The sequence below is a fragment of the Oncorhynchus nerka genome, linkage group LG10 (genome assembly GCF_034236695.1).
Source record: "Oncorhynchus nerka isolate Pitt River linkage group LG10, Oner_Uvic_2.0, whole genome shotgun sequence".
Taxonomy (NCBI): Eukaryota; Metazoa; Chordata; class Actinopteri; order Salmoniformes; family Salmonidae; genus Oncorhynchus; species Oncorhynchus nerka.
The window spans coordinates 52705968-52776310 of NC_088405.1; the positions used below are offsets into that span (position 1 = coordinate 52705968).

Genomic DNA, 70343 nt, shown 5'->3' on the forward strand with positions numbered 1-70343 from the left:
TCCCGTTCTGACCTTTATTTCCTTTGTTTTGCCGTTATTTAGTATGGTCAGGGCGTGAGTTGGGGTGGGCAGTCTATGTTTGTTTTTCTATGATTTGGGGATTTCTATGTTTCGGCCTAGTATGGTTCTCAATCAGAGGCAGGTGTCATTAGTTGTCTCTGATTGAGAATCATACTTAGGTAGCCTGGGTTTCACTGTTTGTTTGGGGGTGTTTGTTTCCGTGTCTGTGTTTTTCACCACATGCTACTGTTTTGGGTTTCGTTCGTTCCACATTTATTGTTTTTGTATTTCAGTCCTGTTTTTAAAAAAAAAATGTATAAAACATTTCCACCTTTATTTAACCAGGTAGGCTAGTTGAGAACAAGTTCTCATTTGCAACTGTGACCTGGCCAAGATAAAGCATAGCAGTGTGAACAGACAACACACAGAGTTACACATGGAGTGAACAATTAACAAGTCAATAACACAGTAGAAAAAAATAAAAGTCTATATACATTGTGTGCAAAAGGCATGAGCAGGTAGGCGAATAATTACAATTTAGCAGATTAACACTGGAGTGATAAATGATCAGATGGTCATGTACAGGTAGAGATATTGGAGTGCAAAAGAGCAGAAAAGTAAATACATAAAAATAGTATGGGGATGAGGTAGGTAAAATTGGGTGGGCTATTTACCGATAGACTATGTACAGCTGCAGCGATTGGTTAGCTGCTCAGATAGCAGATGTTTGAAGTTGGTGAGGGAGATAAAAGTCTCCAACTTCAGCGATTTTTGCAATTCGTTCCAGTCACAGGCAGCAGAGAACTGGAACGAAAGGTGGCCAAATGAGGTGTTGGCTTTAGGGATGATCAGTGAGATACACCTGCTGGAGCGCGTGCTACGGGTGGGTGTTGCCATTGTGACCAGTGAACTGAGATAAGGCGGAGCTTTACCTAGCATGGACTTGTAGATGACCTGGAGCCAGTGGGTCTGGCGACGAATATGTAGCAAGGGCCAGCCAACTAGAGCATACAGGTCGCAGTGGTGGGTGGTATAAGGTGCTTAAGTAACAAAACGGATGGCACTGTGATAAACTGCATCCAGTTTGCTGAGTAGAGTGTTGGAAGCTATTTTGTAGATGACATCGCCGAAGTCGAGGATCGGTAGGATAGTCAGTTTTACTAGGGTAAGTTTGGCGGCGTGAGTGAAGGAGGCTTTGTTGCGGAATAGAAAGCCGACTCTAGATTTGATTTTCGATTGGAGATGTTTGATATGAGTCTGGAAGGAGAGTTTACAGTCTAGCCAGACACCTAGGTACTTATAGATGTCCACATATTCTAGGTCGGAACCATCCAGGGTGGTGATGCTAGTCGGGCGTGCGGGTGCAGGCAGCGAACGGTTGAAAAGCATGCATTTGGTTTTACCAGCGTTTAAGACAGTTGGAGGCCACGGAAGGAGTGTTGTATGGCATTGAAGCTCGTTTGGAGGTTAGATAGCACAGTGTCTAAGGACGGGCCAGAAGTATACAGAATGGTGTCGTCTGCGTAGAGGTGGATCAGGGAATCGCCCGCAGCAAGAGCAACATCCTTGATATATACAGAGAAAAGAGTTGGCCCGAGAATTGAACCCTGTGGCACCCCCATAGAGACTGCCAGAGGACTGGACAGCATGCCCTCCGAATTGACACACTGAACTCTGTCTGCAAAGTAGTTGGTGAACCAGGCAAGGCAGTCATCAGTTCATGTGTAGTATTTCTTATTAAAAGAACCATGGACACTTACCACGCCGCATATTGGTCCTCCGATCCTTCTCGCCTCTCCTCTTCGGAAGAAGAGGAGGAAATCCCTTACACCCAGATGTACTATCCAATCTTCAGGGAGGCAGACACTAACTCCACTTAAACAGGGATGATCCATGAACCTGTGACCCCACGAACTGCCACTGAACTCTCTTCCTGTTTGGTTTCTCTTTCGGTTAGTGCTAGTGCTATAATGAAACATCAACAGAATACATGTGACCATGCAGACTTACATGTTTCGTAAATGGGAAGGTTGTATTGTGTGTGCCAAGATGCACTGTAGTTACATTTACATGGAAAATATGCACAAATTATTTAAAGTGTGCATGTTGTGAAGGGTCATGGCACCCCCAAAGAACTCCAAATATTTTCAATTACCCTAGGACCTAGGCCACGCCCCTTTCCTCCACACCTGTTCCCACTCCCTTAATCACCTCTCTGCTGACTTTCTCCCACCTGTTTCCCCATGTAAGCTGCATGCTCCTTCCTACCTACGAGTTCAATTCACGCTTGGTGATTCCACACTACCACTGTGGGTGTGTTATGAAATAAGTACAAACAGTTATTTTGCTGTATAGAGAATGTTCTAAATATTATATCCTTGTTGCCCTACATTATATCACTTTGTATATCCATGACCTCAGTTTGCTAATGATAATGCCAAATGCTATGGCTCCTTGCTCTAGTTATGTGTTGGCAGTCTCCTCAATTTAGTGTTAAACCCATATTCCCTACAGAGCTTTCAGAAAGTATACATACCCTTGACTCATTCCACATATTGTTGTTACAGCCTGAATTAAAAATGGATAAGTTTAAAAAAATTATCACCTATCTAGAAAGAAATTCCCCATCATGACAAAGTGAAAACATTTTAGCAAATGTATTGAAAATTAAATAAAGAAATATATAATTTATTCTGAACAAAAACAAACGCAACATGCAACAATTTCAAAGATACAGTGAGGGAAAAAAGTATTTGATCCCCTGCTGATTTTGTACGTTTGCCTACTGACAAAGAAATGATCCGTCTATAATTTTAATGGTAGGTTTATTTGAACAGTGAGAGACAGAATAACACAAAAATCCAGAAAAACGCATGTCAAAAATGTTATAAATTGATTTGCATTTTAATGAGGGAAATAAGTATTTGACCCCCTCTCAATCAGAAAGATTTCTGGCTCCCAGGTGTCTTTTATACAGGTAATGAGCTGAGATTAGGAGCACACTCTTAAAGGAAGTGCTCCTAATCTCAGTTTGTTACCTGTATAAAAGACACCTGTCCACACAAGCAATCAATCAATCAGATTCCAAACTCTCCACCATGGACTGCCAAATTATCTAAAATGACGGAGGCGGCTTTTGATAGAGAAATTAAGATTAAATTCTCTAGCAACAGCTCTGGTGGACATTCCTGCAGTCAGCATGCCAATTGCACGCTCCCTCAATACTTGAGACATCTGTGGCATTGTGTTGTGTGACAAAACTGCACATTTTAGTGGCCTTTTATTGTCCCCAGCACAAAGTGCACCTGTGTAATGATCATGCTGTTTAATCAGTTTCTTGATATTCCACACTTGTCAGGTGGATGGATTATATTGACAAAGGATAAAATGCTCACTAACAGGGATGTAAACACATTTGTGCACAAATGCATTTGAGAGAAATATTTTATTTAAACTCATGAAATATGGGACTAGCACTTTACATGTTGCGTTGATATTTTTGTTCAGTGTACATAAGTATTCACACCCGAGTCAGTAGTTTGTTGAAGCACCTTTGGCAGCGACTACAGTCTTTCTGGGTAAGTCTCTAAGAGCTTTCCACACCTGGATTGTGCAACATTTTCCCATTATTCTTTTAAAAAATGCTTCAAGCTCTGTCAAATTGGTTGTTGATCATTGCTAGAATCATTTTCAGATCTTGCCATAGATTTTCAAGTAGATTTAAGTCAAAACTGTAATTTGGCCATTCAGTCTTCTTGGTAAGCAACTTCAGTGTAGAGTTGGCCTTGTGTTTTAGGTTATTGTCCTGTTGAAAGGTGAATTCATCCCCCAGTGTCTGGTGGAAAGCAGACTGAACCAGGTTTTCCTATAGGATTTTGACTGTGCTCCATTCATTTCTTTTGTTTATCCTGAAAACTCCCCAGTTCTTAACAATTACAAGCATACCCATAACATAATACAGACACCAATATGCTTGACAATATGGAGTGGTACTCAGCAATGTGTTGTATTGGATTTGCCTTAAACATAACACTTTGCATTCAGGACTAAAAGTGAATAGCTTTGCCACATTTTTGCAGTATTACCTTGTTGCAAACAGCATGCTTGTTTTGGAATATTTTGTGTTCTGTACAGGCTTCCTTCTTTCCACTCTATCAATTCGGTTGTTATTGTAACTCCAATGTTTTTGATCTAGCCTCAGTTTTCTATCACAGCCATTCAACTCTGTAACAGTTTTAAAGTCACCATTGGCCTCATGGTGAATACCTGAGTGGTGTTCTTCCTCTCCAGCAACAGAGTTAGGAAGGACGCCTGTATCTTTGTAGTGACTGGGTGGATTGATACACCATCCAAAGTGTAATTAATAACTTCACCATGCTCAAAGGGATATTCAATGTCTGCTTTTATTGTTCCCCATCTTCCAATAGGTGCCCTTGTTGAGGCATTGGAAAACCTCCCTGGTCTTTGTGGTTGAATCTGTGTTTGAAATTCACTGCTCGACCTTACAGATAATTGTATGTGTGGGGTACAGGGATGAGGTAGTCATTAAGTCATGTTAAACACTTATTACACACGTAAGTGTATGCAATTTATGGGACTTGTTAGGCAAATTTACAAAAACATTCCACTTCGACGTTATGGGGTATTGTGTGTAGGCAAGTGACAAAAACAAAATCTCAATTGAATTTATTTTAAATTTGGGCTATAACAACTATGTGGAAAAGATCAAGGGGTGTGAACACTTTCTGTAGGCACTGTACTTTGTCATGCCTGCACCTTTTATGTTATGTGTTCCTAATGTTTCCCCTGTGTGCGTAAACTCTCAAGCAACAAGTTTATAGACTTCTCTGTTCTGGTGTGTCAGAATGTCAGACATTTCTAAGAGACATTATACGGTTGTCGTAGTTCCTGTCCTGTTTCTCATCTCAAAAGGTCACTAGTTTACTCAGATCGCTAGATGAGATTGAATTAGATTTGCCAAATATGGCTAAACATTGCTAAAAACAAAACAGACACAAGATTATCAAAACTGTTTTTATTCTGAGCTTAAACCAAAGTGTTTATTAGAGGGGAGGGTCAGTTCAGCTTGTCAAAGTACTTGAGTTTGCCCGCTGGGTCTGGGATTATCTGTGAAGAGTAATACATTGAATTAGTGCACAAGCAATTGTCTAAGAAAATCCTATCAAATCAAATATATTTTTAAAGCCCTTTTACGTCAGCAGATGTCATAAAGTGTTTATACAAAAACCCGGCCTAAAACCCCAAACAGCAAGCAATGCAGAAGCACGGTGGCTAGGAAAAACTCCTTCGAAAGGCAGGAACCTAGGACGAAACCTAAGAGAGGAACCAGGCTCTGAGGGGTGGCCAGTCCTCTTCTGGCTGTGCTGGGTGGAGATTATAAATATAATCTCATGCATGCACTCACTTAAAGCGGCAGTCAGCAGTTGAAACAATAATAAAGCGTATTCCCTGACCCTGTTTCGGTAAAAAGATGGAGGGACGCGGCTGGAGAAATGTAACTACTCAAACTCATCGACAGAGCTATGGGGATGCAAGGATTGACCATCCATGGTTATAGTTTTAACCATGTTGAGGCTATATAGTGTTAGTTTACAAACATTGGAATAAAACAAGCTCCTATTTTCAGGTTCTGATAGGGTATGACAGTTGAACTAAGCTCATGAGGCATTTAGAAGTTATTCTTCAAGAATCAAATGGGTACAAATTGATGTAGCAACTGCTGATTGTCCCTTTAACCACACACAGTATGAAACTTACTGTGTCACTGCCTGGCTTCCATCCTGCTGGGCACACTGCAAAAAAATGTATTTTTTCATTCACACAAACTTTACATTTTTTTTTTTTTAAATGTAAAAAGACCATCCATAGCAACCACAGATAATTACGTGTTTAGCTGTATTATCTGAGAATGTTATGTGGTGAGACTGAATTTGGAGGCTGAGGTGTGAACCGTACCTTCGCCGTGTTTGTCAGTATACTGGAAGGCTTGGACAAGCCGCAGGGTCTCGTCTACAGAGCGCCCCACAGGGAGGTCATTCATGGTGATCTGCCTCAGGACGCCCTTGTCGTCGATGATGAACAGGCCCCTGAGGGAGACAATTAAAACAATGAGAAGTTCGGTTCAGTTTCAAACCGCATTACTTTAAACCTCATGAATTTATAAGAGTTAACAAAACACCTGTTGTACCATTTAAAAAAAAAATGGTAGTAGTAGTAGTAATCTTCTTTTGAAGTGGCTTCTACCCCCGTGAGCAAGTGTATACTGTACCTGAGTGTGTGTCCTGCGTCCTCCAGGAAGACTCCATAGTCTTTGGAAATCTGGTGTGTGAGGTCAGACAGCAGAGGGATTTTCATTGTTCCGAGTCCCCCCTGCTTCCTGGGTGTGTTGATCCTGTTAACAACAAAGCCGGAGGGAGAAAAAAACTACTCTGAAATTAAAGTCCAAGCACCTCTGAAGAGGGGTGTGATGCTTGTAATCTTACCATGCCAGATGTGTGAATTGTGAGTCGACAGAGCAGGCAACAACCTCAGCATTGATGGCACGGAACTCGTGCACACGATCACTGAACGCAATAATCTCAGTCGGGCAGACAAACGTGCTGCAGGTACACAGAGTTAGTGTCATCAGAATAACACATAGCCAACAACATTATTACTTTACCAAAGCATACTGGATTTTCACAAGTCACTGGTTCTAAAATACAGCAAAAATCTGTATAACAGTTACTACAGTTTAGATTTTACAATACACTACTAATAATTTCTCTCTTTCCCTGAATCTCCCAATTAAAATCAGATGATTTGGATTGCTATTTTATATTTATTCATCCTGGTACATTACTAAAATCACTTTAACACCCAGACAAAATCCTGCAATCTTTATACTGCCTTTTCTTTATATCTGAAAGGGGAAACCAATAACAAACCCAGTTTGCCAACAGCTCTGAAAACCCAACAGTAAAATTTTTCTAGGCATTGGGACAATGCTTTAATTGCATGTGTTCTTTCCATTTAAATGCATGTAGTTCGGTCCTTAAGCTGTTCTTGTACATTAATGTTCAGTCTGTCATGTGTGTGGACCCAAGGAAGAGTAGCTGCTGTGTGAGCAACAGCTAATGGGGATTCTAATAAATCATTTACATTTCTGATTAATTTCAGCAGTTATTTCTCCTTGCATGTTTAGCTCCAATTATTTAGATAATTGCCTAGTGCTAATATAAATAATAAAAAAAATCAGTTAGAATACATTTGCTAGCAAGCTATCAATGTGCATAATATGGAGAGGGTAGGAAAAAATATTACATGTGGATCTGCAATCTTTAAGCAAAAATGCCATTAAAATATATTTTTAAAATCACGTTCATCTAGGTCAGACATTTGATTTTAATACACGATCGGAAAGAGCAAATTCTAGGGGTTCTAAAGCACTTAAAAGCGATGTGGGCAATGGCTCAGTTTCAGAAGATCACTTTTTTAAATTGATTAACAGCGGGTCCACATGTTCCCGGAACACTCAAGTTGTTTGGGAAAAAAATATTATTGATATTTTATTCTTACTATAAAATGTTGTGTTGACTGATCTGGGCAGGGGAATGTAATTGTGTCTTGTTTGTTTAATGGACTATTGATTTCATTTGCATGGTGCAGCCATAGCCTATAGCCTAGGCTGCACAGACGAGTAACATAAAACTCAAAATATGCTATTCTAATGAAATACATTTTCTTAGTATCTTAATGTTTCTTAAGATCTGCCGAAACTTATAATAATAATAATAATAATAAATGGATTTCTTTGTGATAGTATATAGTCAATGGATTTATTCAAATAGACATCCGCCGACTGCGCAACGGGATGTAGCCTGTAAAATGTGCAAACCAACAAGTGGTAAAAATGGGACTGTTTGAAAGGGGGGGTCATATAAAACATTGCCCTTTAAAAATAATAATAAATGATGTCCGAAATACGTATAACAAAGTTTAAAAAAAACAAAAAACATTTTATGACAGTAGCAAAGAACACTATAAAAGAGGATTGTTTTAGGATGGAGGTCAGTAAGAGATAGTACTCACAAGTCCAGGGGGTAGAAGAAGAAGACGAGGTATTTCCCTTTGTAGTCCGACAGTTTGAGCTCCTTAAACTTACCATCGATGACAGCTGATCCCTCAAAGTAAGGTGCAGGCTTTGAAACTGCAAAAAGAAGAAATAACAAAAACACATTTGATGACAGTTCAAAGCACGAGCAATCAAGTTATTTGCTGATCACATTTTAGGGAAAACCCAATCAGAACAGACTTCCTGCTGTGTATCCCAAATGTTGCATATACCAACACACCATTATTTAGTGTCCTTGGTCAACAATGAATAGTATTTGTTCATAGTTGGTGAGCAGTGTGCAGGTAGGCCTATGGCAGGCTTGGGGCACACACAGCTTTCGTTCACCAAAGAGGGCTTTTTTGAAAGTAGAGGGCTTTTTATGCTTCTATAACCGTATCGTATTTGGCGGTTTTGGCTGCCAGTCAGTTTACCTCAGAACATTTTTGGTCTTTGGATGTTAATCGAGTAGGCTTGCCCATGTAACCAATGTTAAATGGCTAGCTAGTTAGCGGTATGCGCTAGTAGTAGTGTTTATTTTGTGACGTCATACACTGAAACCTTGAAGTAGTTGTTTTCCTTGCTCTGCAAGGGGTGCGGCTTTTGTAGGTAACGATGCCTCGTGGGTGACTGTTGTTGATGTGTTCAGAGGGTCTGGTTTGAACATAGGTTCCGTCAAAAGAGAGGGACGGAAGCAATACTGTTACACCTACACTCCTTAACAGTACATCTTGGGATAGGGCACACCTGGCTACCTCTTGGGGTGCATCCTGGAAGTGGCCTCCTTATCTTCTCTCCTCTGCTGATTGGAAAACGCAACAAATGTGAAAGCGATAGGGAAGGTATCAGCCTAGAATTGAATTTCACCTGCCTTTTTAAATGAATGCAGATAAAGAAAGCGCAGACATGATGAGAGGAAGCCACTTAACATAACACTGACTGAGATGCATCCATTGGGATTGTATGGTGCAGCAGCTGTTATTGCTAGGGCCCTCCTGTCTGGGTCCTTGAGGCAGTAGTTGGAGTATCCAGCATATTCTGACCCTACCATCCTGCTTGTTTATACTGAGCTGCACTGGGGTCGGAACACAATCATGGTTAGATTAAGACACTGCAGTGCCAGATCACAAACAACGTTTTCAGAATTTAGGCTTCGATATCAATACCAGCTTAGTATAATGATAATCAACACCATAGCGATACTACTGTGAAAAAATGACTTAATAGAGTCAAATATACAGCACTGTTATTGTATGAAACACATGGTCAACTCGCCATCTGGACTGCTAGGCCAATGGGTGTGCAGGCTTTTGATCCAGCACTGCTCAAACACACCGGACTCAGCTTAACAAGGTCCTGTTAAGTAGTTGATTTGACAAATCTGGTGTGTTAAGATTGGGGCTCGAACAAAAAAAGTGTACCCCCCTGCAGCTCTCCTTGACCTATTATGCTGTACCATTTGAACATTAGCCTAAAACCAAAAAAAGGTATCAAATGGCTATACTTCGAAGCAAAGTAGCTAAGCGGTTGAGTAGGGCTCTAGACTTACAAGTAAGACGTGAAAGAAGTAATGGAAAGCCTAAATAACTTCAGGAGTAAAAATATGCTTAACCAGTCACATAATGAGTTGCATGGACACACTGTGTGCAATAGTGTTTAAAATTATTTTTGAATGACTCTCTCATCTCTGTATCCCACATATACAGGTAATTAACTCAAAATGTACCTATTGGTAGATAAAATAAAGCAGACATTGAATATTCCTTTGAGCATGGTGAAGTTATTCATTACACTTTAGATGGTGTATCAATACACCCAGTCACTACAAAGACACAGGCATCCTTCCTAAATCAGTTGCCGGAGAAGAAGGAAACAGCTCAGGGATTTCACCATGAGGCCAATGGTGATTTTAGAACAGTTACAGAGTTTAATGGCTGTGATAGTTTTCTCCTAAGGATGGATCAACAACATTGTAGTTACTCCACAATACTAACTTAATTGACAGAGTGAAAAGAAGGAAGTCTGTACAAAATATTCCAAAATATGCATGCTGTTTGCAACAAGGCACTAAAGTAATACTGCAAGAAAATGTGTCAAAGCAATGAACTTTTTGACCTGAATACAAAGTTTTATATTTGGGGAAAATCCAATACAACACATTACTGAGTACCAATCTTCATATTTTCAAGCATAGTGGTGGCTGCATCATGTTATGGGTATGTTTGTACTTGTCATGAACTGTGGAGTTTCAGGATAAAAAAAACCTAAGCACAGGCAAAATCCTAGAGGAAAACTTGGTTCAGTCTGCATTCCACCACTGGGAGATTAATTCACCTTTTGGCAGGGCAATAACCTAAAACACAAGGCCAAATCTACACTGGAGTTGCTTACCAATACAGAATGTTCTGGAGTGGCCGAGTTACAGTTTTGACTTAAATCTGCTTGAAAATCTATGGCAAGACTTGATCTAGCAATAATCAACAAAACACTTGACAGAGCGGAGCATGAATACTTTCTGAATGCACCGTAGGTTACCACTGCAAATGGTGCATTCTGCTCCGTTGACGCATCATCGACTACATACTGCGCTTGTAAAGTGATTTTATTTCCTCTATATTGAAAGTTCGAAATAAATTGTTATACTCATAAAGCTGAGACGCGCAATTAAATTCTGAAATGTTACTCAACTGTCAGTATGCTTGCGCTTCACTCCGTGTGCAAAGGGGGGACTAGGAGTAATTAGACCCAGCAAAACAGGGACAGTGCAGATGTTTTCATTGCAGGAAGCAGGTTAATGCATATTAGTGTTGACCAAATAATGGGTTTAGAATAAAAAAAAAACAGCAGCAACATTGTGTAGCCTAATCACTGAACTTACCGACATAAGCAAAATGATTCACTCAGAGGAGGGCAATGTCAGTGTCGGTAACTTTCGGTGTATCGTACCAGCTCTAGTTAGTATTGTTGTCTATCAAATTGTATAGGCTTCCTTGCTCTCTCCTCTGGCAACGGCCGACTCTCACACTCACTTGACGTGCACACACGGAGGCACACATGTGGATAGCTCTCTAACATCTTAAAAGTGCACCTGAAGCATTATTTGATGTTCAATCTTTTTCCGTGGTGGAAACAATTAAGCAGCGGCACAATATAACGGAAACACTGTAGTCATCTCCGTCACATTTTTTTAATACTTAAGGCCTTGAAATCAGATAAATGAATGTAAGACTTTAAAGACCTAGCAGACACCCTGATCTTAGTAAAATAATCAGTGGTGTGTAGCCAAGGCCATATGCAAACAAAATCAAATGTACTTCTCAATTTAAATTCACAAGATAGAATGAACTTGTGTCAGCAATCAAGAATTGGACCTTGATTCTTGAGTTTGGGCGCTGCCATTGGACATGACACAACACAAACATTGGCAGAAGCAACTTTCATTGATTTCAAAGGAAGCATTTCTTCAACGACTGATGGCAATGCCACACCAATGGCTATAGTGTAGCAGGGCCTTTAATCTAATCATGACGGCGTTCTGACCCCAGTGCAGCTTAGTGTAAACAAGCGTAATCGTAGGGTCAAGAAAACTGCAGGCTACAGTTGGAGCCAAGTTTTTTGGCATGACGTGTCCAAATGTACTACTAGCTACAATTTATGAATTTGGGTCGACAAGTCAAATCTGGCAGATTACAATAACGCGAATACCGATTTGATTCAAACTTCAGTTGTGAAAATGTGCAGTATAACTGGAACGGTATCTAGCTAACATTAATCAACACTACTAAGTTAGCTATCTAATTGGCTGCAGGCAAACTAGTTAGCTAGCTTTGTAGTTACCATTGTATTGTTGGGTAAGACATCCTCCCGTTATTAAAATAATTTAAGTCAATATGATTGCCAAGTACAACTACAGTACCGTGCAGGGGGACAATACCCACTTTTTGCCTTGCTGAGGTGCAAGGAATGATCAGAGACGGGTACACGGAAAGCCTCTCCGGGGTAGACGTGTCCTCCAGCGTAGTTGTAACACTCTTGGTCCTTTTTCCCATTAGAGCCGTCTTGGGCTGCAGTGGTAAACTTGGTGACAAGACAAATTGTGCAAAACACACTTAAAATGTCCTTTAACATTTTCATATGAAGCATGACGTTCATTCCACTGTCTTGCTAAAACCACGTAGCTAGCTGCTAAGAAAGTACTGTACAGGAAGAACTACAAACCTCCTTCTTCGTGTGAATTTTCGGCAGACTAGACGCCGTGTTGCATATTGCTGCCTTTCGCAGGTCAGAATGCGGAGTGCACATTTTTGGTGACAAAAAAAGGGGGCATGTGGACATTTTAAATTGCACCACCTTCTAACCCTGCAACTATACACAGTAGGGGTGCGAGGGTAACATCACTGGGGAAGCCATGCCAGAAAAAAGCCATATTACAACCTATGAGTTGTGATAATTTAATTGTTTGCTCTAGCCTGTTAGTTAATATGCCTTGGGACCGTGATATATAGGCCTAAGGCAGAGACAATAAGACACAGTGGCAAATAAATTCAACCACACCTTTGTTTCATCACAAAACCGGAGAGCAACATCTGTCCGATTAAGTCCACAAAGCATATTGCATGTAACAAACAGCATTGTCAAGCTAGTTAATATTTCAGACTTTTTCGGACTACTAAACAACTATTTATTAAGAATCACTTGGAGAGTTACCGCAAGTTGCAAAGAAAACAGGAAACACTACCCTAGCACCATTTCAACTTCAACATGTCAAAATCATCAAATCACATATGCTTAGTCTAATACAGTGACAACTAATAGATACCAAAAACGATTTAGTCCAATCAACGTAAGCTAAATATGATGTGGCTGTCCAGGGTTCCGATTTCTGTGTATGTGTGCGGGTTCGTGCAAGTAGAAAAAAAACATGTTGACTCACCCTACTTGTAGAGACACCAATGCCATCCTCCTCTCTTTCATACTGACGAAACGGTCTATGACTCTGTCATGCAGTAAACTGGCTAAAATGTTCTGCCTTGCCTAACTTCCTTTTTATGGCCAACGTTAGCCTACATCTTGCTACATACTGAACTTCCATCCTCTCAGGCCAGGGGCACAATGTATGAATTTATGTTTGGATTAGAATCACCGTTATAATTATTGGCCATTATAGAGAATTAAGTAAAACCACAAGTCCAAATCCCTGTCTCCATCCATGGCTAATTTAGGAAAGGGTCAATTTTTAGCTAGCTAGCCACTGGACAACAACACAACTAGATGCAACAGTTCAAGTTGTTTCTGCCAATGACGCATTGCTTGGAGAGAAACCAAATCCAAACAGACTTCCCTTGAAAGAAATGGTGGGGTGCGCCAGGACTATTCACAGTTGCGCTCACTCAATTTAGCTCAATGCTGATTGGCTATTATTTAATACTTTTTTTTATCAAGGGAGGCCAAATGCTCGCTGGCTTCCTTCCCTTGCAGTCAATGCTATGGGTGGCAACAATGTCACCCTTTTTTACCCGACAGCATCAGATAGATGGCCTACATTATGAAAGTGAGAGAGCGAAATATACATTCTTTATGTTTTTCTAATTTTTTTCTTAGTCGTTTTTTGGGGGAAGCCTGGCTTCCCTTGGCACCCCATCCCACCACTTTGTCCCTAAACAATCCTACACCAGGCCATTGGCCTGGCAGGAACCCCTTTTCTCAAAATTCCCTGTAGATCTTCTGCACTGAAATCTCTCAAACCCAAATATTTCTCAACTGCTGCAATTACCACATATATTTTCTGTGATAACCGCTCCATCAGTGCAGTGCAGTTGATCACGATGGCAATAAAGACAAGAAATCCAAACTTACCAAACTCAGTCGGAACACTAATCCCTCAAATCGTCTTCGACTCAAATTTGGCAATCTCAACTATACACAGTGGTTTCTCAACCCCCACTTCACACTCCCTCTGACTATGCCCTCCTGCACACTTTCCACATTGGGGGATATACCTTCTACATATTGCTACTGTTTGAATCCTTGGCACCTGAAGCACTGTTGCAGGTTCGGAACAATTGCCCTCAACGAATAGTTAATGTACCCTAGCCTGATCTTATCAGGTAGAAACTCCAAGACAGACAGGGTATCCTCCGTCTAACCATTTCCACCGGGTTTGCATCTTACCAAATGGCAGGAGTCACAAACACCAGGAATAGTCTCTCATCACTGATCACTTCTTTCAGCGGCGCCCTGCTCTGGAGAGCAAAGACCAACACAGGCCAACCCCTGAGAAGCTTGATGCACAGCGCCTGCTGCTTCTGGGGTGGAAGATAAACAAAAAAATCTAAACAATTCCTCTTCTCAAAACATTGACAGATGTAACAGTCCTTTACTAAGCTTGAAACAATATATGGGTCAGCCAAAAAGCAGGGATCCCCTTTTTCCAAAAACTTCTCTGGGAAAATGTTGGAAATCTCTACCCCCACACCTGCCGCCACATCCTGCCCTCATAATGATGCCACTTTTCTCTGATTTCTTCTCTGTTTGTGCTGTGCAGTTTATGACCATTGTAATAAATGACACCTTTTCACATGCAATATATAAGGATACCTCTGTTGTCAAGAAACTTCAGGTTACTTGCATAACCCCGGTTTTCTGATATTATGGGTGAGACATTTCACTATACTAGTGGAATTCACCAGAATCTTCTAAGTAGCTCGAAGAAACAATCATATACGTCTCTCAGAGACAGACAGGTTGAGTGGCGAATGAGTGAGCCCCTCCCATCATAATAAAGAGCCACCCGCCTGCCCTCCGATAATTTTGGAGCGTGCCAAACTTCCTCACACTGTTGTGAATAGGGGAACGTGGTGAGATGTCTCACTCATAATCTCAGGGAAGAGGGGTTACACAAGTAACCTTAAATTATCTTTCAATTATTTGTTTCGACATATCACTAGCGGGATATTACCAACTCACGTATCCCACATGCTCTCTGAAGCCAGGCAGTCTCAATGTCAACCCACAGAGGCCCTGACACTTGAGGACATTATGTGCCAATAACGGAGCAGTGGCGTTTAGTCGGAAGAACCTCATAAAAGTATGAGGAATGCCCAACAAGCTGCACTGCAAATCACCTGCAAGTAGAGTCCCTTGAACAGAGCCCAAGAGGTAGCCATACCTCTGGTGGAGTGAGCCCTTAGGACCTCCGGAGGCTGTAACCCCTCATTATTATAGGCCAATACAATTGCTTCCACAATCCAATGAGACAACAGTTAACAAGAGAGGGGGCTCCCCTTGCAGGGAGGTACCAAGGACACAAAGAGTTGGTCACTCTTGTGCAAAACTCTCTTCCTATTCAAGTATATGCGCAACACACATACTGGACAAAACGGTGTAGCCGCTCCTCTTCAATCGAAAAGAAAGGTGGCGGGTGGAAAACATTTTGAATATGCTTGGTTGGTTGTTTAACATACTTCCATGTCATCTTAATCAAACTACATCATATCTAAAAACACTGATTCTAAAAGTAAAAATGTTATCATGAACAGAGACTGCCACATGGAATGTATGTCACCATCAGCCAAATTACCGGTTCCAATGGACTTTCTTCAGCTAGCTAACGTTAGATAACTCTTTTATAGCTAAGATGCTAAAAAGCTGTTGTGTACCATTTTGTTTGAATAATAGTCAAAGAAAAGGCCGCTAAATTACGTTTCATCAACTTCCCAAGGTCCAGGTTAGACGAAACTCATGGTTTCAGGCTATACCCTGCAAAGATAATGGAAATCTGTTATTCGATACATTTGTGTGTTCGAAGCACTTAATTCACAGTAAATCGCTAGCTAACACTTGTTTGTATCTAACTAGCTATATGTATTGCCTGTGTAAACCTGGAGATTACACAAAGTAGGTGTAGATATCGCCATAGGCTACTTTGGCAGGATTGTCTTCACAACTGGTCTCCGGCAAGTTGAAAGTATACAGGCAAGCCAACAATAAACTTTTCTAACTACTTAGACCGTTCAAGGGCAGGCAAAGACGAGAAGTAGTTATGCGGCATATTTAAGACTTGAGAATTAGATCGAGCCTCCAATAAATTCTACACAGAGTACCACAGTATGAGTCATAATACCCATAAAACCTAGCGGTCAAACTGGGAAATGGTTCAAATCCATTTTCCACCATAAATTTTATAATACATTTTACATTTAACCAGGCAAGTCAGTTATGAACATATTCTTATTTACAATGACTGCCTACCAAAAGGTCGCCTGCGGGGACGGGGGATTAAAAATATAGAACAAAACACACACATCACGAAAAGAGAGAACACTACATAAAGAGGGGCCTAAGACAACACAGCACAACATGATAGCAACACAAGATGGCAGCAGCACAGGTTAAAAACATTAAAAGTTAAAAGTATGAATCATTAAAAAAAAGACATTTTCTTGTTTTTTTAATGTATGGATTGCCAGGGGCACACTCCAACACTCAGACATAATTAACAAACAAAGCATGTGTGCTACAAGTCTGCCAGATCAGAGGCAGTAGGGTTGACCAGTGATGTTGTCTTGATAAGTATGATGAACTGGACCATTTTCCTGTCCTGCTAAGCATTCAAAATGTAAAGAGTACATTTGGCTCTCAGGGAAAATGTATGGAGTAAAAAGTACATTTATTTTATTTAGGGATGTCGTGAAGTAAAATTAAAAGTTGTCAATTATAAATAGTAAAGTACAGATACCCCCCCAAACGACATAAGTAGTACTTCAAAGTACTTTGACCTAAGTACATTACAGAACTAAGGTGGAGTTTAATGAATAATAATGATGGAAAAGCGTTACAAATTGGAGGAAAGTACCGTTTGTTTAACGTATTTGCTTAATGATTTGACAACTCGTGCACAAGTTATCTGTCCTTCATATCGGAGTACTGCGTGTCTTGACCAATCAGAGTCATGGAAATCACAGGTCGTGCGGGACAGCATAAGACACATCTAGCAAAGCGCTCTCTCCACGTTTCTCAGATATTTAGCAAGCGTGATAACAGCTCAACCCCGACAAACACAAGCTAAAATTCTTAACAGAAATGTTGCAACAGCCTACACATAAACATTATCTATTTGCCATGCTGTTTGGGATGAAAACTAGACGATTTTTCAGTGTGATCAAGTGTAGGCTACGGATTACAACATCAGGTGCATTACAGCCAATGCGCCCCGTCACCCAGGGCAGCGTAAACGAAGTGGTAATGTCATGTATTTATAGCCCATTTATTTATTTAAATGGGCTATAAATACATCCAATATATTTTCTGAAAATGTGAATGTGATCACATTTAGTTTATATTTAAACTTGGGCTGGCTAGGCTACTTTGGCCTTTTCAATCACAAATTATTAGCCTACCTGAATGTAATCAAACAACACAATAATGATGACTGACTGAGTTACATTTTTAATTAAAGTTGCATACGCCTACAAGACAAACCTGCATAAAGCAAAACCCTCACCACCCCTGTTAGTCATTACAGTGCATTCGGAAAGTATTCAGACCCCTTGACTTTTTCCACATTTTGTTACGTTACAGCCATATTCTAAAATTGATGAAATTGTTTTTTCCCCCTCGTCAATCTATACACAATACCCCATTATGACAAAGCAAAAACAGTTTAGAAATGTTTTCTGATTCATAAAAATGTAATATTACATAAGTATTCAGACCCTTTACTCAGTACTTTGTTGAAGCACCTTTGGCAACAATTACAGCCTCGAGTCTTCTTGGGTATGACGCTACAGCATTCTTCTCTGCAGATCCTTTCAAGCAAGCTCTGTCAGGTTGGATGGGGAGTGTTCCTGCACAGCTATTTTCAGGTCTCTCCAGAGATATTAGATCGGGTTCAAGTCCGGGCTCTGGCTAGGCCACTCGAGGACATCCAGAGACTTGTCCCGAAGCCACTCCTGCGTTGTCTTGGCTGTGTGGCCTGCCGCTGAAAAACATCCCTGCAGCATAATGCTGCCACCAACATGCTTCACCGTAGGGATGGTGTCAGGTTTCCTCAAGACGTGATGCTTTGCATTCAGGCCAAATAATGAAATCCTGGTTTCAGCAGACCAGGGAATCTTGTTTCTCATAGTCTGAGAGTCTTTATGTGCCTTTTGGCAAACTCAAAGTGGGCTGTCATGTGCCTATTAGTGAGGAGCGGCTTCTGTCTGGTCATTCTACCATAAAAGCCTGATTGGTGGAGTACTGCAGAGATGGTTGTCCTGTCAGAGAGACCATCAGGTTCTTGGTCACCTCCCTGACCAATCCCCCGATTGCTCAGTTTGGATGGGCGGCCAGCTCTAGGAAGAGTCTTGGTGGTTCCAAACTTCTTCCATTAAAGAATGATGGAGGCCACTGTGTTCTTTGGGACCTTCAATTCTGCAGAAATGTTTCGGTACTCTTCCCCAGCCTTAAATGTAATCTTTTGGTTCAATTATAATGCATAATAAGCATCATCAACAAAGGGAACATATTGGGTGTATGCTGATAAATGGTAGAAAGAATATGTTAATTTAGCAGACTTCAGTAGTAAAAACCCTGCTCTGGATGCATGACTGGGGGTCGGTCGAATGCCGCTTCCGCTTGTTCGACACCCAGGCAGATGACACAGAGGGACTGCGTGTCCTTGCCCAAAATGGTTGCCCTGCATAGGCATGGGTCTGCTGGGGAACGGGCCGGGGCCTTGCTTGGTAGCCCTGGGCCGGGCTAGCTGGTTCCATGGCTCCAAAAAAAATCTATTCCGCGAACAAAGTGAAACGTCACTAGCGTTCGCCACTTGGGCTAGTAGCCTAACTAGTTAGCACAGTGCTAGCCGGAGAAGCTAATCCTTTAACAATGTGAACGTAGCTACTGTTCGCCACGTGGGCTAGTAGCCTAGCTAGGTAGCACAAAGTTAGAGAAAGAAAGCTAGCACTATGATGGTCTTGCGACCAACAGAAGTGTGGCTCTTAATAAATCCACTTAAGCTTAGGGCTTACTTTTTCGAACATTCTGTTAAAAATCGCGCAACATTTCAGCGTCCTGCTACTCATGCCAGGAATATAGTATATGCATATGATTAGTATGTGTGGATAGAAAACACTCTGACGTTTCTAAAACTGGTTAAATCACGGCTGTGACTATAACAGAACGTGTGTTTCGTCGAAAAGCGCAAGGAAAACTGATCACCAAAAAGTGGAAAAAATATCAATGCGCCACTTGCATGTATTGTCTATGGCACAGCAAATTAGATGGGGCAAAGATTACAAGTCCTACAGCTTCCACACGATGTCGCCAGTCTTGGCAATTGCCTGGGAGTTGTTCCTTGGTCAAACGAAGAGAGACCCCATTCCATCCGGTCTCCGACAGGATGTTTTGGAAGAGATATTTCCGACCATGATTTGAAGACGTGGAGCTATTGAATACACATCGCCCCGTGATCAATTTGATAGATTATTAACGTTTACTAATACCTAAAATTGGATTACAAAAGTATTTCGAAGTGTTTTGTGAAAGTTTATCGTCAACTTTTTTTATTTAAAAAAATGACGTTGCGTTTTAAAACAGTGTTTTTTTCTGGATCACACACTTTTCAAAGATCGATATTTTGGATATATATGGACCCAAATAGTGATGTTTATGGGACATATAGGAGTGCCAACAAAGAAGCTCGTCAAAGGTAATGAATGTTTTATATTTTATTTCTGTGTTTTGTGTAGTGCCGGCTATGCTAATTATTTTGTTTATGTCCCCTTCAGGTATTTCGGGGTGTTGCATGCTATCAGATAATAGCTTCTCATGCTTTCGCCGAAAAGCATTTTAAAAATCTGACTTGTTGGCTAGATTCACAACGAGTGTAGCTTTAATTCAGTACCCTGCATGTGTGTTTTAATGAACGTTTGAGTTTTAACGAGTGCTATTGGCATTTAGCGTAGAGCATTTGCATTTCCAGATGGCTGGGTGGGACGCAGACGTCTCAGGGGACGCGAAGAGGTTTAACCGATAAGCAATGACGCTGGTCGGTCTAGTCAATGCTGGTAGTGGTTTGAACTTATCGAGAGCGTGAACTAGTAATTTTACTCTTCCAGGTAGAAAAGCTAGTCAGTAGGATAGCTAGCCTTGCGGCGAGCCAGCCAGGTTAGCTAAGCCTTGCAGCTAGGCTAGCCAAGTCTCCTCAGCTAGCCGTGTGACGCTAGCTACAAAAGGATACAAAGGGGAAAAAAGTGGTGAAACAAATTCTTACCAGAAGCAAAAAATCTTTCCTTTCACTAAAGTCACCCAACTCAAAAGACGAGAGGTGATAACTCTGCGCTCTGCAGCATAACCTTGACGGCACACCTGTGAACAGTTAAACAGGAAAACAGATCAAGTCGTGCTGAGAAGAGCTAAGTAAAATGCTTCTGGAAGGAACAGAGGCGAGAATGATCAGAGGGCAGGATTTAGTCTCTTTAGTATGAGGGGAGGGACTCCCTCATTCGCCACTCGACCTGTCTGCTCCGACAGATGTGTATGATTGGAACAGGAGGGTGGTGGCACCTTAATTGGGGAAAACAAGCTTGTGGTAATGACTGGAGCAGAGTAAGTGGAATGGTATCAAATACACCACACGGTTTCCAGGTGTTTGATGCCATTCCATTTGCGCCGCTCCGTCCATTTCTTATGAGTCATTCTCCCCTCAGCAGGCTCCTGTGATGATTGGTTCTTCGAGCTACTTAGGAGATTCCAGTGAAATGTCAAAATTAATAATTGAAAGAGAACATTCACTCACTCCTGCTCTTCTCAGCGACTCCAGCTAGCCATGCTGGACCGCCCTTATTCTTGCCATCTCGGTCTCATTCACCCTAACAGAGCGATCTGGGCACATGTTCGCCACCAAAATTTCAGCATATAACCTCAGCTGGCGTACGACATTCTTCCCATCTGCATACACTTGACAAATGACCGAATTTTTTGCATTAATGACACTGAAGGGGGCTTGTGTATAAAAACTCTTACAGAGTATCTCATAAATCCTAACTTTACATGAGAAGGGAGAGCATGAATGAAGTGAATTTCTTTACTCGATCTACCGTACTGGTCAATAGACGTGAACCAATCACTTCACCTACTTCCTCAGGTATATAATCTGCATTCACTTCATGCGCCACCCCAGATATAACCCCCTGGATAGGCGCCCTGATTAAAAATTCCATACATGAAACATTCCACCCCTGATGTGTTTTTGAGGTGCAAAGCATGCTTTTTCTGCTCCGCAGACACACAAAGTTTAAGACCACTTGTTGTGACTCTCATCCACAACACATTATCCTCCAACGCATCCCAGATTTTCCTTGAGACGTCAAATGGATACCACAGGTAGCATTGATCCAAAACCCTAACTTTGACAAAAAACTACTCTAGAGTAGGCTTGGATTTTCCCACAACTTTACTTCTCTTGTTTTCTTTCTTTTTTGCCACTGTAACACACTCATTAGGACTCTCTGTGCTCTCTCATATTTACCTGATGCGCCGTTGGTTTCAAACAGAACATCTGTTTCCGCCATCTTTCTCTCCAAGAACTACAAATGCATGCAGGGGGTGCTCTTATTTCATGTGCACACGCAGTTTTGACCTCGATTGAACCCTTTCCAGGGGTACTTGCCCTTTCTCTAGTGTGTGATAAGGATTGATTTGGCTATATAAAACTATGTAAAAACAATGCGATGACAGCATTAAAATAACTCCTATTTTGTTGTGGCTCAGTCGGTAGAGCATGGCGCTTACAAAGCCAAGGGATGTGGGTTCGATTCCCGCTGGGGCCACCCATACGTAAAAAATATATATATATATATAAAAAAACATGTAAAATGTTGCATTTGGGAAAAAGTGTCTGTTAAATGGGATATATTATTATAATTCTAAAGGGTCCCTACAATAAAATGTATATTGTGTTACTCTGCTTAAGAGGGATGTGAAGGATGTATTGTCAGTATTTGAAATACACTTACATAGGTCCACAGACGATGCAATCTCAACCACACTGCACACTGCCCTAACCCACCTGGACAAGAGGAATACCTATGTGAGAATGCTGTTCATCGACTACAGCTCGGCATTCAACACCATAGTACCCTCCAAGCTCGTCATCAAGCTCGAGACCCTGGGTCTCGACCCCGCCCTGTGCAACTGGGTACTGGACTTCCTGACGGGCCGCCCCCAGGTGGTGAGGGTAGGCAACAACATCTCCTCCCCGCTGATCCTCAACACGGGGGCCCCACAAGGGTGCGTTCTGAGCCCTCTCCTGTACTCCCTGTTCACCCACGACTGCGTGGCCACGCACGCCTCCAACTCAATCATCAAGTTTGCGGACGACACAACAGTGGTAGGCTTGATTACCAACAACGACGAGACGGCCTACAGGGAGGAGGTGAGGGCCCTCGGAGTGTGGTGTCAGGAAAATAACCTCACACTCAACGTCAACAAAACTAAGGAGATGATTGTGGACTTCAGGAAACAGCAGAGGGAACACCCCCTATCCACATCGATGGAACAGTAGTGGAGAGGGTAGCAAGTTTTAAGTTCCTCGGCATACACATCACAGACAAACTGAATTGGTCCACTCACACTGACAGCGTCGTGAAGAAGGCGCAGCAGCGCCTCTTCAACCTCAGGAGGCTGAAGAAATTCGGCTTGTCACCAAAAGCACTCACAAACTTCTACAGATGCACAATCGAGAGCATCCTGGCGGGCTGTATCACCGCCTGGTACGGCAACTGCTCCGCCCTCAACCGTAAGGCTCTCCAGAGGGTAGTGAGGTCTGCACAACGCATCACCGGGGGCAAACTACCTGCCCTCCAGGACACCTACACCACCCGATGTTACAGGAAGGCCATAAAGATCATCAAGGACATCAACCACCGAACCACTGCCTGTTCACCCCGCTATCATCCAGAAGGCGAGGTCAGTACAGGTGCATCAAAGCTGGGACTGAGAGACTGAAAAACAGCTTCTATCTCAAGGCTATCAGACTGTTAAACAGCCACCATTGAGTGGCTGCTGCCAACACACTGTCATTGACACTGACCCAACTCCAGCCACTTTAATAATGGGAATTGATGGGAAATGATGTAAATATATCACTAGCCACTTTAAACAATGCTACCTTATATAATGTTACTTACCCTACATTATTCATCTCATATGCATACGTATATACTGTACTCTACATCATCGACTGCATCCTTATGTAATACATGTATCACTAGCCACTTTAACTATGCCACTTTGTTTACTTTGTCTACATACTCATCTCATATGTATATACTGTACTCGATACCATCTACTGTATGCTGCTCTGTACCATCACTCACTCATATATCCTTATGTACATATTCTTTATCCCCTTACACTGTGTATAAGACAGTAGTTTTAGAATTGTTAGTTAGATTACTTGTTGGTTATCACTGCATTGTCGGAACTAGAAGCACAAGCATTTCGCTACACTCGCATTAACATCTGCTAACCATGTGTATGTGACAAATAAAATTTTTGATTTGATTTGATTCGACTTATCCAATATAATCATCTGAAGGTCCTTGTTTAAACAGTCTAAACCAGTTTATGTATCGTCCTTTTTTCATGACTATTTATAAGTACTTGCTTCGTATGCAGTCATTCCTTTTGCAATCTAATGATTGAAGAGGAAATCTGCTTTATTTTACCTAGCTATAGCTACCCCGGCCTATGCGCTTGTCCTATCTCTAAACATGCATTTATAAGGGTCGGCGTTATCTTGAAACAGTGGGACGTCCCTGCAGTAAACCGTAACACCGAACCCAAACCTGCGCTATCGTGCATACATTTATTTTGCCCCACCACACCAAACGCGATCACGACACGCAGGTAAACATATCAAAACAACCTCTGAACCAATTACATTAATTTGGGGACAGGTCGAAAAGCATTAAACATGTATGGTAATTTAGCTAGTTAGCTTGCACTTATTAGCTAACGACAATTTGTCCTATGTAGCGAGCTTGCTGTTGCTAGCTAATTTGTCCTGGGATATAAACATTGAGTTGTTATTTTACCTGAAATGCACAAGGACCTCTACTCCGACAATTAATCCACACATACAACAGCCAACCGAATCGTTTCTAGTCACCTCTCCTCCTTCCAGCCTTTTTCATCGTTTAATTTATATGGTGATCGCATCTAAACTTTCATTGTATTACAACGACTACCGGCAAAACAGCTCTTCTTTCAAATCACCCACGTGGGTATAATCAATGAGTAGATGACACACCGGTACCTGCTTCTATAAACCAATGAGGAGATGGGAGAGGCAGGACTTGAAGCGCGATCTGCGTCAGAAATAGGAATGAGTTCTATTTTATCCCTTGGCGTCGCAGATGCTCGTTGGCGTGCGCGAGCAGTGTGGGTGCAATAATTGAATAACATGGGTTTCTACATTTATTTTGCGGCGCACGCGACGTGTTCGGTCTGGTCAGCATGTAACCCAGCGTTTCCTCGGGACCCCAACTGGTGCTCGTTTTGGGTTTCGCCCTAACACTACACAGCATATTCAAATGACCAAAGTTTGAAGATTTTTCCCCAGCAAAGTATAAGGGAGTTATACTCCAGTCTAGTAGGTGGCGGTAATGCAACATTTATTGGATGCCATCGCCGTTTAACCTCATCGAAGAAGACAGGCAGCAGAAAGGAGGGGAGAAACGTTCTGAGACCGCAGGTCGGTGGCAGCACGATAGTATGCAAAAGATGCTGACTATAATCTCCAACGTACTGAGGGGTAGGGCAAGCAGACATGTAAGTATTGTTTTTGTGTAGTACCTTAGTATAAGGATACAAAGGGCCGCATGCCTTTTTATTAAACAAGACCAGCTGCAGTCCTGACCTTGCTAGACAGCAAGGCCCCAATTCGTACGCGTACCGGGGTAACGTTAGCTTGCCTAGCTGTAGTTAAATTAACCTGTTAGCTAAGATCCATCCTAGCGAATCATATTAAAGGCCTACGTTACCGGTACTTTATATAGTTAGCTAACTAGCCAATCGTTTACCTAGCTGTTAACGTGTCAAAAGATGTGACCTTTAACAAGCCTTCCCTCCAGCAGCATCCTCATCAAATGCAGTCTAATAACGTTAGATGCGAGAGCGTCTCCTCATATCACATCATTGGTTGTTTTAGTTTCTGTGCCACAATGTCAGCTATTAATCGAGATACCCAATGGTAAGGTCTTAATGATGTGAAAAAGCTTCTGACGGAAGTGTCAGTATGATGAGAGGATCAGTGTTGTGAAGGTAATCACAGGGAACTAAAAATGTGTGATTGGCTGGCTTGGCCACCATGGGTAACACAAGTCAAACATTTGATGTGGCACAATTGTTGGAAATGTAGTCTTCATGTCTGACAATCTCGTGATGCTCTAATTGATCTCTTTCCGTTATCTCACTTTTCCCCTTTGGTTCTGTCTCCTAATGGCTGCCTTATAGGGAGCCCAGGTTGTGTCAGAGGTAAGATGTGGTTTAACTCAAGTAAGGGTGATACAATCCCTGTGATGCCTGACTGCCTGTTTTGCACTCCAGCTTTAATCCAAATGATTTATTTCCCTTTCACATGGTATGTGCCATACTTAAACTCAATGAATACTTTTGTCCCTTTCCAGCATCCTTCAACATTGTATTTACCCAACCCGCCACTAGAAAAACAGTGTTTATTTTTCTCTTTAAGAAATCATGCTTTACTATATTCTTATCCCTCACCTTGTTGATTTTTGAAAATTCTGAGCTATTCATTCTCGCATGCGCACCGACCTATCTCATATAGCTTCTAGCTAGACCTACTTATTTCACATTGGCTAGTGGTGTCAGAGCCAACAGGCTAGCGCAGATGCTTTGCGCTATTTGGCTAAGCCAAATGTGGTCTGATTGGTAGGTACTGTTTATTTTATGTTGTGAATGGAAAGTTGTTTGGTTTGTAAGTTTAGTGCAGAGAATGTGGTGTAGAACTAGCCTATTTCTTTTTAAAGGGCTTTAATTGGTGCAGTAGTTATGTGGAATAACACTATTGTATTCCTGATGAAACAAAGAACTCAGATGATGCACTTTGTTGAGAATAGCTTTTTTTTTTAGTATTGAACTGGATCAACACCTTCAGAACAACCAAAATACCTTTAGATGTTTGAGCTGGAGGAGTTAACTGCTGCTGCTTTCAAACCTCTCAGTGGGTGTTGACTCTGCAGTGACTTATCTGCCTGGCTCTTCTCTCCCCAGTCCTCCATGCGCAGGGCTGTTTTGCAGCTGCTGGCAGTCCAGGGGCAGTATGCTGACACAACCTCTCCACCTGATCCAGCACTACGACCCTACAAGCCAGACACAGATTTATACTCCATCTCACACAGTCCTCTAGCAGACAATTTCAAAAGACCAAAGACTGATCAAACATTTACTGAAATAGACCCCAGTGCTGTACTGACCACAGAACATACAATTGCCAGCAGACTAATACCTGAAGAAGAACCCCTAGAAGTCACTCTAGTCGATCCGTTCCCCGTCTTCAACAGTAAACCTGAAGAGGAGTTATTTGACACTGACAAACCATTTGCAGATCTATCACTTCACCATGTGATCAATACGGACCCGTCAGTCTCAGAGTTATCCGTATCAGAGCAACCAAATCTAAACTCACCAGAACTCTTAGCAACTGGCCTGACTGTTTCAGAAGCAGAACCCTTCAAGGCAGATACCGCCTTGACTGTTTCAGAATTAACTTTATCCGAACCCTTCGTGAGTACAAACCCATTTATTCCAGAATCAAACTCATCTGAACTGTCAGCTGTGATGGCCTCTCAAGTATCAGAATCGACTTTACCAGAGCCTCCAATAACCTCTGATGCACCTATCATAGCCCACTCTTCAACACAAGCAGAAATGGACTTTGACCAACTAACGCTAGAACTATCATCACCAGAACAACCTCTAAACACAGACCAACCGACTCAGGAATTAAACCCACCCGAACCTGACATCAGTACAAACAGCAACACTTCCATATCTGAGCCTCAGTTGGCAGAGAGGAGACAGAATACAGACATAATGTTGCTTTCACGCCCTGAGATCGCCCTCAGCTTGACTGAAGACGCTCCTTTACCAGAGCCACAGCTTGCTGTGAGTACTGGCAGCCCCCCTGTCTCTTACACTCCTCCCCTCACCACTACTCATGCTTTTACAGTACACTGCATGCCCTTATGCACAGGTGCACTGTTTCCCTAGAGTGCTTGAATTGACTGGCTGTGCGAACCTGCTCACCCCAAAATGAACTCTATTCATATTTGGTCTACTACACTATGTTCTCTTTCTCCATTAAACATTCACATTTGAACACACATGAGATTTTTCCAGGGTGAATACAGTGTTCTGGATATGTCTGTTTTCAGCCAACGAGGCATTCTTGTTCGTTGATTGGTTCAGTGTTTGAGACAGTGACTTTTCACTGGCGATCTCGGTGACAATGGAGTGTTTATCCACACTAGTTGTGGTGTGTGGATCAACCACTGGAAGTTAGCTATGTTTTGTCTCAAGGTTGTTCACTCCACCCTTTCTCACTGTTTGGGTCTGTCCTCCTGACTTGCCCAACTGCAGGTCTTGCGAAGTATATTTGTGACGTCTGGTAGAAGGTACCGTACACGTGGAGTGAAACCTCTCAATGTCCTCTGTTTTTATTTTAGGCTGCCAGCATGGTGGCGTCGTCACGTTCATATGCTGATTTCACTCCTGAGGCCACCTTTGACATAAAGGTAAGACAAATAAAAAGTATATATTTTTTTTAGCTGATTGGTACTCACTTTTCGCCTTGATCTCATTGTGTGCTCCCTCCTATAGAAAGTTGACCTTCATCGTCTGGAGGAAGGCCCACCCCTGACGGCCACTCTGACCCGGGAGGAGGGGCTGAAGTACTACCGCACCATGCAGACAATACGACGCATGGAGCTGAAGGCAGATCAGCTGTACAAGCAGAAGATCATCAGAGGCTTTTGCCACCTGTATGATGGCCAGGTTAGAGTGCACACAATCACTCATGTATTGTATAAGCAAACGTACAGTCTCGCATGAACACGCAGACGCACTTCATTCAAATATAAACGCTCAGATTCTGTTTGTTATTCTATGATAGGAAGCCTGTGCGGTTGGCATTGAGGGGGGTATCACCCTGTCAGATCACCTGATTACTGCATATCGCGCCCATGGCTACACCCTCACCAGGGGCGGGACCGTCAGGGAGATCATGGCTGAGCTCACTGGTGAGTGGACTTGACTCAGTCCAATAGATAACTAATGGTGCTGAACAAGTACTGCTTTTTGAGGTCTGTTTTTGAGGTCTGGAGTAACGGGTTTCATTTTTATATACCGTAATTTCCGGACTATAAGCCGCTACTTTATTCCCACACTTTGAACCTCGTGGTTTATACAATGACGCGGCTAATTTATGGATTTTTCCCGCTTTCACAAGATTCATGCCGCCAAAAAACTGAGCACCGTCACATAATGTGACGTAAATCGAGCGCGCTCAAACTTCCCATCATTCTGATTACGGTAGTAATTTTGTCACCCTCATCATGGCAAAGACACGGAGAAATACATATGATGCAGCTTTCAAGTTGAAGGCGATCGATCTGGCTGTTGGAAAAGGAAATAGAGCTGCTGCATGGGAGCTTGGCCTTAATGAGTCGATGATAAGACGTTGGAAACAGCAGCGTGAGGAACTGACTCAGTGCAACAAGACAACAAAAGCTTTCAGAGGGAAGAAAAGCAGATGGCCCAAAGTATTTGCAGCCACTCGACATCAGTGTAAGTCGTGCATTTAAGGTGGCGCTCCTTGTTCAGTGGGAGGCTTGGATGACAAGTGGGGAGAAATCTTTCACTAAAACGGGCCGCAGGCGAATAGTATCTTATGGTCAAGTCTGCCAGTGGGTCCTGACAGCGTGGAGCATTGTCAAAAAATCCACTATCATCAACAGGTTTCGAAAGGCTGGACTGCTGCGTGTTGAAGGGGCAGCATGAGCTCAGCGGGGTATTTGCCTCCGGATGAAAGTGACGAGAACGACAATGAAAACGATCCAACATCGGATGAAGCAATTCTGAGGCTATTCAACTCCGACACCGAAGGAGATGACTTCAGTGGTTTCAGTGCACAGGAGGAGGAAGATAGTGACCAATGACTTTCTTGGTAGGCTACTGTTTTCATTTTTGTTACAAGCCGTGTTTAGTTTAAAGGCTGTGTAAAGTGAATTTGTTTCAATGTATCGGTAGGCACCTGCGGCTTATATACATGTGCGGCTTATTTATGTACAAAATACATTTTTTAATAATTCAGTGTGTGCGGTTTATATTCAGGTGCGCTTAATAGTCCAGCAATTACGATATATATATATATTTTTTTTTTCAAACATTTACATTAAATGCATTATTAAACAGTGATTAGCGATTGAAAAAAATAAATAAAAAATGTAATGGAAATGCCAAAGCTAGAAATGATGAACATTCAATTGCAAAAACATTCCATTGTCTTTGTCAGGTCCATATAGGGGGAGGAGGAAATTACTATTACATAATAAAATATTTCAGTTGTGTATATTACTTAGTTTTATGACTTATTAATTTTTCATTCCTTAGTTATCTCATCTGGTCAGACAGTAGCAGCCAGCCAGACAACCATTTAACATTGTGTTCTCCCCATACTGTGCTGTCTTTGGTCATCCTATTTAGCTAGGCTAGCCTTCCCTAAGTATGTTTTCTGATTAAATAATTTTACTAGTTCAAAGTAGATAAGGTATACTTTAAAACTTTCTATCCCTCTCTCGTTGTGTACATTACTCTCTCATGCAGTGGCATATGCTATCTGTGTGTATCTAATATAACATAGGAGGCGTAAAAGTGTATCAATCTGTGTCCGAGTCGGAAAAGAACAGGCTCAATGGATTATGGTCAGTGTCGTTAATTACCAAGGTTCTGTGCTGAACTAGGTTTAATATTTGCTTCATAAAAACTACAACTCCCTTCAGCCCAGCGTCCCATTTAGTTCTTTACTTAATTTCTCTCGTGACTGATTTGATTTCTCTCTAGAGAAACAGAACATTGGGCTCACCCCCAATAACTAAATGGAATTAAAGTAATTGAAACTGTCGGTCAATTATTTTTTTAATAACCTCCCAAAAAACTAACATTTGGGCTCCCGAGTGGTGCATCGGTCTAAGGCACTGCATCTCAGTGCAAGAGATGTCACTACAGTCCCTGGTTCGATTACAGGCTGAATCACATCCGCCCATGCTTGGGAGTCCCATAGTGCGGTGCACAATTGACCAAGCGTCATCTGGGTTTGGCCGTTGATAGGCCGTCATTGTAAATAAGAATTTGTTCTTAACTGACTTGCCTAGTTAAATAAATAATCGCTTAGCACCAAGAGCTAATCATTGTACTTTGCACCTCTGATTTTGTCTTCCAAACCATTCAAACACCTCTTTCACTCATTGTTTTCTTCCCTCATTTCCTATTTTCTTCCCTTGCTGTCTCACTAAGGTCGTAGAGGAGGCATTGCTAAGGGAAAAGGAGGCTCTATGCACATGTACACTAAAAACTTCTATGGAGGCAATGGCATTGTGGGGGCTCAGGTAATTCACAAAGGCCTAGCGTTATTCATTCATCTTAGATTTGAAAGAATCCCTTTTTGATTTCCTTTTTAAACCTCATTTGTCTAAGCTGTATATCCCATTCAAAGATGGTGGGTTCTCCTTCTCAAATATAGCACCTGCCTAATCTCCCCTCAGGTACCGCTGGGAGCCGGTGTAGCCCTGGCCTGTAAGTACCTGGGCAATGACCAGCTGTGTGTCAGTCTCTATGGTGATGGAGCAGCCAACCAGGTTTGACATGCTTCTTGAAACCTGCATGCATGGAACATATGAAGGACAATCATTTCAAGTTCCGATTTGAGCCCAACTGTTGACTGAATTTGTATTAATCCACAGGGTCAGATATTTGAGACCTATAACATGTCGTCTCTTTGGAAGTTGCCCATCATCTTCATCTGTGAGAACAACCAATATGGCATGGGCACATCAGTAGAGCGCTCTTCTGCCAGCACCGAATACTACAAGAGAGGAGACTACATTCCTGGCATCAGGGTAGACCGCTATCTAATACATACATACACGCTTCTGTACAACATAAAACATGTCATTCTTAAACTCACGCAATGTATCTGTATCCAGGTGGATGGGATGGATGTCCTGTGTGTTAGAGAGGCCACCAAGTTTGCAGCTGATCACTGCCGATCTGGAAAGGTGAGCATCAAACTTACAGTATGTAGGGTTGTTAATTTTGTCTGTGTGTACTGTGTACAGGTTTGTGTGTTTAAGTCTTTCTCTGCTCCATCTGTGTTCAGGGCCCTATCCTCATGGAGCTCCAGACCTACCGTTACCATGGACACAGCATGAGCGATCCTGGCGTCAGGTAAAAGTTCACAGCTACACTGAGTATACCAATGACTCAAGTGCTTCCCACAGTGCCAAGTTGGCTGGATGTCCTTTGGGTGGTGGACCATTCTGTATACACACGGGAAACTGTTGAGTATGAAAAACCCAGCAGCATTGCAGTTCTTAACACAAACTGGTGCGCCTGGCACTTGCTACCATACCCCGTTCAAAGGCACTTATATTTAGACTTGCCCGTTCACCCTCTGAATGGCACACATACACAATCCATGTCCCAGTTGTATTGAGGCTTAAAAATCCTTCTTTAACTGGTCTCCTCCCCTTCAGGTTTGACATTAAGTGTATTTCCACTGACAGAAGTGGATTTATCAGGTGACCTCAATAAGGGATAATTTCTTTCACCTGGTCAGTCTGTAATGGGAACAGCAGGTGTTCTTAATGTTTTGTATACTCTATTCTTGTTGGATTAGTAGATTACTATTGTAGATTATTACCTACCTATCATCTGTTATTTTCTCTGGAGAAGTTATTTGAACTCCCATCAGTAAACAACAGGTTTCCATACAACCATTTAATGTGGATGATTTACCTGGTGCATAAAAACAGCCACGACAGGGCAAATGGAAACCGGAAATGTCGGTTAAAATTCATAAATGTTGACAATTTGTTTGTTCGACATGGTGGGATCTGTTCAGACCCCTCCTGTTGGTGGAGAGAGATTTGCCATTTTAAAGGTAACTTACTGCAATTCTACACATTTTGCCATGTTTTATGTGTGTTCATATGATGCCGGAGTGACTCAACAAAATCAATTGGGGCCCCCTGGGGATCAAGCCCACTGGCCACGTAATCTGGCCATGATAAGATTTAGATAAGTTGGACTGACCAGCTATCTAGCAAACATGGGCAAGTATTTGATCATCTGGACATTTGAGTGTCTGGCATAGTATGTTTTCTTATTTAACCTTTATGTAACCAGGTAGGCCAGTTGAGAACAAGTTCTAATTTACAACGGCGACCTGGCCAAGAAAACAAAGCAGTGTGACAAAAACAACAACAGTTACACACAAACGTAGTCAAAAACACAATATAAAAATCTGTATACGGTGTGTGCAACTGTATTAAGATTAGGGAGGTAAAGCAAATAGGCCATAGTGGTGAAATATTTACAATTTAGCAATTAAACACTAGAGTGATGTGCAGAAGATGAATGTGCAAGTAGAGATACTGGGGTGCTAAGGAGCAAAAAAAATAATAACATGGGATGAGGTAGTTGGGTGGACTGTTTACAGATGGGCTGTGTACAGGTGCAATGATCGGTAAGCTATTCTGACAGCTGATGCTTAAAGTTGGTGAGGGAGATGAGGCTCAGTGATTTCAGTGATATGTTACTGTGAGGGAGGTAGAACTGGGAGGTTACATACAGATCCGCAGCCATGGCCTTTTTTGGGAACATAGCCGCAAAAATGCTTTTTATGTGCACGTCATCACACACAGCCTTTTCTTCACAACAAATCAGTTTGATGGAAACACCTCGTGGGAAAATGTGCCTATTGATTAAGCCATATATATATATCTCTCTCTGCATTATCTTCGCTGCCATAGTGACACTGCATACCCCTACCCCGCTCTTTCCTCAGCTACCGCACACGTGAGGAGATCCAGGAGGTCCGTAGTAAGAGCGACCCCATCTCCATGCTGAAGGACCGTATGCTCAGCAACAACATGGCGAGCATAGAGGAGCTCAAGGTGATTCTCAAATATTCACTGATATACTGGCCATTCGATTCAGATCTTTGACTAAGTTTGAAAAATGCCTGATTGGAACGAATTGTAAATAGTTACAGCTGATAGAAGCATGTCTTGGAGGATGTAATGACCAAACTTCACTTGTCCCGTATGTGTGCAGGAGATTGATATTGCGGTGAGGAAGGAGATTGAAGATGCTGCACAGTTTGCCACCACAGACCCCGAGCCCCCTCTGGATGACCTGTGTAGCCACATCTTCGCCAATGATCAGCCCTTTGAAGTGCGTGGCGCCACCCCATGGACCAAGCTGACGTCGACCAGCTAAAGGCTCTTGTGCCCAACAGCTAAAGGCTCTTGTGCCCCACCCCTTTGTCTCCTATGCCCTTCCCCTATGCTCCATCAATGCACTTATCTTTTCACACATCACATTCCTCATCTCAGCCAATGGCCTTCATGGACTCTAATCTTCTTTGCCTACCCCCTCCCACCACCACACACACACATCCTCATCCCGTGCCAAGAACAACTTATGCCACCCATTTATTTTCCATTGACCCTCTGCCAGAGCCCTAATCCAAACACTCCACACCCAAAAAGAGTGCCTGACTGGTGTCATACCTCATTGACTAACTCGGAGTCATTACTACTTGCAGTGCACATGCCACACGATTGGCTCTTGTCTTTTCTGTTGAAAGGCCACTTCAAACACAGCAGAGAAGTAAGAAGAGCCTTTCATTATCCTACTCCAAATGTTGTTCTGAGACTGGTCACATGGACCAATTGTCCTTAAAATTACTGGCATAAGTATTCCTATTTGATTAGTGTTCCCTGTCCAAATATATAAGATTAAATAAAGAGCTTTATGTTGGGATGTTAACTTTTTTTGATTTATCTTGCCAAATCAAACCTGTGCCTGTGGGATCTTGTTTGGAAGATGTCTCTAGGCTGTGTCACACTCGTAGCCGAGCACAAACACCACAGAGGCTGAGTCTGTACATTGTGCTGTGATGCTTCAGAGAGAGGATTTAATACTGCTGACTTCATGCCTACACTGTCAGTCATACACCATTTTTGTAGACACTCTCCTTCTAAATCATAATGCTCTCTAGTTCCCTAAAATATTTGCTTTCTTCTAATCAGCCTCATATTTATTGCCGACTGTGTTTTGTACCTAACGTACCAGTACTCACACTATAACTGCTTCAAGCAAGAATAGGGAATGCCTCTTTTGGGAGACTTGGTGGTCAACTGTTACAGTGAATAATGGTCAGACTACAAAACAGTGGGGCACTACACATGGATCTGTCCTGCCCCCCCCCCCCCCCCCAGGATGTGTATGTGCGCTATCATTGTCTTTGTATAGTCTATCAACACAAATAAACTTAAACTAATTTACTTGTTTTGGGCTTTGTGTGAATATGTGGTCCCCTGGCTCAGTTGTTAGAGCACAGCGCTTACAATGGCGTGATTGTTGGTTTGATTTCCGCTGGGACCACCCATACAAAAATGCATGCATACATGTTGCTTTTGATATAAGTCTGCTAAATGGCATATGCATTTTTTCTTTAAGAGCAAGGGATACATTCTGTATGTGTGTGTATATAGTTAAATTTAATAAGTGTGTGTGTATATATTAGTACCAGTCAAAAGTTGACACCTACCTATACAAGGGTTTCTATTTAAAAAAAATTGCATTGTGGAATAAGTGACGACGTCACCTGAAATAACACACATGGAATCATGTACTAATCAAAAAAAGTGTTAAATCCTAAATATATTTGAGATTTCTCAAAGTAGCCACCCTTTGCCTTGACAGCATTATACACTTGGTATTCTCTCCATTTTTTAATTTTTTTTACCTATATTTAACTAAAGTCAAGTAGTTAAGAACAAATTCTTATTTTCAATGATGGCCTAGGAACAGTGGGTTAACTGCCTTGTTCAGGGGCAGAACGACAGCTCAGCGATTCGATCTTGCAACATTTCGGTTACTAGTCCAACGCTCTAACCACTAGACTACCTGCTGCCCCAGTCAGCTTCACGAGGTAGTCAACTGGAATGCATTTCAATTAACAGGTGTGCCTTAAGAAACTTTGTGGAATATCTTTCCTTAATGGGTTTGTGATAAGGTAGGGGTGGTATACAAAAGAGCCCTATTTGGTAAAATACCAAGTCCATCTTTTTTTTTTCTTGTATTTCCTTTCACCTTGATTTAACCAGGTAGGCCAGATGAAAACAAGTTCTCATTTTCAACTTCAACCTGACCAATATAAAGCGAAGCACTGTGACAAAAACACATTTACACACAAACGTACAGTCAATAACACAATAGAAATATCTATGTACAGTGTGTGCAAATGTAGGGAGGTTGGCAATAAATAGGCCATAGAGGTGAAATAATGACAATTTAGCATTAACACTGGAGTGATAGATGTGCAAGTAGAGATACTGGGATGCAAGAGGGTAAGTAATAATATGGGGATGAGGTAGTTGGGTGTGCTATTTACAGATTGACTGTGTACAGTGTTCAGTAAGCTGCTCTGACAGCTGATGCTTAAAGTTCGGAAGAAATAAGACTCCAGCTTCAGTGATTTTGGCAATCCGTTCCAGTCATTGGCAGCAGAGAACTGGAAGGGAAGGCAGAAGTGTTGGCTTTGGGGATGACCAGTGAAATATACCTGCTGAAGCGTGCTATGGATGGGTGTTGCTATGGGGACCAGTGAGCTGAGATAAGGCGGGGCTTTACCTAGCAAAGATTTCTAGATGACCCGGAGCCAGTGGGTTTGGCGACAAATATGTAGTGAGGGCCAGCCAACAAGAGCATAGAGGTCGCAGTGGTGGGTAGAATATTGGTGACAAAACGGATGGCACTGTGATAAACTACATCCAGTTTGCTGAGTAGAGTGTTGGAGGCTATTTTGTAAATGACATCGCCAAAGTCAAGGATCGATAGGGTAGTTTTACGAGGGTATGTTCGGCAGCATGAGTGAAAGAGGCTTTGCTGCGAAATAGGAAGCTGATTCTAGATTTAATTTTGGATTGGAGATGCTTAATGTGAGTCTGGAAGGAGAGTTTACAGTCTAACCAGACACCTAGGTATTTGTAGTTGTCCACATATTCTAGGTCAGAACTGTCCAGAGTAGTGATGCTAGTCGGGCGGGAGGGTGCGGGCAGCAATCGGTTGAAGAGCATGCACTTAGTTTTACTAGCATTTAAACGCAGTTGGAGGCCACGGAAGGAGTGTTGTATGGCGTTGAAGCTCATTTGGAGGTTTGTTAGCACAGTGTCCAAAGAGGGGCCAGATGTATACAGAATGGTGCCATCTGCGTAGAGGTGGATCAGACAATCACCAGCAGCAAGAGTGACATCATTGATATATACAGCGAAAAAAGTCGGCCCGAAAATTTAACCCTGTGGCACCCCCATAGAGACTGCCAGAGGTCCAGACAACAGGCCCTAAGATTTGACACACTGAACTCGATCTGAGAAGTAGTTGGTGAACCAGGCGAGGCAGTCATTAGAGACGCCAAGGCTATTGAGTCTGCCGATAAGAATGTCATACATACCTACACGTACGCTACGGTCACAAGACGCAGGCCTCCTAATTGTCCCTAGAATTTCTAAGCAGCTGGAGGCAGGGCATTCTCCTATAGAGCTCCATTTTTATGGAATGGTCTGCCTACCCATGTGAGAGACGCAAACTCGGTCTCAACCTTTAAGTCTTCACTGAAGACTCATCTCTTCAGTGGGTCATATGATTGAGTGTAGTCTGGCCCAGGAGTGTGAAGGTGAACGGAAAGGCTCTGGAGCAACGAACCGCCCTTGCTGTCTGCCTGGCCGGTTCCCCTCTTTCCACTGGGATTCTCTGCCTCTAACCCTGTTACAGGGGCTTAGACACTGGCTTACTGGTGCTCTTCCATGCCGTTCCTAGGAGGGGTGCATCACTTGAGTGGGTTGAGTCACTGATGTGATCTTCCTGTCTGGGTTGGCGCCCCCCCTTGTGTTGTGCCGTGGCAGAGATCTTTGTGGGCTATACTCGGCCTTGTCTCAGGATGGTAAGTTGGTGGTTGAAGATATCCCTCTAGTGGTGTGGGGGCTGTGCTTTGGCAAAGTGGGTGGGGTTATATCCTTCCTGTTTGGCCCTGTCCGGGGGTATCATCGGATGGGGCCACAGTGTCTCCTGACCCCTCCTGTCTCAGCCTCCAGTATTTATGCTGCAGTAGTTTGTCGGGGGGCTAGGGTCAGTTTGTTATATCTGGAGTACTTCTCCTGTCTTATCCGGTGTCCTGTGTGAATTTAAGTATGCTCTCTCTAATTCTCTCTTTCTCTCTCTCTCGGAGGACCTGAGCCCTAGGACCATGCCTCAGGACTACCTGGAATGATGACTCCTTGCTGTCCCCAGTCCACCTGGCCGTGCTGCTGCTCCAGTTTCAACTGTTCTGACAGCGGCTATGTAATCCTGACCTGTTTGCCGGACGTGCTACCTGTCCCAGACCTATTATTTGACCATGCTGGTCATTTATGAACATTTGAACATCTTGGCCATGTTCTGTTATTATCTCCACCCGGTACAGCCAGAAGAGGACTGGCCACCCCTCATAGCCTGGTTCCTCTCTAGGTTTCGGCCTTTCTAGGGAGTTTTTTCAAGCCAACGTGCTTCAACACCTGCATTGCTTGCTGTTTGGGGTTTTAGGCTGGGTTTCTGTACAGCACTTTGAGATATCAGCTGATGTACGAAGGGCTATATAAATACATTTGATTTGAATGTGGTGATTGACAGAGTCGAAAGCCTTGGCCAGGTCGATGAATAAAGCTGCACAGTACTATCTTTTATCGATGGCAGTTATGATATCGTTTAGGACCTTAAGCGTAGCTGAGGTGCACCCATGACCAGCTCGGAAACCGGATTGCATAGCGGAGAAGGTACGGTGGGATTCGAAATGGTCGGTGATCTGTTAACTTTGCTTTCGAAGATTTTAGAAAGGCAGTGCAGGATGGATATAGGTCTATAACAGTTTGGGTCTAGAGTGTCTCCCCCATTGAAGAGGGGGATGACCGCGGCAGCTTTCCATCTTTGGGGATCTCAGACGATACGAAAGAGAGGTTGAATAAGCTAGTAATAGGGGTTGCAACAATGGCAGCGGATAATTTTAGAAAGAGAGGGTCCAGATTGTCTAGCCCAGCTGATTTGTAGGGACCCAGATTTTGCAGCTCTTTCAAAACATCAGCTGTCTGGATTTGGGTGACGGAGAAGCGGGCTTGGGCAAGTTACTGCAGGGGGTGCTGAGATGTTGGCCGGGGTAGGGGTATCCAGGTGGAAAGCATGGCCAGCCGTAGAAAAATGCTTATTGAAATGATCGATTATCGTAGACTTATCGGTGGTGACAGTGTTTCCTATCCTCTGTGCAGTGGGCAGCTGGGAGAAGGTGCTCTTATTCTCCATCACTTTACAGTGTCCCAAAACCTTTTGGAATTAGTGCTACAGGAAGCAATTATTTTGGCAAGAACAGCTAAAATAAGCAAAGAGAAATGACAGTCCAGCAATACTTTAAGGCATGAAGGTCAGTCAATTGGGAAAATTAAGAACTTTGAAAGTTTCTTCAAGCGCAGTCGCAAAAACCATCAAGCACTATGACAAAACTGGCTCTCATGAGGACTGCCACAGCAAAGGAAGATCCAGAGTTACCTCTGCTGCAGAGGATAAGTTCATTAGAGTGCCTCAGAAATTGCAGCCCAAATTAATGCTTCACGGAGTTCAAGTAACAGACACATCTCAACATCAACTGTTCAGGGGAGACTGTGTGAGTCAGGCCTTTATGGTCAAATTGTTGCAAAGAAACCACTACTAAAGGACACCAAGAAGAAGAAAATACTTTCTTAGGCCAAGAAACACGAGCAATGGACATTAGACCGGTGGCAATCTGTCCTTTGGTCTGATGAGTCCAACTGCTGTGTCCTTGTGAGACGCAGAGTAGGTGAACGGATGATCTCCGCATGTGTGGTTTCCACCGTGAAGCATGGAGGAGGAGGTGTGATGGTGTGGGGTTGCTTTGCTGGTGAGACTGTCAGTGATTTATTTAGAATTCAAGGCACACTTAACCAGCATGACTACCACAGCATTCTGCAGCTATACGCCATCCCATCTGGTTTGCGCTTAGTGGGACTATCATTTGTTTTTCAACAGGAAAATGACCCAACCCACCTCCAGGCTGTGTAAGGGCTATTTGACCCAGAAGGAGAGTGATGGAGTGCTACATCAGATGACCTGGCCTCCACAATCACCTGACCTCAACCCAATTGAGATGGTTTGGTATGAATTGGACCGCAGAGTGAAGGAAAAGCAGCCAACAAGTGCTCAGCATATGTGGGAACTCCTGCAAGACTGTTGGAAAAGCATTCCAGGTGAAGCTGGTTGAGAGAATGCCAAGAGTGTGCAAAGTTGTCATCAAGGCAATGGGTGGCTACTTTGAATAATCTAAAATATAATTAGTTTTTGTTTAACACTTTTTTGGTTACTACATGATTCCATATGTGTTATTTCATAGTTTTGATGTCTTCACTACTATTCTACAGAAAAGAGAAAAACCCTTGAATGAGTGAATAGGTGTGTCCAAACTTGAAATATATATTCATATATATATATATATATATATATATATATGGCATGGATGGGAGGCTCAATGTTGCCCAATAATGTTTGTACCCTGTTTTGTGCTGCTGCCATGTTGTGTTGCTACCATGCTATGTTGTTGTCTTAGGTCTCTCTTTATGTAATGTTATCTCTTGTCATGATGTGTGTTTTGTCCTGTATTTTAAATCCCAGCCCCCTTCCCTACGGGAGGCCTTTTGGTAGGCCATCATAGTAAATAAGAATTTGTTCTTAGCTGACTTGCCTAGTTAAATAAAAATAAATGTTACACAATGACATGGCTATTTGACTAATAGGACCCCACTGTAATATAAGTCCTAGGTGACATTTGCCACCTCAAGGCATATTTGATACATTTTAGTTTATTGCTTATCATTACCTGTCTTGAGGACGGTATCCTGTTCCTGCCAACCAATGGCATAAGGGTGACGCATTCCTCAGCCTGTTCCGACAGACAGGTACACCCAGCCACGGCGCCATATTGAGAACGGAAGTGAGAGATTTTGTTGTGGAAAAAAGTGTAAGCTATGTAGTTTCAAGAAAACATTAGGAGTAGTGATAAAAGTAGTGTATACTTACAGTCGCGTTTACATTGAAACCCTCTTACGATTTTGTTTTTCTCGTTGAACAGAGACCCCCCCCACACCTCAAGAAATATTTGTATTTATCTCAACCCTTGAAAGCTTCAAGTCACTGGAAGCTCGCGACTGAACTCTTGTCGAAGATGCCCTTGGCACAGTTTGGAGCAGACCCTTGGCAGAAAATGGCATTGGGCAATTCTGAAACAGAGGTAAATAGGCATGGAAATGAATGACCTATGGCCACCGTAGCTGTCATTTTGTAGTCAATGATTGCCGCGGTCTCTTGTGAGTTGACGTCCTCCCTAGAGTTTGTGGGACAGCAACCTCGTTTTGGTTTCGCACAAACGGATTTTAAAACTTAAACGTTTAACTAAAGGACAGCATTGTGATCTTAAGTTATCTAATTTTCTCAAGTGCAGGTTGCTACATTGTAACAACAGACATTTGTGTCCGGAAGGAAGCTGTGGTGGGGTTAAACTTAACGCAATATACACTTGAGTGCACAAAACATTAGGAATACCTGCTCTTTCTATGAGACTGACAAGGTGAATGCTACGACCCCTTATTGATGTCACTGATGTTAAATCGACTTCAACCAGTGTGGGTGAACGGGAGGCGACGGGTTAAATAAGGAGTTTTTAAGCCTTGAGACAATTGATACATGAATTGTGTATGTGTGCCATTCAGAGGGTGAATGCAAGACAAATATTTAAGTGCCTTTGAATGGGGTTCTGGTAGTAGATGCCAGGCACACCGGTTTGAGTGTGTCAAGAACTGCAACGCTGCTGGGTTTTTCACGCTCAACAGTTTCCCTTGTCTATCAAGAATGGTCCACCACCCAAAGGACATCCAGCTAAACTTGACACAACTGTGGGAAGCATTGGAGTCAACATGGGCCAGCATTCCTGTGGAACGCTTTAGACACCATGTGGTCCATGCCCGATGAATTGAGGCTGTTCTGAGGGGAAAGGGGGTGCAGCGCAATCAGGAAGGTGTTCTTGTTCCTAATGTTTTGTTTCACCTAGCTACTCACTCACTAGCTGCTGGGCTGGCTGACCTTTGGGTAATTCACTCACTACAGGGAACATGCAATGTTTATTGGACATGTTCTAATGTGTAAACTAGGCTTATTAATAAATAGTTGTATTTATATATGTTTTATAATCAACTGAACAATTGGCCCTGAAGCATATTTAGACAGTGTCAAAAAATACCGCCATTGTGAGTTTTTATTTTATTTTTAATTATTAACAATAATAAATCAATACGAAGGTAGATGGGGAACACAAGTACACATAAATAGTATACAAATGACAGTAGGGCTAGGGGCGTGGCTAAGGGGTGCAATTATACAAGGACCTTAAGGGATAGAGAGAGATGATATGTTTTATGTGTTGTACAGGTCATGGATGACTCCATGGGGGATGATGATGATACTGCATGCAGTGTAAGTTAATATAAATATAATCTCAACTTCTGTCTTCTCCCTGACTGTCTAATTTCCACAGTTGGTGTGTTTATGTTGTGTTTTCTTCTTCTCACTTGCTCAAACACCTACATTCAGGCACTCCACAATAATGCTGAATACTATGTATTAAAGTGGCGTAGTGGTGGGGTCGTCTGAGTAAAAGGAGAAGAAAATGGTTAGCGAAGATGAGGGGGTAAAGAAAGAGCCTGAGAGTGACTGTGAAAGAGAGAGGGAGGGAGCATACTGTGTCTTTAGTCATCCTCCTCCACACCACCTCTGATGCAATGGGAGGGGGTGTTGGTGGCATGGCAACCAGTTGCAAGCTGTCAGTCCCGGCTGATCCGAGTGCAGCGCAGTCTCCCCCACCGCAGCCTGTCGGCAACACTGACACAGGGAGAGGGGCTCTGCTGGCCCAGCACCGGCATGGGGGATTTGGCCTCTGCTTGGGCAGAACACGGGCCAAAGAAGGACTTCACTGTAAGCTGGTGTGCTGTACGTGGGTCTGGTTTGGTGTTGTGTTTTGGTGGGAAAGCATGGGAGTTTATTTCTCCATCCTCTCACAGTAGGACTCTCTGCTTTAGTGCAGAGAAAAGGCGCTAAGTATGCAGTCTCTTTATTATTGTGGTTTTAAATCAAAAGGTTGTGAATATATTTGATTTGATTCATTCTATTGCTTTGTATATTTGCTTATTCTTTGCATGTCTTGTGTGTTTGTTTTCATACTCGCATCTGCTTTTGTTTATAGAATTGCTGTGTATTGTTGTCTTTTTCCATACTGCTGTGCTGTGTATTTGGGTCGCGCCTGGCTTTGGTTTTACTGTGTCTCTTTTCTTTCACAGGATGAGGGCTTTGTGAATGAGATCAGTATCACAAACCATGTTAAAGAGGGCTCTGAAAAGGCTGATCCGCGGCAGTTTGAGCTGCGCAAGGTCCTGGGACAGGGATCCTTTGGGAAGGTAAATTATTGTGTGAGGTTGACATTTGTAGACCTGGTTGTAATGTTTATTTTTCTTAATGATAATATTATTCATATACAGTTGAAGTCGGAGGTTTACATACACTTAGGTTGGAATCATTAGCTTGTTTTTCAACCACTCCACATTAACAAACTATAGTTTGGTCAGTTGGTTAAGACACCTACTTTGTGCATGACACAAGTCATTTTTCCAACAATTGTTTACAGATAGATTATTTCAATTATAATTCACTGTATCACAATTCCAGTGGGTCAGAGGTTTACATACACTAAGTTGACTGTGCCTTTAAACAGCTTGGAAAATTCCTGAAAATTATGTCATGGCTTTAGAAGCTTCTGATAGGCTAATTGACATCATTTGAGTCAATTGGAGGTGTGCCTGTGGATGTATTGCAAGGCCTACCTTCAAACTCAGTGCCTCGTTGCGTGACATCATGGGAAAATAAAAATCAGCCAAGACCTCAGAAAACGCCTGAAGGTACCACGTTCATCTGTACAAACAATAGTACGCAACAATAAACACCATGGGACCACGTAGCCGTCATACCGCTCAGGAAGGAGACTCGTTCTGTCTCCTAGAGACGAACATACTTTGGTGCGAAAATGCAAATCAATCCCAGATCAACAGCAAAGGACCTTGTGAAGATGCTGGAGGAAACGGGTACAAAAGTATCTATATCCACAGTAAAACGAGTCCTATATCTAGATAACCTGAAAGGCCACTCAGCAAGGAAGAAGCCACTGCCTCAAACCGGCATAAAAAAAGCCAGACTACGGTTTGTAACTGCAAATGGGGACAAAGATCATACTTTTTGGAGAAATGTCCTCTGGTCTGATAAAACAAAAATAGAGCTGTTTGGCCACATTGATCATTGTTATGTTTGGAGGAAAAAGGGGAGGCTTGCAAGCCGACGAACACCATCCCAACCGTGAAGTACAGGGGAGCAGCATCATGTTGTGGGGGTGCTTTGCTGCAGGAGGGACTGGTGCATTTCACAAAATAGATGGCATCATGAGGTAGGGAAATTATGTGGATATATTGAAGCAACATCTCAAGACATCAGTCAGGAAGTTGAAGCTTGGTCGCAAATGGGTCTTCCAAATGGACAATGACCCCAAGCATACTTCCAAAAAAGTCAATGTATTGGAGTGTCCATCACAAAGCAATGACCTCAATCCTATAGAACATTTGTGGGCAGAACTGAAAAAGCGTGTGCGAGCAAGGAGGCCTACAAACCTGAGTTACACCAGCTCTGTCAGGAGGAATGTGCCAAAATTCACAACTTATTGTGGGAAGCTTGTGGAAGGCTACCCGAAACGCTTGACCCAAGTTCAACAATTTAAAGGCAATACTACCAAATACTAATTGAGTATGTAAACTTCTGACCCACTGGGAATGTGATGAAAGAAATAAAAGCTGAAATAAATCATTCTCTATCATTCTTACATTTCACATTCTTAAAATAAAGTGGTGATCCTAACTGACCTATGACAGGGACTGAGTTTAAATGTATTTGGCAAAGGTGTATGTAAACTTCTGACTTCAACTGTATGAATTATGGTTGGAAGTATGATCATATCTCTAAACATTTGTGTAAATGAGCCTGACAAATTGATGGAAGATGTTGTGATTAACAACTGAACTGATTTGTGTCTCTGTCTATTGATGTTCAGGTGTTCCTTGTGAAGAAAATAACAGGGCCTGATGCTGGACAGCTCTATGCTATGAAGGTGCTGAAAAAGGCCACATTGAAAGGTACACTAGTGCACAGATTTTTATTTTTTTGTGAATTTGTTTATATTGAATATAGAGAACTACTTTACAAATACAGTGTATCTTTTTGGGTTTAGAACTACTTTACAACTATCAATCTTTCTTGTTGAATTCTATATAGCCGGATTTCACTTATAATTCTTATCACGTATAACCAGTGCGAGATAGGGTCCGGACTAAGATGGAGCGAGATATTTTGGTGGAGGTGAACCATCCTTTTATCGTCCGACTACATTACGGTGAGTTATCAGACATCTCACTGACCTGCCATATATATATATTTTTGTACGTCTGATGTAAAGAGAGATTATCAAAACTTACAGATGTGTTTTGAGTTGAACATGTACCCATGATTCTTCACAGCATTCCAGACAGAAGGGAAGCTGTACCTAATTCTGGACTTCCTCAGGGGTGGAGATTTATTCACACGGCTGTCCAAAGAGGTAAACCAAATTCTAATCCTGAGGGGGGTTTTCTACGATTTATAATTGTTTTACACTAAACACAAATATAAACGCAACATGTAAAGTGTTGGTCCTATGTTTCATGAGCTGAAATATAAGACCCCAGATGATGTTCATAAGCACAAATAGCTTATTTCTCCCAAAAAATGTCGCAAAACACAATGCCAGAGATGCCTCAAGTTTTGAGGGAGCGTGCAACTGGCATGCTGACTGCAGGAATGTCCACCAGAGTTGTTGCCAGAGAATTTAATTTTAATTTCTCTACCATAAGCCGCCTCCAACGTCATTTTAGAGAATTTGGCAGTACGTCCAACCAGCCTCACAACCGCAGACCACTTGTAACCATGCCAACCCAGGACCTCCACATCCGGCTTCTGCACCTGCTGGATGTTTGAGGGGGGGTGCTGAGGAGTATTTCTGTCTGTAATAAGGCCCTTTTGTGGTAAAAATCTCATTCTGATTGAGTGGGCCTGGCTCCCCAGAGAGTGGGCCTATGCCCTCCAGGGCCCACTCATGACTGTGCCCTTGCTCAGTCATGTGAAATCCATAGATTAGGGCCTAATGAATTTATTGAAATTGCCAGATTTTCTTATATGAACTGTAGCTCAGTAAAATCTTTTAAATGATTATTTTTGTTCAGTATATTTAGAAAAAGGACACATTTTGAATAATTTCTGTGTATTTTGTGTATCAGTAGGTACGTTATTTTAAATCAGCCTGTCTCCATACTCCCAGGTGATGTTCACAGAGGAGGATGTGAAGTTCTACCTGGCAGAGCTGGCTCTGGCACTGGACCATCTGCATGGCCTGGGAATCATCTACAGAGACCTTAAACCTGAGAAGTACCTATCACACTAATGCTATAAACATTGCTTATGCACATTAGGTACTTGTTTCTCTTCCAATCAGCAACCTGGAAAATACATGTGTATTATTCATATTTAAGCCAAGAGTCAAATCAATTTGGAGCGTAGAAGGGACAATGTTATATACTGTCTATTTACTGTGTGAGTTTCTGCTGGTGGATGTTGTTTTCCTCTCTGACTGAGATCACTCTGTCCTTTCAGCATCTTGTTAGATGAGCAGGGACATATCAAACTCACTGGTGAGTAATGCTCTGCTTCTATTAAATATTCATGCTTCATATTCACACTTAGCCTGACTCATTCACCAAGCACAATAGGAAAGCACTGCTAGTCATATTAATACCTTTGCATGTCATTTTAGGAGCCCTCAGTTTGCCTATGTACAGTTTTCTGCTTGATTATGAATAGAATTTAAGCACAGGCTCATTTTGCTGCCCTTTGTTTGTTCCAGACTTCGGCCTGAGTAAAGAGTCCATTGATCATGAAAACAAGGCCTACTCTTTCTGCGGAACAGTGGAGTACATGGCACCAGAGGTCGTGAACCGCCGAGGACACACCCTTAGCGCCGACTGGTGGTCCTACGGCGTGCTCATGGTGAATGCTTGTTGCTCTTTTACCTTTTATTACTCTGGGATGTGTTCAAATATCTGACTGGTATCAAGTGTGCCTTCATATCTGCCTGTATGGGCCAATGTGTCCAATGGCTGACAGGACCACTTGTTTTCGTCTTCCCCAGTTTGAGATGTTGACGGGAACACTGCCTTTCCAAGGGAAGGATCGGAAGGAAACCATGACCATGATACTGAAGTGCGTCCTCCCTCAACATCTCCCATTCTCTCGCACCAGTTTTACCAGGCTGTTAAAATTGGTAGCAATAATTTGTTCTTCATCTACCATAGTACCTTTTTTTGTTTGCACTGCAGGGCCAAGCTGGGAATGCCACAGTCCTTGAGTCAAGAGGCCCAGTCTCTCCTACGTAACCTGTTCAAACGCAACCCAGGCAACAGACTGGGTAATCAATCTCATCACTAAAATTGTATTTTCTGCTGTGTCTTGTAACTAATGGGTGGCTCAAATAAAACACACTCAAACGGAAAAACGCTAGTCCGACTTTACTGAAACATCACCGAATGTTTGAACAACTGCAATCCTATTACCCCAGCTGTCCTGATGTGATGTGTGTGTTTTTTGTTGTTCACAGGTGCTGGTCCAGACGGAGTGGAAGAGATCAAGAGACATTTCTTCTTTTCCACTATTGACTGGAATGTACGTTTTTGGCTATTCAGATGTGTACCATCTGCCTACTACGCTGTCCTTATGTATTATACATGTATTTTTGTGTTTTTTAACATACATGTTTAGGTTTATTCCATTTAGCATCCCTTTTTCTTGGTATGCCTGTAGAAATTATTCAGGAGAGAAATCCATCCCCCCTTTAAACCTGCGAGTGGCAGACCTGATGACACGGTCTACTTTGACTCTGAATTCACTGCAAAAACTCCACGAGGTAAATAAAAGGTTCTTGTTTGGCGCTTTTACAATACACAGTTTCATAATCTGAACAGTGTTATTGGCGGCAGGTAGCCTAGCGGTTAGCGTGTTGGGCCAGTAACCGAAAGTTTGCTAGTTTGAATCCCAGAGCCGGCAAGATGAAAAGTATGTCTGTGCCCATTGCTCACAGAGTTGCCGTTGATGGTGGCTGACCCTGCCTGTGACCCCACTCTCCCAGGAATTGGGATATGCAAAAAACTCATTTCCAATTCACACGTGAAATAGGACAAATAAAAGTGTAAGAATCATTTTGATGTGTGTTGTGGCTGTTTGGTCTTCTCACCACTAGAGAACAGTCTCACTTGGGTTATGGGTCACAGGCAAACAGATAGTAGGACTGCATGGGTGAATTGGGAGATTCACATGGTTTTTACCGCTAGTCAACCCGGATTACTCGACCACAAACCATCGCCATCAAGTTTAATCTGTCATCGTGTTATTTTATGAATTAAATGGGAACATCGCCCAACGGTATATCACTCGTGCATCAAGTGGCAAATTGGAACTTAACAATAGCCAAAAGAATAAATACCCACTATCATTATAATTATTAATTGTGTCAATGAAAAGTAGCGAGTGGATTGACGTGAGGATTGTCCCTACAGACTCTCCTGGCTGTCCCCCGAGTGCCAACGCCCACCAGCTTTTCAGAGGCTTCAGCTTCGTGGCCATCTCGAAGGAGGAGAGTCAACCACCACAGACCACCAGCATGAACATGACCTCAATACAGGTACCAACACATACACATACATTATGGGGTATGATCTGCTGTTATTATATGGTTGTGTGTGAAATTAACAGAACTGGTCTCTGTATCTGAATCTTTGTCTTTTCAGCAACTCCACAGAAACGCAGCACCGTTCAGTGATGTATACGATGTGAAGGAGGACATCGGCGTGGGCTCTTACTCCATATGCAAACGCTGCGTTCAGAAGAGCAACAGTATGGAGTATGCTGTAAAGGTGAGTTGTAACACTGTCCTTAAACACTGTCAGTTTCTCCTTCTGGGGCTGCCCATGTTTAGAATGGTATGATTAACGGTCATTACTGATGTTATTATCTTAGATCATCAGTAAGGCCAAGAGGGACCCCACAGAAGAGGTGGAGATTATTCTGCGTTACGGACAGCACCCCAACATCATCACTCTCAAAGATGTGAGTCATTACATCCGCAGTATGCTCATGAAGCAAGCGACACTGTTTTGCTTTTGAGCCACAGTTGAAAGTTACAGCAAGATGGTGCTATTATTCTAGATTCACGTGTTTTGTTGTTTCATTGTTTGGCTAGTATGTCTATGTTCTGAGTGAGTTATGGGCATATTTTCTCTGACTAATTACGCCACCTGTCTCCGTTTAAAAAAAAAAAATTTGTGGTGATTGCGCTGAATACTCTTCTAACGACTCATGTTATTTGTGAGTATATCTCTAGGTAACAGTGTGAGGTTGTGCTCTGTTAACTGTAGGTGTATGACGATGGGCGCTCCGTGTACCTGGTGACAGAGCTGATGAAAGGAGGGGAGCTGCTGGATAAGATCCTCCGACAGAAGTTCTTCTCTGAGAGGGAGGCCAGTGCTGTTCTCCACACCATCACCAAAACTGTGGAGTACCTGCATGTACAGGGGGTAAGCAATCACCATCACTATGATACATTACACTAATATACTATGCCTTCCATGTATGTATTATATTGTTTTTACCTAGAGCACTTCGGTACTTTCAAAGCAACATATGCACCTTTTCCTGTATGTGACATTCCACTTATGATCTTGTCACATAATTTTAAAGACATACCTTATATCAATAACGCTTTATGGGTTTATAAGAATCCACATATATTTATTGAATTGAATGTGTTTACCTATGTCCTTCGGTGCGGCCGACCGTTCGCCTGTAACGAGAGAAATGCATCTTAGAGTTTACGCCGACAGTCATTTTGGTTATGGGCGTGCCAACCATTTGTTTGTAGTGCTGGGCATGCTTTTTCTGAGCTAAATGAACATTCGAGAGCACATGCTATGGTAATGTAATGGCTAGATTGAAGGTAAATAATTGTTTGCAAAAAGTACCTGTTTTTCTCGTCGTTGAAGAGTTCTGTTCATTTATGTTCAGAGAATTAATGGACAAATGGGGGCGTGTTTGAGCGCATGGTTATTTAGGGTACGAGTAATGTGGTAGTAGCTTATTCCGGGGGACGTACATGTTTATATCCCAGGTTATTGACGATTAAAGAATGCTAGCACCTTTATTGAAATGTGTGCTGGTATAGGTACATATATTTAGCTGAACATTTCTGCATGGTATATCATGTGCTTTGAATGTTAATTGACCAGATATAGTATGTGTAAGGGTTTCCATTGGTATTGCTATAAGAAGCCTGTACTCATTGAGGGACAGGACAGGGAACAGTTTGGCATGCTGCTTGTTTTTGTTTGAGGAGCTCTTTGATCCAATTTATTATTTTTCTAAATACTTTACATTTTGCTGGCTATTATTATCTTCACTTGCAAGTAAAAAGCCTCACTCTGGGCAAGAAAAATCCATTCATTTCATCGCTATTAAAATCCTACCGCATGGTCAACCTCACACTATATAAGAAATATGAGTTGGCCATCTATGAAATTTGACTCACTGACTTAGGATGTCACTGATGAAATATCTGTCCCCCTGTTCAGGTTGTCCACAGAGACCTGAAGCCCAGTAACATCCTGTATGTGGATGAGTCTGGAAACCCAGAGTCCATCCGGATCTGTGACTTTGGCTTCGCCAAACAGCTGAGAGCTGAAAACGGGCTCCTGATGACTCCGTGTTACACGGCCAACTTTGTCGCCCCCGAGGTGTCTCTTCTACATGTTTCTGTGACTAGTACCTGTATCCTCAGCTAATGTTTGTCTGCTGTATAACTAGTCTGTGTTTTCAATTTTCAATATGTTTGTCTAGTATGTGACACAATGTTCTTTGCTTTCTGTATTCTAATGCAGTGTGCAATACTTAATGTTGTTGTTAGGTGCTGAAGAAACAGGGCTATGATGCAGCGTGTGATATCTGGAGTCTGGGAGTACTGCTCTACACAATGCTTACTGGGTATGTGTGCTCTATCAACTGTAATGCAGGCAATAGTCAATGATGTGCAATACCAATTAAGTACTTTCATATGTTAGAGGTCCTTTTGCAGTATGTGTTTTTCTTCATGTTTCAGGTTCACTCCTTTTGCCAATGGACCAGAAGATACTCCTGAAGAGGTCTTAGCTCGGATTGGCAGTGGAAAGTTCTCTCTGACAGGCGGCTACTGGAACTCTGTCTCAGCAGAGGCCAAGGTATGTCTGGAACATCGGTTGGACGACTGAAACTGCATTCCATAGTATCCAATTACTCTATGATAATAGTTTCCGAAGTAAATACTTTGTTCCTAGCACAATGCACTTGATGTTGTAGTAATGGCAGTTAATGCACAAACTGAACTTTGGAATTGCTTTCTTTAGGACCTAGTGTCAAAGATGCTGCATGTGGACCCCCACCAGAGGCTAACTGCTGCTCAGGTGCTGCGACACTCCTGGATAGTACACAAGGACCGGTTGCCCAAGTACCAGCTCAATAGACATGATACCCCTCATTTGGTCAAGGTAACAATAAAACTTTATTCAATGCACTATAGTCTCTCTTCTCTGCCACTCTGAAAGAAAGTCTCTGCTGGGTATTGATACATTTAAGACTCCAAGACTTTTCTCTTTTTCCTTCTACAGGGTGCGATGGCAGCCACTTACTCTGCTCTGAACATGCATGTTCCCCCTGTGCTGGACCCTGTAGGACACTCCTCATTAGCTCAACGAAGAGGAGTGAAGAAGTTGACTTCCACAGCCCTGTGAATCCATCTGCCACTACTATCAATCTCACCTGTTTAATGCTACTGCACCAGTGCATTCGTGAGTTTTGACTCCAGCTGTGTTAGAAGAACAGTGTGTAAGACCAAAAAGGAACTTGACAATGTATTTGTGTGTACAATCTTCACTGCCCACAGATCAAGAGTTACAAGACTGTATATATTATTTTATGAAAATTAGATATATTTACCAGAAAAAAATAGAATTAACTGTACGGATTCCTATAGGTCTGTTTAAACAGAGATTGAGTTAAGCACTGTGGGATGAAGGGGTTTAGAGAGGATTACAAGGATGTTTCCTCCAATTGCATGGAGCACAAGATGGCAAAAGCCAGTCTCACCCCCCCCCCACTACCTATGCACTTGTGTAAATCTGAGAAGATACGATAGGTACTCAATATGGGCTATTGCTTATACCCATCTATTGGGCAAACTCCTCAATTCTACAACAATCAGTTTACCAAGACCCTTTCAAACCTGGGGGGAGAAAATGTGCTCACCTCTGCTGCTGCACTTTCTCTCAGACCTTTGTGTTGGAGCAGGGGTCAAAAGTTTTTTTTGCTTTACTCAGTCTTTACATTTTTTTTGTCCTTCTCATGATTTATAAAGGGAAACACGTGAACAAGGGATATACTTATAGCAATTAGGATTACTTTTACAGTCTAATTTTAAGAGCCTATTAAGAATGTAATTTTGTATGTGGATGAATGAAACATTTTCTACTTGGTGTGCATGATTGAGGCCACAGGACAGCTTTGTTTTAAAGGAAAGGGCTTTCCAAGAAGCTGCTGTGAAATATAACATGCTAGATGGAGGTGAGAATAGACACTGTATTTCCCCTCTGCTTTGGCATCTGTCTATCCATGTTTAACAGATGAAAAAAACATTCTCAGGTGTAGTCCAGGCAAGTGTCTGCAGCTTATTTTGTAACTTTAAGTTTTTTTCAAATTATCTCGAATAAATAAATATACAATCAACTATATCAGTATTTTATTATTTCCTCCACTGAAAGCCACAATGTAGGAGACCAGAACCACTTTTTTAGAAAATAATGCTGCTTCACGCAAGGGCAGTATGGTGTCACAAGAGGAAGAGGTTTCGCAAGAAAAAAGTATATCTGGCTAAACTTAGTTAAGGAGATGGGAAACTCAATTGGATTGGTATTAACGCCCAGTGTGTAGTTTGCTCATACGTCGTCAATAGGACGAACAATGCATTCTGGGCTATAGGGAGAGATCTCCTTCAATGAGAATGGGAGTCAATTGGGCGCTAGCTCCAAAAAAACAACATTAGCATGAATTTCGTGAAAAAGAAGTACAACATTAAATATTTTCCCGAGATAGCTAACTTTCTGTCATCATATAGATTTGGAATCGTGACATTACGTACTTTCGAGGAAAAAAAGGCAGATTTCTTGATTTAACCTAATTTTTTAGAAGGAATTTAAGTGAGGATGACTTTAGCAACCTCGTGACGTCGCAGTACAACGTGAACACGATTGGTCGACAGTGCCGGTTGGGGCGTTATACGGTCCTCTAATTCATTGATCAAAGAGATTCCCATCTCCTTTCTCTAATATCTCTGGTTTAGCTAGCTAACTTTGTAAAGAGTGTGTGACATCGTCAACGATTGGTTTCCATTCCATTTGAATAAAACTAGCTAGTTAATTACGGAAAAAACAGGACTCGTTTAAAGAAGTCTGTTCGTTTGGGAATATGCCGAAGAATAAAGGTACGCATCAAATATGTTGTCTTTGGTTGTTATTCCATTTCAGGGGGGTTTATGCTAGCTAGCTAGCTCGCTTCCCGGCCCATGCTTAGCAACGTAACCGGAGGAAGGTACGGTATGGCATTGAACAATTATTGAAAGCGTGGAAACGTTAACCTTAGTTACAACCATCCTCGTTGTTTATTTAAGAGTAATTAGACTATTAAAATAAGGAATTCAAATGGCGATTATCCAGCTAAGTGAACTGCCTTGCTTGCTTTTGTCACATTCTGTTGCGCCGCAGAATGACTACCATCAACTAGTGGTAGGCCAACACTATCCCTGCCCAGCGGTTTCCATCATTTTGAGCCTCTCGCGGTCACATTTAGTTAACTACCACATGTAAAATGGGTTAGCTAAAATCTTTGTAGCTAGATAACAGGCATGTGGTTGGTTTATTTATCTGTGTTTATTTGTCTTATGATGCCAATGAAAGGTGGAATTGGAATTAGTTACCAGTGCCACATGTTTACAATCTACCATCTTCTCATTACAGGTAAGGGAGGAAAGAATCGGCGACGTGGTAAGAACGAGAATGAATCAGAAAAGAGAGAGCTGGTATTTAAAGAGGATGGCCAAGGTGAGTGCATGGACCCCCTTCAACCTTATTTAACCTGTACATTTAGCAAGCAGGTTTTGACATTGCTGTCAATCTGGCCTGCTCCGTGAGGGGGGGCAAAGGGGGCTTAACCCACTCAATTGAAACGTGTGCCTCCCCCAGTTTTAGTTTTATGTCCCTATATAAAAAATACCAAAGTTAAAATGAGTGAATGACAGGTTGTCACGAAATCTGTATCAGCACCATGGACAGAAAAAAAAGTGGGGGGAAATGCTGCTCATCTGTGGTAGGCTATGTGAATAACAAGATACGCCTCCACCTGTAATATTTTAATTCATAAGGACAGGGTCAAGTTTACAGTTAAAGCTGCTTCCCTCAACTCTGCCCCACCAATACAGAGTTAGCTCTAACTAGCTAATCTGCCACTGCCACGATGGATATCAGAAATGAAACCACTAAGGTCGTTGTCAAGCCAGGCAGAAATTATGCTGCCAAACTCGCACTAGTTTACTCCCCTCCACAAAAAAAACGTTAAACTTGTTTAATATGCCAGGTAGGCTACACTGGTTGTAAAGTGAATTACTGTGCATACTTTTACGAATTTAGCCATAAATATAGCAGCGCGAAAGCTGGGATCCTCTTTTAAATAGTGGCCTGTCAGATCTCATAAACATTGATGAAAGTTACAAGTGTTAAACATACAATTAAAGAAACTTCTCCTTAATGCAACCTCTGTCAGATTTCAAAAAAGTTTTACGGTAAAAGCACACGATGCAATTATGTTAGGTCAGTGCCTAGCCACAGAAAACCATACAGCCATTTTCCAACCAAGGAGAGGTGTCACAAATAGCGTTACAAATATTCACTTACCTTTGATGATCTACATCGGAATGCACTCCCAGGAATCCCAGTTCCACAAATGTTTGTTTTGTTAGATAAAGTCCATAATTTATGTCCAAATACCTCCTTTTTGTTCGCGTTTAGTCCAGTAATCCAAATGCACAATGTGCGGGCACTAAATCCAGACGAAAAGTCAAAGTTCCATTAACGTTAGTAGGAACATGTCAAATGATGTATAGAATCAATCTTTAGGATGGTTTTTATCTTAAATCTTCAATAATATTCCAACCAGACAATTCCTTTGTCTCTAGAAATGAAAGGGAATGGAGCTTGCGGCCATGCGCGAGACTTAGCTAATGGCTTTCAGCCAGGCCCCTGATTCAAACAGCTCTTATTTGCTCCCCCTTCATAGTAGAAGCCTGGGAGGATATTGACCTCATCCCGTCAGAGGATGCCAGGTTGTTGCTTTCCACCTGGCTACCCCTACCCCGGCCTACGGGGCGGCAGGGTAGCCTAGTGGTTAGAGCATTGGACTAGTAACCGAAAGGTTGCAAGTTCAAATCCCTGAGCTGACAAGGTACAAAATCTGTCGTTCTGCCCTTGAACAGGCAGTTAACCCACTGTTCCTAGGCCGTCATTGAAAATAAGAATTTGTTCTTAACTGACTTGCCTAGTAAAATAAAGGTTAAAAAAACATCTCAGCACTCCAACTGGCCTAAGCCCCCCCCCTCCTGCTTCACCCAAATCCAGACAGCTGATGTCCTGCAGAATCTGGATCCCTATAAATCAGCTGGGCTAGACAATCTGGACCCTCTCTTCCTAAAATTATCTGCCGCCATTGTCGCAACTCCTATTACTAGTCTGTTCAACCTCTTTTGTATCGTCTGAAATTCCTAAAGATTGGAAAGCAGCTGTGGTCATTCTCCTCTTTAATGGGGGACACTCTAACCCAAACTGTTACAGACCTATATCCATCCTGCCCTGCCTTTTCTAAAGTCTTCGAAAGCCAAGTGAACAAACAGATCACCGACCATCTCGAATCCCACCGTACCTTCTCCGCTATGCAATCCGGTTTCCGAGATGGTCACGGGTGCACCTCAGCCATGCTCAAAGTCCTAAACGATATCATAACCACCATTGATTTTTTTTAAACAGTACTGTGTAGCCGTCTTCATCGAACTGGCCAAGGCTTTCGACTCTGTCAATCACCGTATTCTTAACGGCAGACTTAACAGCCTTTGTTTCTGTAATGACTGCCTCGCCTGGTTCACCAACAACTTCTCAGACAGAGTTCAGTGTGTCAAATCGGAGGGCCTGTTGTCCGGACCTCTGGCAGTCTCTATGGGGGTGCCACAGTGTTCAATTCTCAGGCCGACTCTTTTCTCTGTATATATCAATGATGTCGCTCTTGCTGCGGGTGATACTTTGATCCATTTCTACACAGACACCATTCTGTATACATCTGCCCCTTCTGTGTTAACAAACCTTCAAACAAGCCTCAATGCTATACAACACTCCTTCTGTGGCCTCCGTGGCCTGCTCTTAAATGCTAGTAATACTAAATGCATGCTCTTCAACCAATAGGTGCCCGCACCCGCCCGCCTAGCATCACTACTCTGGATGGTTCTGACTTAGAATATGTGGACAACTATAAATACCTAGATGTCTGGCTAGACTGTGAACTATCCTTCCAGACTCATTAAGGATCTCCAATCCAAAATTAAATCTAGACTCGGCTTCCTATTTCGCAACAAATCCTCCTTCACTCATGCTGCTAAACATACCCTCGTAGAACTGACTATCCTACCGACCCTTGACTTCAGCGATGTCATTTACAAAATGGCCTCCAACACTCTACTCAGCAAACTGGATGCAGTCTATCACAGTGGATGCAGTCTACTCACCATTGCGACCTGTCTGATCTCTTTGGCTGGTCCTTGCTACATATTCGCCGCCAGACCCACTGTCTCCAGGTCATCTAGAAGTCTTTGCTCGGTAAAGCTCTGCCTTATCTCAGCTCACTGGTCACCATAGCAACACCCACCCGTAGCCCGTGCTCCAGCAGATATATTTCACTGGTCATCCCCAAAGCCAACGCCTCCTTTGGCCACCTTTCCTTCCAGTTCTCTGCTGACAATGACTGGAATGAATTGCAAAAATCACTGAAGCTGGAGACTTATATCTCCAACAAGCATTGGCTGTCCGAGCAGCTTAACGATCGCTGCAGCTGTACACAGCCCATCTGTAAATAGCCCATCCAACCTACTACCTACCTCATCCCCATATTTGTTTTTCTGCTCTTTTGCACACCAGTATTTCTACTTGCACAACCTCATCTGCACATCTATCACTCCAGTGTTAATTGATACATTTTAATTACTTCACCACTATGGCCTATTTATTGCCTTACCTCCTTACTTACTTTGTACACACTGTATACAGATGTTCTATTGTGTTATTGACTGTGTTTGTTTATCCCATGTGTAACTCTATTGTTTTTATCGCACTGCTTTACTTTATCTTGGCCAGGTCGCAGTTGTAAATGAGAACTTGTTCTCAACTGGCCTACCTAGTTTAATAAGGTGAAATAAATAAAGGCTACTAATGACCATCAGTGGCATCAGAGTGCAGTTTTGGAGAAGCCTAGTTACCGTGACTCAACGGTCATGTGGAATTTGACTTCGGTCATAACTGGTGACTGCCGGTGTGGCGGTAATACGGTCACTGTAACCAGGGAGTAGGGCGGTTAACAGTTCAGCTTTTACATTTGAGCCACCTCGTGACCCCCTCTATATGAATTGACTAACTGGCTGAACTTCTGTTCTAATCTAGAATATGCACAGGTGATTAAGATGTTGGGTAATGGACGACTGGAAGCTATGTGTTTTGATGGAGTCAAGCGACTATGCCACATCCGAGGAAAGCTACGTAAAAAGGTAATGGTGTACACAGTAGCCTATATAGTAGTGCCATTAGTCACAATATCCACCACGTGTTTTGGCAAATAGCTGTAGACTGAAGCTAATTGAGATCTTACGTGTACTGTATAAATGCAATCCAATGCCATTATCCTTTACATTCCATTTCCACAATGCTTTGGGTTTGACATGAGGGTTGACAGACTCTTCTACCTGATTAGTTTGGCTCTATGCTGGAAATATTACAGTTTCCATACTCCAAGCTGTCCTTGCTGACATCTTGTTCTTCGCTCCTGGGCAGGTTTGGATCAATACTTCAGACATCATCCTTGTGGGACTTCGAGATTACCAGGTAATATTAATAAAAAATGTGCAGTGTATTTTTTTAATGATAGTACAACCCAAGGCACTAGGAGGCCCAAAGTTCGGAGAATATGTCCTAATGGTTACATTACATTCTTCCCTGAAGGACCAAAAAGCCGATGTTATCCTGAAGTACAATGCAGACGAGGCCAGGAGTTTGAAGGCCTATGGGGAGCTTCCTGAACATGGTAAGTATCTTGGGCCACTAAAAAAGAGAGGGAATCAGGGAGGTTAATAGCATCTAACCTAAGACTAAAATTAAATAAAGCCAGGAATGGAGATTTGTCTTGCTTCCAATTATAGGCACATGTTCACTCTTTAATTATTATTTTTAAAGTAGGCTAGTTTATTAATTGTGACTATCTTCTAACACCCTAGCTAAAATCAATGAGACTGACACATTTGGACCTGGTGACGATGAGGATATTCAGTTTGATGACATTGGAGATGACGACGAGGACATTGATGATGTAAGTAGAGGATTCCTCTTGCTAGTTACAAGGGAAGCCATCCATATGTAATAATTTGTGTGATGCAGTTAATCAACTGAAATCATAGACATTTGAGTGAAATGCTTTTTGCTCTGTGAAATTTTACTTGAATTCTTTGTCTGCTTTTGGGTCAGGTAACTTGGTAACATATGTCTCTCCCCTTCCACTCAGATCTGAATCAGAACTATTGTGTGCCAAGTCGTTTATGCAGAGGAAAGTGGACAGTTCTATACTGGCAGAGGCAGTGCAACCTTGCCAACAACTCCCTGCTTCCTCAAGTCAGTTGAGGCAGCTCATTTCCCTTTTCTTGAGACTGCTTTAAGCCTGGAATCTGTCACTGAGAACATCAGCACACCTACTTTAGTTCACACACTTCATATTTTTGTTAGTTGTAATGTATTTTTATTCCATCATGTGGAATATACCCTCAAACTACAGAACAACAGAGTTTACAATAAAAACTTGAATCATTTTATGTTTGGTCTGGAGATTTGTCAAAAACAAAGGATCCCTCCCCCTTTTTTTATTTTATTTTTTACCTATGTTTGTTTCTTGATTTTGATTATCAATAAAATAAGTATCTTATTTCTGATAATTTCTATATGCTTTTTTTTTCAATCAAAGAACATTGGGTCTGGCAACAGAAGTCTCTCACTTTGTAAAAATGGTGAAAAGCAGGTATAACTCATGTTCCTGACATGTTGGTAAACCTTTTAGCCTAGTCAGGATTTGCGCAGCGCTGGAGAAATGTTGGGCTGCTTTGACATTTCAGCCGACAGTGCAGGCAACTGCCAGATCTACAAAGAACCTTGCATCATAAATAACTACATGATTATTTGTGGATCAGTCAATTTACCCATGATACATTACGATTTAGATCCTGTTGAACACTGCCATTCTCTAAGCTTAAGTTTTTTTTGCGGAAGCCCAGAACTTGGCTGGCTTTGCTATGAAGTCAGACTGACAGTAGGTAAGCCTACCTACCATAAAGCGACCTCCGCAGAATACCCAGTGTCGCTTGGATGCTGTCACCACGTTATCCACGCTTACATTTCATTTCTGGGCAGAGAGGTTGAAAGGCGCGTCTACTATAAAGTTTGATGCTGTATTCTGTTCTTCCCTTCTAGTTGAGTCTTAATTGTGTTAAGGATTATTTTCAATATTAGCCTAAAATGACATACTCAAATCTAACTGCCTGTAGCTCAGGACCTAAAGCAAGGATATGCATATTCTTGATACAATTTGAAAGGAAACACTTTGTAAATTTGAAATTAATGTAGGAGAATATAACGCATTAGATCTGGTAAAAGTACAAATACAAAAACTTTTCTTCCCCCATCTTTGAAATGCAAGAGAAAGGGCCGTGTATTATTCCAGGTTAGGTGCGATTTAGATTTTGGCCGCTAGATGGCAGCAGGGTATATGCAAAGTTTGACTGATCCATTGCGTTTCTGTTCAAAATGTATCTAGTCTGCCCAAATGTACCTAATTGATTTTTTTATTTTACCTTTAACTAGGCAAGTCAGTTAAGAACAAATTCTTATTTTCAATGACGACCTAGGAACAGTGGGTTAACTGCCTTGTTCAGGAGCAGAACGACAGATTTTTTTACCTTGTCAGCTAGGGGATTGGAACTTGCAACCTTTCGGTTACTAGTCCAACGCTCTAACCACTAGGTTACCTGCCACCCAATTGATACATTTAAGTTCATAACTGTGCACTCCTAACAATAGCATGGTATTATTTCACTGCAATAGCTACTGTAAATTGGACAGTGCAGTTAGATTGTCCCAATGGAACACACGTCGATCCAGAGCATACCAAACATGCTCAACGGGGGCCATGTCTGGTGAGCATGCAGGCCATGGAAAAACTGGGACATTTTCAGCTTTCAGGAATTGTGTACAGATCCTTGCAACACTGGGCCTTGGATTATCATGCTGAAACATGTGATGGTTGTGGATAAATGGCACAACAATGGGCTTCAGGTCTCGTCATGGTATCTCTGCATTCAAATTGCCATAGATAAAATGCAATAGTGTTCGTTGTCCGAAACTTATGCCTGCCCATACCATAACCCCACCGCTACCATGGGGCACTCTTCACAACGTTGACATCAGCAAACTGCTCAGACACATATGTACGTGCCATGCATGTACATGGTCTGCGGTTGTGAGGCCTGTTGGGACGGACTGCCAAATTCTCTAAAACAACGTTGGCGGCAGCGAAATTAACATTCAATTTTCTGGCAACAGCTCTTGTGGACATTCCTGCAGTCAGCTTGTCAACTGTACGCTCCCTCAAAACTTGAGACATCTGTGGCATTGTGTTGTGTGACAACTGCACATTTTAGAGTGGCCTTTTATTGTCCCCAGCACAAGGTGCACCTGTAGTATGATCATTACATTTAATCAGTTTCTTGATATGCCACACCTGTCAGGTGGATGGATTATCTTGGCAAAGGAGAAATGGAGAAACAAAAAGGAGAAACAAATTTGCACACAACATTCTAGAGAAATAAGCTTTTTGTGCATATGGAACATTTCTGGGATATTTTATTTCAGCTCATGAAACATGGGACCAACACTTGACATGTTAATTTTTGTTCAGTATAGTCATTTAATGGCAACGTTTAAATCTATTGAACGCAATTCAATACTTCGTTTTGACTTAATGCATTTAATTAGGCTACAGTTGGTTCTTCCATCAATGATGCAGTTTTCGGTTTGGCTATTTGTGTCAAGTGGATGTGGCAGTTGTAGCTTGTATGGCGCCCTGCCCCCCTCCCCCAGCGCCCGCAAGATGCTGCCCATGTCGCCCGTACCTAAATCCGCTACTGATTTGTATTAGTCTATAAATAAATATCTTTGCCAAAATTCGTCATCTCTCCCATGTCTTATTCGACTAGTATTTTTGAAAGTGTAAGGATAATAATTCAGCCATAGTTGTTCTGAAATGTTTAATGCTTGCCAACATTTTATTCCCTCTGTTTAATATAACACACATACATTCTTTATTAATTTCGATTGCCTATCCTGACGAAGTTTTTTCTATAGAAAGTACTTGAATCTGATGTTTGCTACAAAATTAAGGAAATTAGAAAGGGGGGGTTCTGGCAGGGAAGAGATTTTCGGCACATCGGCGGGCGAAGCGCTGCTTGCGCTGTCGAATATTCATAATTTCCATCCAGTACGCCCTGAACTGAAGCGCATCATTTTCTCTCCGTCTGCCGACAGTTAACCAAGGATACCAGCTACGATCACACGTTACCTTCAAAATAGCAAACTTAATAGTAGCCTATGGTCTCATTCAGTAACCGCATTCATCCGAATACCCTCCTGCTCCCCTGACCGCCTGTGCACCGTTAGCATTCCGGCCGAGCATACATATTGATTGCTGAGGCAGTGGGAAACGGATAGGCCTACATCCCCTGATATAGTAGCCTATGTTCTCCTCCTGCGCCTGAAGGTAGAAGCTGGCGATGCTGTTTCCCTAGACTTGATTTGGAGCCTTTCGCTGCGGGGTGTTTACGACATTTCATACATACGTTTGGTGGCATCCGCCGGTGACTACGAAGATGGCGGAGACGGCAGTCAATGCAGCATCCAGTGGTGCCTTGACAGGTAAACTGGATAAAAGACGAACGGTCTATTGTTAACAATATCCAATGTTTCTCTTCATATTTTTTTTGCTATGACATTTCTGTTACCTCAAATTGTGCATTTCACTTCATCCTCTAGCATAGGCTATAATCAAGCCTAGCCGAGGCCATTTGTATTGTTTGCTTTTATGGCCAGCTGTCTAAATAAAAGCTGAATAGCCTAGTTGTTAAATCATCAAGATGCAGAAGGACAACACGCACCTTTTTAATTGACAAATTGATTGGCTCTGTCACAGGCTACATTACGCGTATTTATATGTTTTGATCTATTTTTAACCCGCATAACCTAGATGTCGGTGTCCAAGGATGTTTTTCTGTCGCTGGTACCAAAGTTATTATAGTAAACTAAAATGGAAACGAAAACGAAAACCAATCATGAAAAAACGATTTAGTAAACTGAAATAAAATACTTAATAAACCCGTTTGAAAAATCTTTAACTCCAAAACTAACTAAAATAAAAACCATAATGAAAATGTTTATATATTTTTTATTTGGGGGGATGGGGGGGTTCAAGCTACTGAATCTGGTGGGTAAATGCGGCCAGGAGATGGCGATGTTTTCAAACAGATCTGGCTTGTGCGTCACTATCACTAAACTGTAACAACTGTAATTCATATTGTAATTTGGAGTATTATCAACAGTAAAATACTGTGAAAAGTTTTATCGCAGCATAATGTAAATGATGGTACATTTTGGGAAGTAATGGTGAACGGGGAAGAAATTGCTGTATTTTGAATGGTACCGTTATTCTATCACACAGAATACAGTAGAATACCTGTTTCTTGAAGTGACCGAAAACCTTAAACTTTTTAAACCATACCAATTTAACTGGTATGTGGTAGGGCGGGCGCACAATTGGCCCAGCGTCATTGGGGTTTGGCCGGAGTAGGCCGTTATTGTAAATAAGAATTTGTTCTTACCTGACTTGCCTAGTTAAATGAAGATAAAATAAAGTGGTGCCCCATTATTTTTCCCTTCCGGTGCTGCCCGTTTGGAAGCCTTTGTTAAGACCTCTGGAAGTGTAGGTGATATAAAACACAATATTCATTGATAGTCTGTAACATGTAAACACATTACCTATAGTAGCCAACCTGCTTGCACCAATCCCATGTCATTGCAGTAATATACTGTGGAATACAAATCCCATCTCCCCTCAATTAATTTTATTCATCCATTTGTTTATGCATTCATTACGATTACAGTAAAAACATTTTTTTTTTACAGTAAATCGTCTAGGTAAATCGTTTAGTAGTACATGTAAGTAGAATCTTATTTGATTTGATTCTTCTTACATGTACTATTAAAGTTAAAAAGCAGTAGATCGATGTTAACATGGGTGAGATAGTTTCCACCCTATTTTTTGGGCACCAGTCTCGACGCTATTCCCTTTAAATCCAAGTCACATTGAGATGTACTTTATCACTTAAACCTGACCTATGACCTGACCCATCACCTTATTAATCGCTTAACTATTACAGCTCCACAGTTGCAAGAAGTGACATCCCAAAAAAACTAAAACTATAGTTAAAAAAATAGCAAATCAGGTCTGAAACTAAACTGAATTTAAAATAAAAAATGAAAAAAAAAAACTAATAGAAATAAGAACACAACTGTAAAAAACTTGGTTGGTACCAATGTGAGCAAAAAAGTGTGATTTGTACTCAAAAAGCCCAGAATGTAGCCTTGAATTTAGGGATGATCAAAAGCATATAGCTGCATCTGGGTTTTGAGGCCTTATTGTTATGGAGTGGACACATATTTAAATAGGGGCATTAAACATGGATTCTCACCAGCACACAACGTCACAGGCCTTTCATCAATGGTTAAAGACATGTGACAAGTGTTAGTAGCCTACCTGTACGGCCGGTCCTGGCCGTATAAGTCTATAGCCTACTCTAAAAACAGGATATGGAGAGTCCCAATCAAAAGTGCTTTTTAATAAATAGGCTTACTCTGGGTCTGGGAAAGGACCCCTCACTTCCTAGGTTAGTACCTAGTTTCCTCGTACAACCCAATGTTGTGATTTGATGGGTCGCTCCTTGACTGGCAGCTGTATTAAATTTTGGTGAGTGATGCAGAAGTAACAGGGCCAGATTATGGCTGCTGTGTTTAATCTAGTCCAGAATAAATCAATGGCCTGGCTGCCATCTATCCTAGACTTACAGTGGGGCAAAAAAGTATTTAGTCAGCCACCAATTGTGCAAGTTGTCCCACTTAAAAAGATGACATAGGCCTGTACTTTTCATCATAGGTACACTTCAACTACGACAGACAAAATGAGAGAGAAAAAAATCCAGAAAATCACATTGTAGGATTTTTTATTAATTTATTTGCATATTATGGTGGAAAATAGTATTTGGTCACCTACAAACAAGCAAGATTTCTGGCTCTCACAGACCTGTAACTTATTCTTTAAGAGGCTCCTCTGTCCTCCACCTGTTACCTGTATTAATGGCACCTGTTTGAACTTGTTATCAGTATAAAAGACACCTGTCCACAACCGCAAACAGTCACACTCCAAACTCCACTATGGCCAAGACCAAAGAGCTGTCAAAGGACACCAGAAACAAAATTGTAGACCTGCACCAGGCTGGGAAGACTGAATCTGCAATAGGTAAGCAGCTTGGTTTGAAGAAATCAACGGTGGGAGCAATTATTAGGAAATGGAAGACATACAAGACCACTGATTATCTCCCTCGATCTGGGGCTCCACGCAAGATCTCACCCCGTGGGGTCAAAATGATCACAAGAACAGTGAGCAAAAATCCCAGAACCACACGGGGGGACCTAGTGAATGACCTGCAGAGAGCTGGGACCAAAGTAACAAAGCCTACCATCAGTAACACACTACGCCGCCAGGGACTCAAATCCTGCAGTGCCAGACGTGTTCCCCTGCTTAAGCCAGTACATGTCCAGGCCCATTTGAAGTTTGATAGAGAGCATTCGGATGATCCTGAAGAAGATTGGGAGAATGTCATATCGTCAGATGAAACCAAAATATATCTTTTTGGTAAAAACTCAACTCGTCGTGTTTGGAGGATAAAGAATGCTGAGTTGCATCCAAAGAACACCATACCTACTGTGAAGCATGGGGGTGGAAACATCATGCTTTGGGGCTGTTTTTCTGCAAAGGGACCAGGACGACTGATCCGTGTAAAGGAAAGAATGAATGGGGCCATGTATCGTGAGATTTTGAGTGAAAACCTCCTTCCATCAGCAAGGGCATTGAAGATTAAACGTGGCTGGGTCTTTCAGCATGACAATGATCCCAAACACACCGCCCGGGCAACGAAGGAGTTGCTTCGTAAGAAGCATTTCAAAGTCCTGGAGTGGCCTAGCCAGTCTCCAGATCTCAACCCCATAGAAAATCTTTGGAGCGAGTTGAAAGTCTGTGTTGCCCAGCAACAGCCCCAAAACATCACTGCTCTGGAGGAGATCTGCTTGGAGGAATGGGCCAAAATACCAGCAACAGTGTGTGAAAACCATGTGAAGACTTACAGAAAACGTTTGACCTCTGTCATCGCCAACAAAGGGTATATAACAAAGTATTGAGAAACTTTTGTTATTGACCAAATACTTATTTTCCACCATCATTTGCAAATAAATTCATAAAAAATCCTACAATGTGATTTTCTGGATTTTTTTTCTAATTTTGTCTGTCATTGTTGAAGTGTACGATGATATGAGGAAAATTACAGGCCTCTCTCGTATTTTTAAGTGGGAGAACTTGCACAATTGGTGGCTGACTAAATACCCCCACTGTATTTACCTGTCTTCTAATTTTTTCTTCTTCATGTGTTTGCCTCTTTCTCCCGCCAAAGGATTGACTCAACCATCAGTTGCAGAGAAGAGATCCCAAAGCAACGGCCATGGCTCCCCAGCCCGTGTGGCACTCTATCCAGGGAGCCTAGCTGCGAAACACAGTAAGATGCCGATGGCTCACCCACACTCTTAACATTTTAAAAGGATTTTCTTTGGCGCTTATCTGAATTGGGAAGGTACTTCACAGAATGACTTTCCATAATTACAACAATCACAATTTACCATGGCAGAATTGGGTAGATTTGAATTCTTTGGTACTTGCGTGTCAAGGGGAGTCATTGTTGAGTCATTTTATTATTTTAAGGATTACTATAAGACACTTTTTTTCCCAAGAAGATGTTTTTCAAGATTCCTACAATGACCACAATAAAAGCAAAATTAGATGTTTATAATATGAACTGGCCTAAAATCATATTTTAGAGTGCAATTTCTGGCAAAGGCAAGATCCTTTTGCTTTAGTAATTATCATACAACTGATTAACAACTGATTACATTTTAAATAGATTTTTTGCTGGGACACCTTAAAACATAGCACATACACAGTCCATCCCTGGATTGCTTGGAAATCCAACCTTTTACGTTATCTACTGCCCTGGCTGCGATCGTTTTAACCTCAGAACTTTACTCTCACTGAACAAAGAGCATGGCACTGTCTCCCTCTGCTGTCTCAAAGTAGTACTGCAGTTCAGTGCTATGTACAGCACTGCCTTCCTCTGCTGATAAAATGTGGGGACTGTTGTCTCTCCTATATCAGATGAGGTGCTGAGCCCACCCTCGGTCACAGAGAAGAGGCCCCAGCTCAATGGGCTCCCCTCCACTTTCCTTCTGCCAGGCAACAACACTAACAATCATGCAGGTAAACAGTGTAAGTCCCACCCCCACTGTGGTTGTTAGCTCCCCAAACATCTCTCCCTCACTTGGTCCTCTCTATAAACATATCTCCCCTTCTCTGGGTCCTGGGCTCACTGGGTCCTGGGCTCTCTATAAACACATCTCTCCCTCACTGGGTCCTCTCTATAAACACATCTCTCCCTCACTGGGTCTTCTCTATAAACACATCTCTCCCTCACTGGGTCCTCTCTATACACACATCTCTCCCTCACTGGGTCTTCTCTATAAACACATCTCTCCCTCACTGGGTCTTCTCTATACACACATCTCTCCCTCACTGGGTCTTCTCTATAAACGCATCTCTCCCTCACTGGGTCTTCTCTATACACACATCTCTCCCTCACTGGGTCTTCTCTATAAACATATCTGTCCCTCACTGGGTCCTCTCTATACACACATCTCTCCCTCACTGGGTCTTCTCTATAAACACATCTCTCCCTCACTGGGTCTTCTCTATACACACATCTCTCCCTCACTGGGTCTTCTCTATACACACATCTCTCCCTCACTGGGTCTTCTCTATACACACATCTCTCCCTCACTGGGTTCTCTCTATACACACATCTCTCCCTCGCTGGTTCCTCTCTATAAACACATCTCTCCCTCACTATCTCTTTGGAATGTCTCTCCTTGCTCTGTTTCTGTCTAGCTTGTCTGTTTCTATGTGTTGCTCTTTATATCCCATTCTCTCAGATGTGGAAGGGTATCTGAGGACAGATGACCGGATGCGTTTAGCCAAAGAGAGACGTGAGGAGAGAGATAAAGGTCTAGGTAAGTGATGTTCCTGACATTTTCTTTCAAGTATTGAGACTGATGAAAATAACTTCTTATTGAAACCAGTATTTGTATTGTAGCAGGTTAGCAAAAATGCTCTAATTTTGCCCGATAGAACCGGCAGCCAGTAAATGTGCAGTTTAAGGAAGCAAAGCTCTGGAATTGTTGTGGGTTGTTATAATGGTGTTTTAGAGGGTCGTGATCTGAATGTGTTGGTTGGTGTTTCCAGCTGTGCGAGAGCAGGCAATCAGGGAGAAAGAGCGGCGGGCTCAGCTGCAGTATGAGCGTACGGTGGAGGAACGCTGGAGGAAGCTGGAGGAGCAGAGACAGAGAGAGGAGGTCCGCAGAGCTGCTGTGGAGGAAAAGAGGAGGCAGAGGCTGGAGGAGGAGAAGGTCAGACTCATCACTTAGCCACTACATTAGGGATCATCAACTAGAGTCAGACGCGGAACAATTTTTTTCTATATATATATTTATTATTATAATATTTTTTTTCCCTCTATAAAATTGGGGTGCCAAATAAGATCACCTGTGGGCCAAATTCGTCCCGCGGGCCGCCAATTGGGGAACCCTGCACTACATCTATATTCAGATTCCTTCGTCTCCAGTGCATGATGTAATCACCCTCTGTCCTCACACTCGGACAGCTTTTTCACCTCCAGTTCAGTTTCAGTAAAAAGTTTGTATGTTTATTGTACCGTTTGGATGTACTGTTTTTGATTGTATGTGTGGGCAAGTACAGCAACAGCCTATTCTAAAAGATATGCAGGGACATATGCTCTTTAATTTACAAAAATCCTGTGGTTCATTAATTACACTATGCTCTGTACTTAACGTTGTCTCCCAATCAGATATTAGATAGGATTTGCAACCCCACCCTCCCCTTCTAGATTAGTCCTTCCCACCCTGCACACCATTCAACACTGGCTTCTGGGAATGCTGGTGTTGGTCTATATGTAAATCTTAGGAACCTCATCAGACTCTTTAATGAATATCTATGTCATTCCATTTGCTTAATCGGATCCTAATCCTGTTTTGTCATTGCCCTCAATTCCTCGATGGGTCCCAAGCTATCTGCTGAGCACAAAGTTATCCACAGATATGTCTTTTGAAACCATGTCACACACTGCCACTTTCTAAGGCCATTTATTGTTAGGATTTGTAGCCTACATTGATCTCACCGTTTAACCTTTCAAGAAAGACTTAATTTGGTCTAATAAGGTTACGTGAAATAACTTGATTTATCATTTTTGTCTGCTCTCGTAAGTGTATATGCACGATGAGGATTTTTGTGACATGTTTTGGATGACACAGCATTTCCCTTGGCCATCCATCTCACACAGATTGATTATCTATGCGTGTGTGTGTGTGTTCCCATTAAATGGATTATATCCTCTAGGTGATGTCATTTTAGACCACTAGAAATTCCGGAGGAGCCTAGGGGTGTGGCTAATGTCATATTTTCTTTTCTGTGGTACTCATTTAAGATGTTTTTTTTTTTAACTTTTTCACCCGTGCTTGGTCATTCTGTATAATAATATAATAATAATAATATAATAATAATTTTGTTATTGTGCTGGCTCCATCTGTGTGTAGTTCCATTTGCCGATACATGTCCACATCTTTTGTGTTTCGATAGGAAGAAATAAAAAGGAAGAGCAGGGATATAGATAGGAGGAAAAGATGGAGCACATTTAAATGGAGAGATGTTGGCAATGGTTGATCACCCACCAGATGGCTTTGTCTCCTGCTCTGTTGGGCTGTGTACCATGGCAAAACTGTGGGTGGGGAAGGGTTAACTAGCTTGGAAGGAAGATATTTTACTCTGGGAAGTCTGAGTAGAACAGGCATCCAGAAAAGAAAAAAAAGGGGGGGGGGATCAGATAAAAGAAAGGGGAGCTATTCTCCAACCTGTCAATACTGTTGCTGCTGCGAAACTGAATGTGTCAGAGTGTCTCTTTGTGTCTGCTTGGGTGTATGATCGGAGGGGTGGAGTCCCAAGCAGCTGTGGTCTGTATCTGCCTGCTCTGTTAAGACTGTACCGTGCTGTGTCAGAGGAGAGGTTGTGGTTATGGAGCGACTAGCCTGGTCCTTGTGTGGCCAGGGGAGCAGCTCAGTGACAGAGTCCCTTGTCTTCCCGGTCCTGGAACGGCACAACCAGGAGCGGCTGGAGGCTCTGATGAAACGCTCCCTGGAACGCAGCCTGCAGCTGGAGCAGAGGCCCAAACGCTGGACATGGGGCGGACCTGGAGGAGCACAGGGTGAGTCCACAACGGGGAGCTGGAGATGAGGGTGCAATGAGATGTGAATGATGAAGCTGTGACTGGAAGGGGGAATGGTGCGAGGCATGGAGGGAGGGAGGGACTTTTGGAAGGGACAGCAATGCATGTTCTAGGCTAATTCAATTTGGCATGTCCCTTCTGGCTTCTAAAGTGATAGGATACACATTTGGTGTTGCTCTCTGTCAGATACAAATCACACAAGTAGTCCATCAGATATACTAACACATGATAGGTATTTTTGGGGGAAGCTGCTGCTAGCTGATGGCTCTTCTGCCCTTCGAATCGAGACTCAAGGTCAGACAGTGATGTCTCTGTGTCAGCCTGTCCCAGACATGTCGTAAACCATGGAAATAGTCATCAGTCCAGTCAACCCCGAGGGGAGCAAAACAGACAGTTTTAAAATTGACAACA

At 42.3% G+C, this 70343-nt stretch overlaps 5 protein-coding genes and 1 long non-coding RNA gene across 11 annotated transcripts in view; 4 read left to right on the plus strand and 2 right to left on the minus strand.

Moving 5' to 3' along the window:
* Positions 1-5020: 5020 nt before the first annotated feature.
* LOC115135549 (peroxiredoxin-4-like) lies at positions 5021-40448 on the minus strand. 2 transcript variants are annotated; one of them, XM_029670343.1, is made up of 7 exons: positions 40386-40448; positions 8092-8209; positions 6504-6620; positions 6290-6412; positions 5977-6107; positions 5779-5813; positions 5021-5127 (listed from the first exon to the last, which is right to left on the minus strand). In XM_029670343.1, exons 1-7 carry the CDS (start codon positions 40438-40440, stop codon positions 5077-5079), a joined length of 630 nt encoding a protein of 209 aa, XP_029526203.1. In that variant the 5' UTR covers positions 40441-40448; the 3' UTR covers positions 5021-5076. The 2 variants fall into 2 exon arrangements, with proteins under 2 accessions (XP_029526203.1, XP_029526202.1); XM_029670342.2 differs by lacking the exon at positions 40386-40448 and adding an exon at positions 12052-13039.
* On the plus strand, positions 24534-34752 carry LOC115135548 (pyruvate dehydrogenase E1 component subunit alpha, mitochondrial-like). Of its 3 annotated transcripts, none has more exons than XM_065023541.1 (12): positions 24534-24931; positions 26396-27289; positions 27850-27918; positions 28004-28177; positions 28296-28422; positions 30698-30789; positions 30946-31038; positions 31144-31299; positions 31387-31458; positions 31560-31627; positions 33249-33357; positions 33518-34752. In XM_065023541.1, exons 1-12 carry the CDS (start codon positions 24782-24784, stop codon positions 33680-33682), a joined length of 2169 nt encoding a protein of 722 aa, XP_064879613.1. In that variant the 5' UTR covers positions 24534-24781; the 3' UTR covers positions 33683-34752. The 3 variants fall into 3 exon arrangements, with proteins under 3 accessions (XP_064879613.1, XP_029526200.1, XP_029526201.1); XM_029670340.2 differs by lacking the exon at positions 26396-27289 and adding an exon at positions 25616-25636 and having other exon boundaries at positions 24549-24931; XM_029670341.2 differs by lacking the exon at positions 26396-27289 and having other exon boundaries at positions 24550-24931.
* LOC135573760 (uncharacterized) lies at positions 30697-31564 on the minus strand. Its single transcript, XR_010464890.1, has 2 exons — positions 31368-31564; positions 30697-31059 (listed from the first exon to the last, which is right to left on the minus strand). It is a non-coding gene; the product is annotated as an uncharacterized LOC135573760 (long non-coding RNA).
* On the plus strand, positions 40446-52543 carry LOC115135547 (ribosomal protein S6 kinase alpha-3-like). 3 transcript variants are annotated; one of them, XM_029670338.2, is made up of 23 exons: positions 40446-40526; positions 40638-40796; positions 41990-42034; positions 42895-43011; positions 44706-44787; positions 44964-45044; positions 45169-45248; positions 46005-46111; positions 46337-46374; positions 46587-46729; positions 46872-46942; positions 47059-47147; positions 47337-47401; positions 47540-47642; positions 48292-48416; positions 48523-48648; positions 48752-48841; positions 49150-49308; positions 50359-50520; positions 50691-50767; positions 50883-51000; positions 51166-51306; positions 51427-52543. In XM_029670338.2, exons 2-23 carry the CDS (start codon positions 40731-40733, stop codon positions 51547-51549), a joined length of 2208 nt encoding a protein of 735 aa, XP_029526198.1. In that variant the 5' UTR covers positions 40446-40526; positions 40638-40730; the 3' UTR covers positions 51550-52543. The 3 variants fall into 3 exon arrangements, with proteins under 3 accessions (XP_029526198.1, XP_029526197.1, XP_064879612.1); XM_029670337.2 differs by having other exon boundaries at positions 40470-40796; XM_065023540.1 differs by lacking the exons at positions 40446-40526; positions 40638-40796; positions 41990-42034 and adding an exon at positions 42083-42547.
* A 580-nt stretch (positions 52544-53123) lies between these two features.
* On the plus strand, positions 53124-58976 carry LOC115135550 (eukaryotic translation initiation factor 1A, X-chromosomal-like). The gene is made up of 7 exons (XM_029670344.2): positions 53124-53294; positions 53827-53910; positions 57562-57665; positions 57949-57999; positions 58117-58198; positions 58389-58480; positions 58673-58976. The coding sequence occupies exons 1-7, from the start codon at positions 53279-53281 to the stop codon at positions 58676-58678; spliced, it is 435 nt and encodes a 144-aa protein (XP_029526204.1). The 5' UTR covers positions 53124-53278; the 3' UTR covers positions 58679-58976.
* Positions 58977-61674: 2698 nt separating this feature from the next.
* The window catches only part of LOC115135551 (MAP7 domain-containing protein 2-like), a 23816-nt gene continuing 15147 nt past the window's right edge, over positions 61675-70343 (plus strand). The window contains exons 1-6 of the mRNA XM_065023542.1: positions 61675-62124; positions 65985-66086; positions 66740-66841; positions 67570-67647; positions 67880-68043; positions 69812-69911. Of these exons, the coding sequence (XP_064879614.1) occupies positions 62079-62124; positions 65985-66086; positions 66740-66841; positions 67570-67647; positions 67880-68043; positions 69812-69911 (592 nt within the window). The 5' untranslated portion in view covers positions 61675-62078. The remainder of the gene's footprint in view (positions 62125-65984; positions 66087-66739; positions 66842-67569; positions 67648-67879; positions 68044-69811; positions 69912-70343) is intronic.

Excerpts from the sequence above, each read along its gene's own strand:
- LOC115135549 (XM_029670342.2), bottom strand. The coding sequence starts at position 12,265 with ATGAACGTCATGCTTCATATGAAAATGTTAAAGGACATTTTAAGTGTG. Across the intron at positions 6,413-6,503 it reads CAATTCACACATCTGGCATG|GATCAACACACCCAGGAAGC; the intron begins GTAAGATTACAA and ends TGTTGTTAACAG. Across the intron at positions 5,128-5,778 it reads GGAAGCCAGGCAGTGACACA|ATAATCCCAGACCCAGCGGG; the intron begins GTAAGTTTCATA and ends TACTCTTCACAG.
- LOC115135548 (XM_065023541.1), top strand. The coding sequence starts at position 24,782 with ATGCCATCGCCGTTTAACCTCATCGAAGAAGACAGGCAGCAGAAAGGA. Across the intron at positions 24,932-26,395 it reads GGGGTAGGGCAAGCAGACAT|TCCTCCATGCGCAGGGCTGT; the intron begins GTAAGTATTGTT and ends TTCTCTCCCCAG. Across the intron at positions 31,300-31,386 it reads ACTACATTCCTGGCATCAGG|GTGGATGGGATGGATGTCCT; the intron begins GTAGACCGCTAT and ends ATCTGTATCCAG.
- LOC115135547 (XM_065023540.1), top strand. The coding sequence starts at position 42,335 with ATGCAATGGGAGGGGGTGTTGGTGGCATGGCAACCAGTTGCAAGCTGT. Across the intron at positions 43,012-44,705 it reads GACAGGGATCCTTTGGGAAG|GTGTTCCTTGTGAAGAAAAT; the intron begins GTAAATTATTGT and ends ATTGATGTTCAG. Across the intron at positions 48,842-49,149 it reads ACATCATCACTCTCAAAGAT|GTGTATGACGATGGGCGCTC; the intron begins GTGAGTCATTAC and ends TGTTAACTGTAG.
- LOC115135550 (XM_029670344.2), top strand. Across the intron at positions 57,666-57,948 it reads GAGGAAAGCTACGTAAAAAG|GTTTGGATCAATACTTCAGA; the intron begins GTAATGGTGTAC and ends GCTCCTGGGCAG. Across the intron at positions 58,000-58,116 it reads TGGGACTTCGAGATTACCAG|GACCAAAAAGCCGATGTTAT; the intron begins GTAATATTAATA and ends TCTTCCCTGAAG.